Source organism: Lissotriton helveticus, chromosome 2_1 (genome assembly GCF_964261635.1).
Source record: "Lissotriton helveticus chromosome 2_1, aLisHel1.1, whole genome shotgun sequence".
NCBI lineage: Eukaryota > Metazoa > Chordata > Amphibia > Caudata > Salamandridae > Lissotriton > Lissotriton helveticus.
This window is the reverse complement of record NC_136059.1, coordinates 1243261090-1243331962: the sequence shown is the minus strand read 5'-3', so window position 1 is coordinate 1243331962 and position 70873 is coordinate 1243261090.

The following is a 70873-nucleotide window of genomic DNA, read 5'->3' as shown; positions in this document are numbered from 1 at the left end:
TTCGAAAATCATCACGTACCTGGGGCTCTCTCACAGGGGCTCACCTCTTTGATTTGGATGTAATGCGGCTGGAGCTCAGCCGCGAGAGAGCCCACCGCATGGAAGCGAGGCCCGATGATGAAGGCAGGCTGGCTTCATCAATTTCACGGGAGGCGGTGTTCGAGGAAGCAGCTCGTGAAAAGCGGCAGACATAGGAGCCTGCAGTTCGTCAAACCACTTAGGAAATACAAACATTTTATTTTCTGCACATCGAACTTAACTCACATGAGGTTTTATTTCCTGACACTACGAGGACCACAAGGCCATGGTACAGGCCACGCCCACTGGGGCAGGTTCCTACAAATATTTGGTGCAGGATTGGGCTCGATGTTGCAGAGGAGCCAAGCCACTGATGAAGGGAATTTTTGTTTCAGAAACGCGTCTGGAGGGCTCATTATTAGATGAATGTCAGCGCGAAAGTGTCTGCCACAAGCTGTTTCCAATAAAGATTCGAAAATCATCACGTACCTGGGGCTCTCTCACAGGGACTCACCTCTTTGATTTGGATGTAATGCGCTGGAGCTCAGCCGTGAGAGAGCCCACCGCATGGAAGCGAGGCCCGATGATGAAGGCAGGCTGGCTTCATCAATTTCACGGGAGGCGGTGTTCGAGGAAGCAGCTGGTGAAAAGCGGCAGACATAGAAGCCTGCAGTTCGTCAACCCACTTGGGAAATACAAACATTTTATTTTCTGCACATCGAACTTAACTCACATGAGGTTTTATTCCCTGACACTACGAGGACCACAAGGCCATGGTACAGGCCACGCCCACTGGGCAGGTTCCTACAAATATTTGGTGCAGGATTGGACTCGATGTTGCAGAGGAGCCAAGCCACTGATGAAGGGAACTTTTGTTTCAGAAACGCGTCTGGAGGGCTCATTATTAGATGAATGTCAGCGCGAAACTGTCTGCCACAAGCTGTTTCCAATAAAGATTCGAAAATCATCACGTACCTGGGGCTCTCTCACAGGGGCTCACCTCTTTGATTTGGATGTAATGCGGCTGGAGCGCAGCCGGCTAGAGAGCCCACCGCATGGAAGCGAGGCCCGATGATGAAGGCAGGCTGGCTTCATCAATTTCACGGGAGGCGGTGTTCGAGGAAGCAGCTGGTGAAAAGCGGCAGACATAGGAGCCTGCAGTTCGTCAAACCACTTGGGAAATGCAAACATTTTATTTTCTGCACATCGAACTTAACTCACATGAGGTTTTATTCCCTGACACTACGAGGACCACAATGCCATGGTACAGGCAACGCCCACTGGGGCAGGTTGCTATAAATATTTGGTGCCGGATTGGGCTCAATGTTGCAGAGGAGCCAAACCACTGATGAAGGGAATTTTTGTTTCAGAAACGCGTCTGGAGGGCTCATTATTAGATGAATGTCAGCGCGAAACTGTCTGCCACAAGCTGTTTCCAATAAAGATTCGAAAATCATCACGTACCTGGGGCTCTCTCACAGGGGCTCACCTCTTTGATTTGGATGTAATGCGGCTGGAGCTCAGCCGCGAGAGAGCCCACCGCATGGAAGCGAGACCCGATGATGAAGGCAGGCTGGCTTCATCAATTTCACGGGAGGCGGTGTTCGAGGAAGCAGCTGGTGAAAAGCGGCAGACATAGAAGCCTGCAGTTCGTCAACCCACTTGGGAAATACAAACATTTTATTTTCTGCACATCGAACTTAACTCACATGAGGTTTTATTCCCTGACACTACGAGGACCACAAGGCCATGGTACAGGCCACGCCCACTGGGCAGGTTCCTACAAATATTTGGTGCAGGATTGGGCTCGATGTTGCAGAGGAGCCAAGCCACTGATGAAGGGAACTTTTGTTTCAGAAACGCGTCTGGAGGGCTCATTATTAGATGAATGTCAGCGCGAAACTGTCTGCCACAAGCTGTTTCCAATAAAGATTCGAAAATCATCACGTACCTGGGGCTCTCTCACAGGGGCTCACCTCTTTGATTTGGATGTAATGCGGCTGGAGCGCAGCCGGCTAGAGAGCCCACCGCATGGAAGCGAGGCCCGATGATGAAGGCAGGCTGGCTTCATCAATTTCACGGGAGGCGGTGTTCGAGGAAGCAGCTGGTGAAAAGCGGCAGACATAGGAGCCTGCAGTTCGTCAACCCACTTGGGAAATGCAAACATTTTATTTTCTGCACATCGAACTTAACTCACATGAGGTTTTATTCCCTGACACTACGAGGACCACAATGCCATGGTACAGGCAACGCCCACTGGGGCAGGTTGCTATAAATATTTGGTGCCGGATTGGGCTCGATGTTGCAGAGGAGCCAAACCACTGATGAAGGGAACTTTTGTTTCAGAAACGCATCTGGAGGGCTCATTATTAGATGAATGTCAGCGCGAAACTGTCTGCCACAAGCTGTTTCCAATAAAGATTCGAAAATCATCACGTACCTGGGGCTCTCTCACAGGGGCTCACCTCTTTGATTTGGATGTAATGCGGCTGGAGCTCAGCCGCGAGAGAGCCCACTGCATGGAAGCGAGACCCGATGATGAAGGCAGGCTGGCTTCATCAATTTCACGGGAGGCGGTGTTCGAGGAAGCAGATCGTGAAAAGCGGCAGACATAGGAGCCTGCAGTTCGTCAAACCACTTGGGAAATACAAACATTTTATTTTCTGCACATCGAACTTAACTCACTTGAGGTTTTATTCCCTGACACTACGAGGACCACAAGGCCATGGTACAGGCCACGCCCACTGGGGCAGGTTCCTACAAATATTTGGTGCAGGATTGGGCTCGATGTTGCAGAGGAGCCAAGCCACTGATGAAGGGAATTTTTGTTTCAGAAACGCGTCTGGAGGGCTCATTATTAGATGAATGTCAGCGCGAAACTGTCTGCCACAAGCTGTTTCCAATAAAGATTCGAAAATCATCACGTACCTGGGGCTCTCTCACAGGGACTCACCTCTTTGATTTGGATGTAATGCGGCTGGAGCTCAGCCGCGAGAGAGCCCACCGCATGGAAGCGAGGCCCGATGATGAAGGCAGGCTGGCTTCATCAATTTCACGGGAGGCGGTGTTCGAGGAAGCAGCTGGTGAAAAGCGGCAGACATAGAAGCCTGCAGTTCGTCAACCCACTTGGGAAATACAAACATTTTATTTTCTGCACATCAAACTTAACTCACATGAGGTTTTATTCCCTGACACTACGAGGACCACAAGGCCATGGTACAGGCCACGCCTACTGGGCAGGTTCCTACAAATATTTGGTGCAGGATTGGACTCGATGTTGCAGAGGAGCCAAGCCACTGATGAAGGGAACTTTTGTTTCAGAAACGCGTCTGGAGGGCTCATTATTAGATGAATGTCAGCGCGAAACTGTCTGCCACAAGCTGTTTCCAATAAAGATTCGAAAATCATCACGTACCTGGGGCTCTCTCACAGGGGCTCACCTCTTTGATTTGGATGTAATGCGGCTGGAGCTCAGCCGGCTAGAGAGCCCACCACACGGAAGCGAGGCCCGATGATGAAGGCAGACTGGCTTCATCAATTTCACGGGAGGCGGTGTTCGAGGAAGCAGCTGGTGAAAGGCGGCAGACATAGGAGCCTGAAGTTCGTCAACCCACTTGGGAAATGCAAACATTTTATTTTCTGCACATCGAACTTAACTCACATGAGGTTTTATTCCCTGACACTACGAGGACCACAATGCCATGGTACAGGCAACGCCCACTGGGGCAGGTTCCTATAAATATTTGGTGCAGGATTGGGCTCGATGTTGCAGAGGAGCCAAGCCACTGATGAAGGGAACTTTTGTTTCAGAAACGCGTCTGGAGGGCTCATTATTAGATGAATGTCAGCGCGAAACTGTCTGCCACAAGCTGTTTCCAATAAAGATTCGAAAATCATCACGTACCTGGGGCTCTCTCACAGGGGCTCACCTCTTTGATTTGGATATATATATATATATATATATATATATATATATATATATATATATATATATATATATATATATATATATATATATATATATATATATATATATATATATATATATATATATATATATATATATATATATATATATATATATATATATATATATATATATATATATATATATATATATGAAGCGTTCCCCTGCTCCAAACCAATCCACTGGAATAGAAGGACAGCACGCTAGGAAACGGAACAAAAACTTTATTGTGCACTAGTTAACAAGGACGACGCGTTCCGGCGTTTGACTTTATAAAGTAACTTCCTGTGTCTCCATTTGCCATAGAAATATACTTCACACTTCATGGAAAAGGAAAAAATACTGTATCTTACACTTTGTTTCGACGTCAACATGAAGCATTGTAAAACTGAAATTCATCGGTAAAAAACAAATCACCCCATAAATCGCCATAATTGAAATTTGATAAATTAAGGCATGTAGTCAAAACAGTTTACAAAGCAGCAATGACATTTCTAACATTAGAAGACGGAATGTGTATGTGCATAGTTGTTTCGTAGTGCCAGCAACGAATTGTAAACTACATTTGTGAAACCATTAATTGCGGCACGACCAAACAAATTCTAAAAACGGCAGCAGCTTTTTGTAAAATTATAGGCATTGTGGGCACATAACATGATTGCAGCGTGATACTTACACATAATCATAATTATAGCGTAATGCTAACAATTAATTTTAAAAATTAAAATACATTTTCGCTGACAACAAGCACTCATATTATCCAGAAATATAATGTGCCAATATGTTGCATACAAGTCTTCGTAATTTTGCAATCATATAAATGTTAATTTGCCCTGTAACAGTATTGTACTGCCCTTTGCGCGATATTGATCATTTCTCTTGTACATTCACTAAGGTAGCGCTTAAATAATGCCCGCTATATTTGTATTCCAACGTCAACGTTGCCCAACGTGTAACTATTCTCCAAGAGACACAGGTTTTATCCTTCTCTAAGTGCTGAGTATAGGGGATGTGAAAGGACAGTGTAAGTGTGTGAATTAAATTATTGCTAAAGTGTCTAATATGTGTATAGGGACAGGATGTTCGGGGGAGATATCTGGTGCTTGTGGAAGACTATAGCTTCCCAATGAGACTCCACAATTGCGGATGCGATTCATATATTACCCTAGATAGGCAAAACACCAACAGTTCAAAATCCCTCATTATTCAAAATATCTATCCTGTCTGAATTAAAAGTGAAAAATAGAAAAGCTTACTGATAGCAAATCATCTTAATTAAAATCCTAACATACTTCTGGTCAGGAGATTCCCAATACGGTTTACTGACTAGAGAGAGTACCGCAGTTCTTTTTAGGCCTATATGCCTAGCAAGTTCTTCCCCACTGTTAAGTCCTTCCGGCACTTTACAATCCAGATCCAGGATAAACCTGGATTCAAGGATCCCGAGTTGCTTCTCTCGGTCCCCACCCCTTTTATGTTTTGGTATTCTTGCCACACCAAAAAACTGTAAGCTGCTGTTGTGACATTCTGTGTAATGGCGTGCCACCGGATATTTTATGATCACAATTCGCGATGGCACGCAGATGTTGCAGTATCCTTAGCTTAAGTGAGAGTTGGGTACTGCCTACGTACTAGAGGCCACAAGGGCACTCCAGCACGTAGACAGTAAAATCGCTATTGCAATTGATAATGTGTCTTACTGGTCGCTTCTGTTTGGTGCCTGTGGTATATTCCTTACAGTTCCTACCATTCCGGTCTGCTTTACACATACCACATGTGGTAAAGCCATTTGGCATTCATAACCACTGTGTTTGTGTGTCTTCTCTAGGATAGCTACAGACCAACCTATCTCGTACGAATCTAGCCCTTCGATAAGTTATCTGTGGTCTGGCTCCTATCCGAGCATTTCGAGGAAGAGATATATATATATATATATATATATATATATCTATATATATATATACATACACACACACAAACCACACACACACACACACACAAACACACACAGAGCCATACACACACACACACACATAACATAACAGGTGTATTTGTAAAGCGCACGTTCGCCCCAGCAACGGGGCATCTTGGCGCTGAAATAACAGATGTATATTGTTCCCCAACTCAATGGTACTCATTTTATCGACCTCAAATGGATGAAAGGCTGAGTGGACCCGCCGGGATTTGAACCTGTGACCATGAGGTCGGACACAGGCCCCTGCAGTGGATGCATTAGTCCACTGAGCCACCAGACCCGGCTAACAGAGCCATACACACACACACACACAGAGCCACACACACACACACACACACACAGAATGAATGAAAAAAGATTTCTATAGCGCCTAACTACCCGGAGGCCTCGTAGCGCTTGTGAGCAGACAGGACAAGTAATATCAGGATTGCTAAATAGCGTTAAAAAGGTGAGTTTGAAGCAACTTACGAAAGATTTGTAAGTTGGATTGCCTGCATAGAGTGAGGGGGAGGGAGTTCCAAAGATTGGAAGCATTTATTGAAAAGGAGTGACCGCCCCATCTCGCTCTGCGAACTCTTCTAGTAGAAGCCAGAAAGGCGTCACTAGAGCGGAGGTTCCTGGCGGGAGAGTAGGGAGACACCAGTGAATGTATAATAGCGGGACCGGTTTTCCGAATAGCTCCATGGATAAGGCACATGGCCTTAAAACGTATTCTGGACTGAACGGAAAGCCAGTGGAGCGTTTTCAGACCGGGACTCGCAGACTGCCTACGGGGGATCTGAAGGAGTAGACGGGCTGGGCAGTTCTGGATTACCTGGAGTTTTTTTATAGTAGCACAGGGAGCGCCCAAATAGAGGGTGTTCCCGTAGTCCAGTCGGGACATGACGAGGGCCTGCACCATGATCCTACGCGCATGAGAAGGAAGTAAGGGTAAGATTTTCCGTAGCATCCTCATCAAACTGAAACAGGTGGCCGAGAGCTTGGCAGCTTGATGATTGAAACACAGAGTCACACACACACACACACAGAGCCACACACACACACACACAGAGCCACACACACAGTGCCACACACCTTCACCCCGGGGAGTCTCCTTATTTACAAATGGGTTATTCGAGGCCCCCATCAACTCCCAGAGCTCACCTGTTGCTTCCCTCAGTCTAGGTCAGCCACACGCCCATCTCTTCCCAGTAACGCCCCAGGGAACAGAGGCAAGAAAAAACGATCACAGGCAGGGAACAGAAGAGGCAAGAAAAAAACAATCACAAGCAGGGAACAGAAGAGGCAAGAAAAAAACGATCACAAGCAGGGAACAGAAGAGGCAAGAAAAATCGATCACAAGCAGGGAACAGAAGAGGCAAGAAAAACGATCACAAGCAGGGAACATAGGCAAGAAAATCCACCACTAACCCTCAAAGTAAGTTTACAGTAATGGTATCCAGGCTCTGCTAATTCTTTCATGCATTTTCTAGATGTCAATAATTGTGAAAGGTGTTTGAGCAAGTTCATTCCCCCTGCATCAATCACTGAATTTCTGCTCAGGACGCCTCTAAAAGTCACAGACTCCCACCCTGAGCAGTAGAACACCAGAGGTGCATTGGATTTGCAGGAGCTTTCCACAAACATCTATAGTAGATCTCCAGCTTCTCTGTTCACACTCACTCATTCTAGGGCACCCTCCGTGCACTGTAAACGTAGATTGATCCCAGAGAACCAACAACTGGTATATCCACAAACATTCAAGTAGGAGTACAATTTTGCAATAAAAACACTTTGGGTACTTACATAAACGTTATCAGAGAATACCATCTGTGTTAATTATATTGTTGCTGAATAGTTTAATACGCCACTCATGAACACATGCAAATGGGTGCAAAACCATCCATTGAGGAGAGGAGGGGGACATTGGCAAGTTGTGAAAGGAACCAAAAAGCGTCAAATATAGTCACACAACGTCACGGCTCAGTCACAGACCTGGCATAGCTAGATTTTGGCGTAGAGGCACTGTCCAGTCATAGAAGCAATGGCACCACCAAAGCCTTATGCGGCCAGGGTCTCACACACGTTAAGGTCTGTTTCGACCTAGGGCACATGTACCACATAAGCGTTAGCAGCCACCAGGAACACATGAGCTACCCCTGGAGAGATGACATCACCAGGGCCTTTTGATGCTCCATGGGCAAAACCGCAGACAACCTGGGACTGTTCCTGCCACAGGTCCACGTGCACTAGTCGAGCCTAACACTACCATGGTGAACGGGCATCCCTGAGCTTGAAACTGCACTGGGGGCACAGGAGCCACAAGGGATAACACTCAACTTGGAAGCACAACATTAACCTCAAGGCTTCCTTGCTTCCCTGGAGGTGCAGGTATAGCCATCAACCAGCTCACCCTCATTTGGAGGGTATCACCCTCTTTTCAGTAATATTTGCCTGTCTATAAAGCAACATGCCCCCATGTAGTTGGGCAAACCTGCACCCCCTTCCAAAATGATCTGTCCTTCATCTGACGTCACCCTCATTCATGAGCCAGCAGGTTGACAAATATGTACAGGCACTAGGAGGACCAACACTGATCTAGAGTCACAGGCCCCACCTGGGTCTGTCGCTGCCACAGGTCCACGTGCACCAGTCAGTTCTAACTCTACCCCAGGGGCACAAGCGCCACAAGAGCTTAAAGCCGGTCCAAGGCACTGGCACTAGCAAAGCTTAACGCTGGCCCGGGGGCAGGGGCACCGGAAGCAACTTCGCCTCCCCATGGGCCACAGGCACCGCCCGGGCCTCGCGGCTCTTCACTCTTTGCAAATGGTGGAATGATGTACTCCAGATTAGTGCAACCAAGATGGATCGCACACCGCTAGCCTCTCCTCCGGGTCGCACCTTAGCACTCTGGTACATGTAGTGCAAGTAGATGGACGAGTAAAAAGTAGTTCACCACAGTTGGTGCCAGTCGTTACTCGTTATCCCCAAGTTCTCTGGACCCGAGACATGGCCCGGGTTTCGGGACAGTTTCCCTCGTCAGCAGAGCAGTGTTTGGGGTGGATGAGAAGGCCGCCAAGTAACCGTCACAGGCCCTGATGCCTCTCCGGCACGCAGGTGTGTCTCCAAGAGCTCGTCAGCTCAAGGCTCCCGGGAGCCGTTTAAGTACAACCAAGATGGATCGCACACCGCTAGCCTCTCCTCCGGGTCGCCCCTTAGCACTCTGGTACATGTAGTGCATGTAGATGGACGAGTAAAAAGTAGTTTACCACAGTTGGTGCGAGTCGTTACTTGTTATCCCCAAGTTCTCTTGACCCGAGACATGGCCCGGGTTTCGGGACAGTTTCCCTCGTCAGCAGAGCAGTGTTTGGGGTGGATGAGAAGGCCGCCAAGTAACCGTCACAGGCCCTGATGCCTCTCCGGCGCGCAGGTGCGTCTCCAAGAGCTCATCAGCTCAAGGCTCCCGGGAGCCGTTTAAGTACAAACGAGATGGATTGCACACCCCTAGCCTCTCCTCCGCGTCGCCCCTTAGCACTCTGGTACATGTAGTGCATGTAGATGGACGAGTAAAAAGTAGTTCACCACAGTTGGTGCGAGTCGTTACTCGTTATCCACAAGTTCTCTGGACCCGAGACATGGCCCGGGTTTCGGGACAGTTTCCCTCGTCAGCAGAGCAGTGTTTGGGGTGGATGAGAAGGCCGCCAAGTAACCGTCACAGGCCCTGATGCCTCTCCGGTGCGCAGGTGCGTCTCCAAGAGCTTGTCAGCTCAAGGCTCCCGGGAGCCATTTAAGTACAACCAAGATGGATCGCACACCGCTAGCCTCTCCTCCGGGTCGCCCCTTAGCACTCTGGTACATGTAGTGCATGTAGATGGACGAGTAAAAAGTAGTTCACCACAGTTGGTGCGAGTCGTTACTCGTTATCCCCAAGTTCTCTGGACCCGAGACATGGCCCGGGTTTCGGGACAGTTTCCCTCGTCAGCAGAGCAGTGTTTGGGGTGGAAGAGAAGGCCGCCAAGTAACCGTCACAGGCCCTGATGCCTCTCCGGCGCGCAGGTGCGTCACCAAGAGCTCGTCAGCTCAAGGCTCCCGGGAGCCGTTTAAGTACAACCAAGATGGATCGCACACCGCTAGCCTCTCCTCCGGGTCGCCCCTTAGCACTCTGGTACATGTAGTGCATGTAAATGGACGAGTAAAAAGTAGTTCACCACAGTTGGTGCGAGTCGTTACTCGTTATCCTAAAGTTCTCTGGACCCGAGACATGGCCCGGGTTTCGGGACAGTTTCCCTCGTCAGCAGAGCAGTGTTTGGGGTGGATGAGAAGGCCGCCAAGTAACCGTCACAGGCCCTGATGCCTCTCTGGCGTGCAGGTGCGTCTCCAAGAGCTCGTCAGCTCAAGGCTCCCGGGAGCCGTTTAAGTACAACCAAGATGGATCGCACACCGCTAGCCTCTCCTCCGGGTCGCCCCTTAGCACTCTGGTACATGTAGTGCATGTAGATGGACGAGTAAAAAGTAGTTCACCACAGTTGGTGCGAGTCGTTACTCGTTATCCCCAAGTTCTCTGGACCCGAGACATGGCCCGGGTTTCGGGACAGTTTCCCTCGTCAGCAGAGTAGTGTTTGGGGTGGATGAGAAGGCCGCCAAGTAACCGTCACAGGCCCTGATGCCTCTCCGGTGCGCAGGTGCGTCTCTAAGAGCTCGTCAGCTCAAGGCTCCCGGGAGCCGTTTAAGTACAACCAAGATGGATCGCACACCGCTAGCCTCTCCTCCGGGTCGCCCCTTAGCACTCTGGTACATGTAGTGCATGTAGATGGACGAGTAAAAAGTAGTTCACCACAGTTGGTGCGAGTCGTTACTCGTTATCCCCAAGTTCTCTGGACCCGAGACATGGCCCGGGTTTCGGGACAGTTTCACTCGTCAGCAGAGCAGTGTTTGGGGTGGATGAGAAGGCCGCCAAGTAACCGTCACAGGCCCTGATGCCTCTCCGGCGCGCAGGTGCGTCTCCAAGAGCTCGTCAGCTCAAGGCTCCCGGGAGCCGTTTAAGTACAACCAAGATGGATTGCACACCGCTAGCCTCTCCTCCGGGTCGCCCCTTAGCACTCTGGTACATGTAGTGCATGTAAATGGACGAGTAAAAAGTAGTTCACCACAGTTGGTGCGAGTCGTTACTCGTTATCCTAAAGTTCTCTGGACCCGAGACATGGCCCGGGTTTCGGGACAGTTTCCCTCGTCAGCAGAGCAGTGTTTGGGGTGGATGAGAAGGCCGCCAAGTAACCGTCACAGGCCCTGATGCCTCTCTGGCGTGCAGGTGCGTCTCCAAGAGCTCGTCAGCTCAAGGCTCCCGGGAGCCGTTTAAGTACAACCAAGATGGATCGCACACCGCTAGCCTCTCCTCCGGGTCGCCCCTTAGCACTCTGGTACATGTAGTGCATGTAGATGGACGAGTAAAAAGTAGTTCACCACAGTTGGTGCGAGTCGTCACTCGTTATCCCCAAGTTCTCTGGACCCGAGACATGGCCCGGGTTTCGGGACAGTTTCCCTCGTCAGCAGAGCAGTGTTTGGGGTGGATGAGAAGGCCGTCAAGTAACCGTCACAGGCCCTGATGCCTCTCCGGTGCGCAGGTGCGTCTCCAAGAGCTCGTCAGCTCAAGGCTCCCGAGAGCCGTTTAAGTACAACCAAGATGGATCGCACACCGCTAGCCTCTCCTCCGGGTCGCCCCTTAGCACTCTGGTACATGTAGTGCATGTAGATGGACGAGTAAAAAATTTAGTTCACCACAGTTGGTGCGAGTCGTTACTCGTTATCCCCAAGTTCTCTGGACCCGAGACATGGCCCGGGTTTCGGGACAGTTTCCCTTGTCAGCAGAGCAGTGTTTGGGGTGGATGAGAAGGCCGCCAAGTAACCGCCACAGGCCCTGATGCCTCTCCGGCGCGCAGGTGCGTCTCCAAGAGCTCGTCAGCTCAAGGCTCCCGGTGTTAGGGGTGTTACCGGTCGTCTTAAATAGATTCTGACTCAGAATGGACTCAGTGTATATATTGTGAATATAATGGGTAGATTTAGTCTAGTGAATTCATTTAGTGTATTATTTAATGTACAGTTTTATTTAAAATTCCTTTTAGAAATGTAACCTGAAGCAATTGCCTTTAGCAATGCTTGTTTGTTATTTTTATTAGATATGTGTAATTCCTTAGACTGTGCGCTCATGAGAGACAGGTTCGTGACTGTCCTCGCGCTTTGTGTGTTGAAGTGAGAGCCTCGCGCTGGTCTCGTGGCTGAAGCTATAAATACAAGCTTCAGCCAACTGCCAAACGCTTCGTCTCTCGTTGACCCTGCCGAGAGCTTCTGCCCTCGCGTAGAAACTCCTCAAGCCTTGCAATCCTTTTATTTCCGTTTGGTACTTTTAAGCCCTGCATTCCCTTCTCCTGAAAACCTGTTTCTCGAGGTTCCGGAAGCCCTGGCTGTCAGCGTCGCAGATTTATTCTCTGAAGACGACGTGACTGAGTTCCGGCATTTCCCTGAAAGCAGCCGGGAGGTTTGTTTACCCGCTCTCCCCTGCTGGCTGTCAGTTCGAGTCTCCTGTCACCACGTTACAGCTTTAATTGAAAAGGACAGTAAGAGGTTATTTTTTATTTCCTTTAATTTTGCCACGAACAATTGACTCGTTTTAAGAGGTGGCAAGGGTTATTATCTGTGAAGTGCTCGGGACGCTTTAAAGAGACAAGCGCATCCAGAAGAGTTGGTTAATAAACAAGCCTTGTCAAAGGCAAGTCACACTGAATTGAGAACTGGGATTAAGTTCCATGGTTTAGCGCTCGCTATACAGAGAGGCTTAAGACAAGGACTTGAAAGAGGTTTATGTCTGCACTGGAAGGGAGCCAAACCTGGAACTGATTAAGGTGCTCAAAAGCAGACTGTAGGAAAAAACAAGCCTTGTCAAAGGCAAGTCACACTGAATAGAGAACTGGGATTATATTCCATGGTTTAGCGCTTGCTATACTGAGAGGCTTAAGACAAGGACTTAAAAGAGGTTTATGTCTGCAATGGAAGGGAGCCAAACCAAGAACTGATTAAGGTGCTCAAAAGCAGTCAGTAGGGAAAAAACAAGCCTTGGTAAAGACAACAGTGTTAAATAGGCAATTTAAAGCTATGTGTAGAATTCTGTGTTATTTTGATTTAATAACAGAGTGAAGAAAGGAAGGTAGCATATTTACAATATTGGTTAGGAAATGTTTTCTTAGATAGTTAAGTGAATTTAGATAGGCTGCTATTTCCTGTCTTCCTACTGCAGAATCTCCTAGCAGAAGAATTATTTAAAGAATCAGGTATGGCCCTGCATGAAGTTTTGCGTTCAGTTAAAACTAACCCAATTAATCAAATTAGCCTGTCTTCTCTGTAAAAGTGCTAAGTTATTTTGACATGTTATGTTTACTCAAAGGTGTCAAGACTCAGAGCCAGAGTTAAGACTTCAGTAGAAGTGCGAACAAGGGTCAGTCGGATAAATGGTCAGTAAGCACAATGTATAGCTAATTATTAAGGTTTGTTAAGAAGTCGTCAGCTAAGTAATTGTTGTTAATATTGCACCGCAGTATAGCGCAAAAACAGCGCAGAATATTCCTAACAGAAGATCCTCGGCCTGGAGCACTTCCTAGAGAGAGACACAACCGAAGATTTAACCTTGTATAATTTGTTGTGAGTCTCTCTGTCCACTTCCCCTTTCCCTGGGGGAAAAGTCAATTCAGTCAGTGTCAAAGTCCTGATTGGCTTGGTTGATCCTTGAGGGAGTTGGGAGTTCGCAGCTCGAGAGGAAACGTCAGAAGAGTCTCGCAGGACTCCTCAACACCCGGGAGCCGTTTAAGTACAACCAAGATGGATCGCACACCGCTAGCCTCTCCTCCGGGTCGCCCCTTAGCACTCTGGTACATGTAGTGCATGTAGATGGACGAGTAAAAAGTAGTTCACCACAGTTGGTGCGAGTCGTTACTCGTTATCCCCAAGTTCTCTGGACCCGAGACATGGCCTGGGTTTCGGGACAGTTTCCCTCGTCAGCAGAGCAGTGTTTGGGGTGGATGAGAAGGCCGCCAAGTAACCGTCACAGGCCCTGATGCCTCTCCGGTGCGCAGGTGCGTCTCCAAGAACTCGTCAGCTCAAGGCTCCCGAGAGCCGTTTAAGTACAACCAAGATGGATCGCACACCGCTAGCCTCTCCTCCGGGTCGCCCCTTAGCACTCTGGTACATGTAGTGCATGTAGATGGACGAGTAAAAAGTAGTTCACCACAGTTGGTGCGAGTCGTTACTCGTTATCCCCAAGTTCTCTGGACCCGAGACATGGCCCGGGTTTCGGGACAGTTTCCCTCGTCAGCAGAGCAGTGTTTGGGGTGGATGAGAGGGCCGCCAAGTAACCGTCACAGGCCCTGATGCCTCTCCGGCGCGCAGGTGCGTCTCCAAGAGCTCGTCAGCTCAAGGCTCCCGGGAGCCGTTTAAGTACATCCAAGATGGATCGCACACCGCTAGCCTCTCCTCCGGGTCGCCCCTTAGCACTCTGGTACATGTAGTGCATGTAGATGGACGAGTAAAAAGTAGTTCACCACAGTTGGTGCGAGTCGTTACTCGTTATCCCCAAGTTCTCTGGACCCGAGACATGGCCCAGGTTTCGGGACAGTTTCCCTCGTCAGCAGAGTAGTGTTTGGGGTGGATGAGAAGGCCGCCAAGTAACCGTCACAGGCCCTGATGCCTCTCCGGCGCGCAGGTGCGTCTCCAAGAGCTCGTCAGCTCAAGGCTCCCGGGAGCCGTTTAAGTACAACCAAGATGGATCGCACACCGCTAGCCTCTCCTCCGGGTCGCCCCTTAGCACTCTGGTACATGTAGTGCATGTAGATGGACGAGTAAAAAGTAGTTCACCACAGTTGGTGCGAGTCGTTACTCGTTATCCCCAAGTTCTCTTGACCCGAGACATGGCCCGGGTTTCGGGACAGTTTCCCTCGTCCGCAGAGCAGTGTTTGGGGTGGATGAGAAGGCCGCCAAGTAACCGTCACAGGCCCTGATGCCTCTCCGGCGCGTAGGTGCGTCTCCAAGAGCTCGTCAGCTCAAGGCTCCCGGGAGCCGTTTAAGTACAAACAAGATGGATAGCACACCGCTAGCCTCTCCTCCGCGTCGCCCCTTAGCACTCTGGTACATGTAGTGCATGTAGATGGACGAGTAAAAAGTAGTTCACCACAGTTGGTGCGAGTCGTTACTCGTTATCCACAAGTTCTCTGGACCCGAGACATGGCCCGGGTTTCGGGACAGTTTCCCTCGTTAGCAGAGCAGCGTTTGGGGTGGATGAGAAGGCCGCCAAGTAACCGTCACAGGCCCTGATGCCTCTCCGGTGCGCAGGTGCGTCTCCAAGAGCTCGTCAGCTCAAGGCTCCCGGGAGCCGTTTAAGTACAACCAAGATGGATCGCACACCGCTAGCCTCTCCTCCGGGTCGCCCCTTAGCACTCTGGTACATGTAGTGCATGTAGATGGACGAGTAAAAAGTAGTTCACCACAGTTGGTGCGAGTCGTTACTCGTTATCCCCAAGTTCTCTGGACCCGAGACATGGCCCGGGTTTCGGGACAGTTTCCCTCGTCAGCAGAGCAGTGTTTGGGGTGGATGAGAAGGCCGCCAAGTAACCGTCACAGGCCTTGATGCCTCTCCGGCGCGCAGGTGCGTCTCCAAGAGCTCGTCAGCTCAAGGCTCCCTGGAGCCGTTTAAGTACAACCAAGATGGATCGCACACCGCTAGCCTCTCCTCCGGGTCGCCCCTTAGCACTCTGGTACATGTAGTGCATGTAAATGGACGAGTAAAAAGTAGTTCACCACAGTTGGTGCGAGTCGTTACTCGTTATCCTAAAGTTCTCTGGACCCGAGACATGGCCCGGGTTTCGGGACAGTTTCCCTCGTCAGCAGAGCAGTGTTTGGGGTGGATGAGAAGGCCGCCAAGTAACCGTCACAGGCCCTGATGCCTCTCTGGCGTGCAGGTGCGTCTCCAAGAGCTTGTCAGCTCAAGGCTCCCGGGAGCCGTTTAAGTACAACCAAGATGGATCGCACACCGCTAGCCTCTCCTCCGGGTCGCCCCTTAGCACTCCGGTACATGTAGTGCATGTAGATGGACGAGTAAAAAGTAGTTCACCACAGTTGGTGCGAGTCGTTACTCGTTATCCCCAAGTTCTCTGGACCCGAGACATGGCCCGGGTTTCGGGATAGTTTCCCTCGTCAGCAGAGCAGTGTTTGGGGTGAATGAGAAGGCCGCCAAGTAACTGTCACAGGCCCTGATGCCTCTCCGGTGCGCAGGTGCGTCTCCAAGAGCTCGTCAGCTCAAGGCTCCCGAGAACCGTTTAAGTACAACCAAGATGGATCGCACACCGCTAGCCTCTCCTCCGGGTCGCCCCTTAGCACTCTGGTACATGTAGTGCATGTAGATGGACGAGTAAAAAGTAGTTCACCACAGTTGGTGCGAGTCGTTACTCGTTATCCCCAAGTTCTCTTGACCCGAGACATGGCCCGGGTTTCGGGACAGTTTCCCTCGTCAGCAGAGCAGTGTTTGGGGTGGATGAGAAGGCCGCCAAGTAACCGTCACAGGCCCTGATGCCTCTCCGGCGCGCAGGTGCGTCTCCAAGAGCTCGTCAGCTCAAGGCTCCCGGGAGCCGTTTAAGTACAATCAAGATGGATCGCACACCGCTAGCCTCTCCTCCGGGTCGCCCCTTAGCACTCTGGTACATGTAGTGCATGTAGATGGACGAGTAAAAAGTAGTTCACCACAGTTGGTGCGAGTCGTTACTCGTTATCCCCAAGTTCTCTGGACCCGAGACATGGCCCAGGTTTCGGGACAGTTTCCCTCGTCAGCAGAGTAGTGTTTGGGGTGGATGAGAAGGCCGCCAAGTAACCGTCACAGGCCCTGATGCCTCTCCGGCGCGCAGGTGCGTCTCCAAGAGCTCGTCAGCTCAAGGCTCCCGGGAGCCGTTTAAGTACAACCAAGATGGATCGCACACCGCTAGCCTCTCCTCCGGGTCGCCCCTTAGCACTCTGGTACATGTAGTGCATGTAGATGGACGAGTAAAAAGTAGTTCACCACAGTTGGTGCGAGTCGTTACTCGTTATCCCCAAGTTCTCTGGACCCGAGACATGGCCCAGGTTTCGGGACAGTTTCCCTCGTCAGCAGAGTTGTGTTTGGGGTGGATGAGAAGGCCGCCAAGAAACCGTCACAGGCCCTGATGCCTCTCCGGCGCGCAGGTGCGTCTCCAAGAGCTGATCAGCTCAAGGCTCCCGGGAGCCGTTTAAGTACAACCAAGATGGATCGCACACCGCTAGCCTCTCCTCCGGGTCGCCCCTTAGCACTCTGGTACATGTAGTGCATGTAGATGGACGAGTAAAAAGTAGTTCACCACCGTTGGTGCGAGTCGTTACTCGTTATCCCCAAGTTCTCTGGACCCGAGACATGGCCCAGATTTCGGGACAGTTTCCCTCGTCAGCAGAGTAGTGTTTGGGGTGGATGAGAAGGCCGCCAAGTAACCGTCACAGGCCCTGATACCTCTCCGGCGCGCAGGTGCATCTCCAAGAGCTCGTCAGCTCAAGGCTCCCGGGAGCCGTTTAAGTACAACCAAGATGGATCGCACACCGCTAGCCTCTCCTCCGGGTCGCCCCTTAGCACTCTGGTACATGTAGTGCATGTAGATGGACGAGTAAAAAGTAGTTCACCACAGTTGGTGCGAGTCGTTACTCGTTATCCCCAAGTTCTCTGGACCCGAGACATGGCCCGGGTTTCGGGACAGTTTCCCTCGTCAGCAGAGCAGTGTTTGGGGTGGATGAGAAGGCCGCCAAGTAACCGTCACAGGCCCTGATGCCTCTCCGGCGCGCAGGTGCGTCACCAAGAGCTCGTCAGCTCAAGGCTCCCGGGAGCCGTTTAAGTGCAACCAAGATGGATCGCACACCGCTAGCCTCTCCTCCGGGTCGCCCCTTAGCACTCTGGTACATGTAGTGCATGTAAATGGACGAGTAAAAAGTAGTTCACCACAGTTGGTGCGAGTCGTTACTCGTTATCCTAAAGTTCTCTGGACCCGAGACATGGCCCGGGTTTCGGGACAGTTTCCCTCGTCAGCAGAGCAGTGTTTGGGGTGGATGAGAAGGCCTCCAAGTAACCGTCACAGGCCCTGATGCCTCTCTGGCGTGCAGGTGCGTCTCCAAGAGCTCATCAGCTCAAGGCTCCCGGGAGCCGTTTAAGTACAACCAAGATGGATCGCACACCGCTAGCCTCTCCTCCGGGTCGCCCCTTAGCACTCTGGTACATGTAGTGCATGTAGATGGACGAGTAAAAAGTAGTTCACCACAGTTGGTGCGAGTCGTTACTCGTTATCCCCAAGTTCTCTTGACCCGAGACATGGCCCGGGTTTCGGGACAGTTTCCCTCGTCAGCAGAGCAGTGTTTGGGGTGGATGAGAAGGCCGCCAAGTAACCGTCACAGGCCCTGATGCCTCTCCGGCACGCAGGTGCATCTCCAAGAGCTCGTCAGCTCAAGGCTCCCGGGAGCCGTTTAAGTACAACCAAGATGGATCGCACACCGCTAGCCTCTCCTCCGGGTCGCCCCTTAGCACTCTGGTACATGTAGTGCATGTAGATGGACGAGTAAAAAGTAGTTCACCACAGTTGGTGCGAGTCGTTACTCGTTATCCCCAAGTTCTCTGGACCCGAGACATGGCCCGGGTTTCGGGACAGTTTCCCTCGTCAGCAGAGCAGTGTTTGGGGTGGATGAGAAGGCCGCCAAGTAACCGTCACAGGCCCTGATGCCTCTCCGGCGCGCAGGTGCGTCACCAAGAGCTCGTCAGCTCAAGGCTCCCGGGAGCCGTTTAAGTACAACCAAGATGGATCGCACACCGCTAGCCTCTCCTCCGGGTCGCCCCTTAGCACTCTGGTACATGTAGTGCATGTAAATGGACGAGTAAAAAGTAGTTCACCACAGTTGGTGCGAGTCGTTACTCGTTATCCTAAAGTTCTCTGGACCCGAGACATGGCCCGGGTTTCGGGACAGTTTCCCTCGTCAGCAGAGCAGTGTTTGGGGTGGATGAGAAGGCCGCCAAGTAACCGTCACAGGCCCTGATGCCTCTCTGGCGTGCAGGTGCGTCTCCAAGAGCTCATCAGCTCAAGGCTCCCGGGAGCCGTTTAAGTACAACCAAGATGGATCGCACACCGCTAGCCTCTCCTCCGGGTCGCCCCTTAGCACTCTGGTACATGTAGTGCATGTAGATGGACGAGTAAAAAGTAGTTCACCACAGTTGGTGCGAGTCGTTACTCGTTATCCCCAAGTTCTCTTGACCCGAGACATGGCCCGGGTTTCGGGACAGTTTCCCTCGTCAGCAGAGCAGTGTTTGGGGTGGATGAGAAGGCCGCCAAGTAACCGTCACAGGCCCTGATGCCTCTCCGGCGCGCAGGTGCGTCTCCAAGAGCTCGTCAGCTCAAGGCTCCCGGGAGCCGTTTAAGTACAATCAAGATGGATCGCACACCGCTAGCCTCTCCTCCGGGTCGCCCCTTAGCACTCTGGTACATGTAGTGCATGTAGATGGACGAGTAAAAAGTAGTTCACCACAGTTGGTGCGAGTCGTTACTCGTTATCCCCAAGTTCTCAGGACCCGAGACATGGCCCAGGTTTCGGGACAGTTTCCCTCGTCAGCAGAGTAGTGTTTGGGGTGGATGAGAAGGCCGCCAAGTAACCGTCACAGGCCCTGATGCCTCTCCGGCGCGCAGGTGCGTCTCCAAGAGCTCGTCAGCTCAAGGCTCCCGGGAGCCGTTTAAGTACAACCAAGATGGATCGCACACCGCTAGCCTCTCCTCCGGGTCGCCCCTTAGCACTCTGGTACATGTAGTGCATGTAGATGGACGAGTAAAAAGTAGTTCACCACAGTTGGTGCGAGTCGTTACTCGTTATCCCCAAGTTCTCTGGACCCGAGACATGGCCCAGGTTTCGGGACAGTTTCCCTCGTCAGCAGAGTTGTGTTTGGGGTGGATGAGAAGGCCGCCAAGTAACCGTCACAGGCCCTGATGCCTCTCCGGCGCGCAGGTGCGTCTCCAGGAGCTCGTCAGCTCAAGGCTCCCAGGAGCCGTTTAAGTACAACCAAGATGGATCGCACACCGCTAACCTCTCCTCCGGGTCGCTCCTTCGCACTCTGGTACATGTAGTGCATGTAGATGGACGAGTAAAAAGTAGTTCACCACAGTTGGTGCAAGTCGTTACTCGTTATCCCCAAGTTCTCTGGACCCAAGACATGGCCCGGGTTTCGGGACAGTTTCCCTCGTCAGCAGAGCAGTGTTTGGGGTGGATGAGAAGGCCGCCAAGAAACCGTCACAGGCCCTGATGCCTCTCCGGCGCGCAGGTGCGTCTCCAAGAGCTGATCAGCTCAAGGCTCCCGGGAGCCGTTTAAGTACAACCAAGATGGATCGCACACCGCTAGCCTCTCCTCCGGGTCGCCCCTTAGCACTCTGGTACATGTAGTGCATGTAGATGGACGAGTAAAAAGTAGTTCACCACAGTTGGTGCGAGTCGTTACTCGTTATCCCCAAGTTCTCTGGACCCGAGACATGGCCCAGATTTCGGGACAGTTTCCCTCGTCAGCAGAGTAGTGTTTGGGGTGGATGAGAAGGCCGCCAAGTAACCGTCACAGGCCCTGATACCTCTCCGGCGCGCAGGTGCATCTCCAAGAGCTCGTCAGCTCAAGGCTCCCGGGAGCCGTTTAAGTACAACCAAGATGGATCGCACACCGCTAGCCTCTCCTCCGGGTCGCCCCTTAGCACTCTGGTACATGTAGTGCATGTAGATGGACGAGTAAAAAGTAGTTCACCACAGTTGGTGCAAGTCGTTACTCGTTATCCCCAAGTTCTCTGGACCCGAGACATGGCCCGGGTTTCGGGACAGTTTCCCTCGTCAGCAGAGCAGTGTTTGGGGTGGATGAGAAGGCCGCCAAGTAACCGTCACAGGCCCTGATGCCTCTCCGGCGCGCAGGTGCGTCACCAAGAGCTCGTCAGCTCAAGGCTCCCGGGAGCCGTTTAAGTACAACCAAGATGGATCGCACACCGCTAGCCTCTCCTCCGGGTCGCCCCTTAGCACTCTGGTACATGTAGTGCATGTAAATGGACGAGTAAAAAGTAGTTCACCACAGTTGGTGCGAGTCGTTACTCGTTATCCTAAAGTTCTCTGGACCCGAGACATGGCCCGGGTTTCGGGACAGTTTCCCTCGTCAGCAGAGCAGTGTTTGGGGTGGATGAGAAGGCCGCCAAGTAACCGTCACAGGCCCTGATGCCTCTCTGGCGTGCAGGTGCGTCTCCAAGAGCTTGTCAGCTCAAGGCTCCCGGGAGCCGTTTAAGTACAACCAAGATGGATCGCACACCGCTAGCCTCTCCTCCGGGTCGCCCCTTAGCACTCCGGTACATGTAGTGCATGTAGATGGACGAGTAAAAAGTAGTTCACCACAGTTGGTGCGAGTAGTTACTCGTTATCCCCAAGTTCTCTGGACCCGAGACATGGCCCGGGTTTCGGGATAGTTTCCCTCGTCAGCAGAGCAGTGTTTGGGGTGAATGAGAAGGCCGCCAAGTAACTGTCACAGGCCCTGATGCCTCTCCGGTGCGCAGGTGCGTCTCCAAGAGCTCGTCAGCTCAAGGCTCCCGAGAACCGTTTAAGTACAACCAAGATGGATCGCACACCGCTAGCCTCTCCTCCGGGTCGCCCCTTAGCACTCTGGTACATGTAGTGCATGTAGATGGACGAGTAAAAAGTAGTTCACCACAGTTGGTGCGAGTCGTTACTCGTTATCCCCAAGTTCTCTTGACCCGAGACATGGCCCGGGTTTCGGGACAGTTTCCCTCGTCAGCAGAGCAGTGTTTGGGGTGGATGAGAAGGCCGCCAAGTAACCGTCACAGGCCCTGATGCCTCTCCGGCGCGCAGGTGCGTCTCCAAGAGCTCGTCAGCTCAAGGCTCCCGGGAGCCGTTTAAGTACAATCAAGATGGATCGCACACCGCTAGCCTCTCCTCCGGGTCGCCCCTTAGCACTCTGGTACATGTAGTGCATGTAGATGGACGAGTAAAAAGTAGTTCACCACAGTTGGTGCGAGTCGTTACTCGTTATCCCCAAGTTCTCTGGACCCGAGACATGGCCCAGGTTTCGGGACAGTTTCCCTCGTCAGCAGAGTAGTGTTTGGGGTGGATGAGAAGGCCGCCAAGTAACCGTCACAGGCCCTGATGCCTCTCCGGCGCGCAGGTGCGTCTCCAAGAGCTCGTCAGCTCAAGGCTCCCGGGAGCCGTTTAAGTACAACCAAGATGGATCGCACACCGCTAGCCTCTCCTCCGGGTCGCCCCTTAGCACTCTGGTACATGTAGTGCATGTAGATGGACGAATAAAAAGTAGTTCACCACAGTTGGTGCGAGTCGTTACTCGTTATCCCCAAGTTCTCTGGACCCGAGACATGGCCCAGGTTTCGGGACAGTTTCCCTCGTCAGCAGAGTTGTGTTTGGGGTGGATGAGAAGGCCGCCAAGTAACCGTCACAGGCCCTGATGCCTCTCCGGCGCGCAGGTGCGTCTCCAGGAGCTCGTCAGCTCAAGGCTCCCAGGAGCCGTTTAAGTACAACCAAGATGGATCGCACACCGCTAACCTCTCCTCCGGGTCGCTCCTTCGCACTCTGGTACATGTAGTGCATGTAGATGGACGAGTAAAAAGTAGTTCACCACAGTTGGTGCAAGTCGTTACTCGTTATCCCCAAGTTCTCTGGACCCAAGACATGGCCCGGGTTTCGGGACAGTTTCCCTCGTCAGCAGAGCAGTGTTTGGGGTGGATGAGAAGGCCGCCAAGAAACCGTCACAGGCCCTGATGCCTCTCCGGCGCGCAGGTGCGTCTCCAAGAGCTGATCAGCTCAAGGCTCCCGGGAGCCGTTTAAGTACAACCAAGATGGATCGCACACCGCTAGCCTCTCCTCCGGGTCGCCCCTTAGCACTCTGGTACATGTAGTGCATGTAGATGGACGAGTAAAAAGTAGTTCACCACAGTTGGTGCGAGTCGTTACTCGTTATCCCCAAGTTCTCTGGACCCGAGACATGGCCCAGATTTCGGGACAGTTTCCCTCGTCAGCAGAGTAGTGTTTGGGGTGGATGAGAAGGCCGCCAAGTAACCGTCACAGGCCCTGATACCTCTCCGGCGCGCAGGTGCATCTCCAAGAGCTCGTCAGCTCAAGGCTCCCGGGAGCCGTTTAAGTACAACCAAGATGGATCGCACACCGCTAGCCTCTCCTCCGGGTCGCCCCTTAGCACTCTGGTACATGTAGTGCATGTAGATGGACGAGTAAAAAGTAGTTCACCACAGTTGGTGCGAGTCGTTACTCGTTATCCCCAAGTTCTCTGGACCCGAGACATGGCCCGGGTTTCGGGACAGTTTCCCTCGTCAGCAGAGCAGTGTTTGCGGTGGATGAGAAGGCCGCCAAGTAACCGTCACAGGCCCTGATGCCTCTCCGGCGCGCAGGTGCGTCACCAAGAGCTCGTCAGCTCAAGGCTCCCGGGAGCCGTTTAAGTACAACCAAGATGGATCGCACACCGCTAGCCTCTCCTCCGGGTCGCCCCTTAGCACTCTGGTACATGTAGTGCATGTAAATGGACGAGTAAAAAGTAGTTCACCACAGTTGGTGCGAGTCGTTACTCGTTATCCTAAAGTTCTCTGGACCCGAGACATGGCCCGGGTTTCGGGACAGTTTCCCTCGTCAGCAGAGCAGTGTTTGGGGTGGATGAGAAGGCCGCCAAGTAACCGTCACAGGCCCTGATGCCTCTCTGGCGTGCAGGTGCGTCTCCAAGAGCTCATCAGCTCAAGGCTCCCGGGAGCCGTTTAAGTACAACCAAGATGGATCGCACACCGCTAGCCTCTCCTCCGGGTCGCCCCTTAGCACTCTGGTACATGTAGTGCATGTAGATGGACGAGTAAAAAGTAGTTCACCACAGTTGGTGCGAGTCGTTACTCGTTATCCCCAAGTTCTCTTGACCCGAGACATGGCCCGGGTTTCGGGACAGTTTCCCTCGTCAGCAGAGCAGTGTTTGGGGTGGATGAGAAGGCCGCCAAGTAACCGTCACAGGCCCTGATGCCTCTCCGGCGCGCAGGTGCATCTCCAAGAGCTCGTCAGCTCAAGGCTCCCGGGAGCCGTTTAAGTACAACCAAGATGGATCGCACACCGCTAGCCTCTCCTCCGGGTCGCCCCTTAGCACTCTGGTACATGTAGTGCATGTAGATGGACGAGTAAAAAGTAGTTCACCACAGTTGGTGCGAGTCGTTACTCGTTATCCCCAAGTTCTCTGGACCCGAGACATGGCCCGGGTTTCGGGACAGTTTCCCTCGTCAGCAGAGCAGTGTTTGGGGTGGATGAGAAGGCCGCCAAGTAACCGTCACAGGCCCTGATGCCTCTCCGGCGCGCAGGTGCGTCACCAAGAGCTCGTCAGCTCAAGGCTCCCGGGAGCCGTTTAAGTACAACCAAGATGGATCGCACACCGCTAGCCTCTCCTCCGGGTCGCCCCTTAGCACTCTGGTACATGTAGTGCATGTAAATGGACGAGTAAAAAGTAGTTCACCACAGTTGGTGCGAGTCGTTACTCGTTATCCTAAAGTTCTCTGGACCCGAGACATGGCCCGGGTTTCGGGACAGTTTCCCTCGTCAGCAGAGCAGTGTTTGGGGTGGATGAGAAGGCCGCCAAGTAACCGTCACAGGCCCTGATGCCTCTCTGGCGTGCAGGTGCGTCTCCAAGAGCTCATCAGCTCAAGGCTCCCGGGAGCCGTTTAAGTACAACCAAGATGGATCGCACACCGCTAGCCTCTCCTCCGGGTCGCCCCTTAGCACTCTGGTACATGTAGTGCATGTAGATGGACGAGTAAAAAGTAGTTCACCACAGTTGGTGCGAGTCGTTACTCGTTATCCCCAAGTTCTCTTGACCCGAGACATGGCCCGGGTTTCGGGACAGTTTCCCTCGTCAGCAGAGCAGTGTTTGGGGTGGATGAGAAGGCCGCCAAGTAACCGTCACAGGCCCTGATGCCTCTCCGGCGCGCAGGTGCGTCTCCAAGAGCTCGTCAGCTCAAGGCTCCCGGGAGCCGTTTAAGTACAATCAAGATGGATCGCACACCGCTAGCCTCTCCTCCGGGTCGCCCCTTAGCACTCTGGTACATGTAGTGCATGTAGATGGACGAGTAAAAAGTAGTTCACCACAGTTGGTGCGAGTCGTTACTCGTTATCCCCAAGTTCTCAGGACCCGAGACATGGCCCAGGTTTCGGGACAGTTTCCCTCGTCAGCAGAGTAGTGTTTGGGGTGGATGAGAAGGCCGCCAAGTAACCGTCACAGGCCCTGATGCCTCTCCGGCGCGCAGGTGCGTCTCCAAGAGCTCGTCAGCTCAAGGCTCCCGGGAGCCGTTTAAGTACAACCAAGATGGATCGCACACCGCTAGCCTCTCCTCCGGGTCGCCCCTTAGCACTCTGGTACATGTAGTGCATGTAGATGGACGAGTAAAAAGTAGTTCACCACAGTTGGTGCGAGTCGTTACTCGTTATCCCCAAGTTCTCTGGACCCGAGACATGGCCCAGGTTTCGGGACAGTTTCCCTCGTCAGCAGAGTTGTGTTTGGGGTGGATGAGAAGGCCGCCAAGTAACCGTCACAGGCCCTGATGCCTCTCCGGCGCGCAGGTGCGTCTCCAGGAGCTCGTCAGCTCAAGGCTCCCAGGAGCCGTTTAAGTACAACCAAGATGGATCGCACACCGCTAACCTCTCCTCCGGGTCGCTCCTTCGCACTCTGGTACATGTAGTGCATGTAGATGGACGAGTAAAAAGTAGTTCACCACAGTTGGTGCAAGTCGTTACTCGTTATCCCCAAGTTCTCTGGACCCAAGACATGGCCCGGGTTTCGGGACAGTTTCCCTCGTCAGCAGAGCAGTGTTTGGGGTGGATGAGAAGGCCGCCAAGAAACCGTCACAGGCCCTGATGCCTCTCCGGCGCGCAGGTGCGTCTCCAAGAGCTGATCAGCTCAAGGCTCCCGGGAGCCGTTTAAGTACAACCAAGATGGATCGCACACCGCTAGCCTCTCCTCCGGGTCGCCCCTTAGCACTCTGGTACATGTAGTGCATGTAGATGGACGAGTAAAAAGTAGTTCACCACAGTTGGTGCGAGTCGTTACTCGTTATCCCCAAGTTCTCTGGACCCGAGACATGGCCCAGATTTCGGGACAGTTTCCCTCGTCAGCAGAGTAGTGTTTGGGGTGGATGAGAAGGCCGCCAAGTAACCGTCACAGGCCCTGATACCTCTCCGGCGCGCAGGTGCATCTCCAAGAGCTCGTCAGCTCAAGGCTCCCGGGAGCCGTTTAAGTACAACCAAGATGGATCGCACACCGCTAGCCTCTCCTCCGGGTCGCCCCTTAGCACTCTGGTACATGTAGTGCATGTAGATGGACGAGTAAAAAGTAGTTCACCACAGTTGGTGCAAGTGGTTACTCGTTATCCCCAAGTTCTCTGGACCCGAGACATGGCCCGGGTTTCGGGACAGTTTCCCTCGTCAGCAGAGCAGTGTTTGGGGTGGATGAGAAGGCCGCCAAGTAACCGTCACAGGCCCTGATGCCTCTCCGGCGCGCAGGTGCGTCACCAAGAGCTCGTCAGCTCAAGGCTCCCGGGAGCCGTTTAAGTACAACCAAGATGGATCGCACACCGCTAGCCTCTCCTCCGGGTCGCCCCTTAGCACTCTGGTACATGTAGTGCATGTAAATGGACGAGTAAAAAGTAGTTCACCACAGTTGGTGCGAGTCGTTACTCGTTATCCTAAAGTTCTCTGGACCCGAGACATGGCCCGGGTTTCGGGACAGTTTCCCTCGTCAGCAGAGCAGTGTTTGGGGTGGATGAGAAGGCCGCCAAGTAACCGTCACAGGCCCTGATGCCTCTCTGGCGTGCAGGTGCGTCTCCAAGAGCTCATCAGCTCAAGGCTCCCGGGAGCCGTTTAAGTACAACCAAGATGGATCGCACACCGCTAGCCTCTCCTCCGGGTCGCCCCTTAGCACTCTGGTACATGTAGTGCATGTAGATGGACGAGTAAAAAGTAGTTCACCACAGTTGGTGCGAGTCGTTACTCGTTATCCCCAAGTTCTCTGGACCCGAGACATGGCCCGGGTTTCGGGACAGTTTCCCTCGTCAGCAGAGCAGTGTTTGGGGTGGATGAGAAGGCCCCCAAGTAACCGTCACAGGCGCTGATGCCTCTCCGGTGCGCAGGTGCGTCTCCAAGAGCTCGTCAGCTCAAGGCTCCCGGGAGCCGTTTAAGTACAACCAAGATGGATCGCACACCGCTAGCCTCTCCTCCGGGTCGCCCCTTAGCACTCTGGTACATGTAGTGCATGTAGATGGACGAGTAAAAAGTAGTTCACCACAGTTGGTGCGAGTCTTTACTCGTTATCCCCAAGTTCTCTGGACCCGAGACATGGCCCGGGTTTCGGGACAGTTTCCCTCGTCAGCAGAGCAGTGTTTGGGGTGGATGAGAAGGCCGCCAAGTAACCGTCACAGGCCCTGATGCCTCTCCGGCGCGCAGGTGCGTCTCCAAGAGCTCGTCAGCTCAAGGCTCCCGGGAGCCGTTTAAGTACAACCAAGATGGATCGCACACCGCTAGCCTCTCCTCCGGGTCGCCCCTTAGCACTCTGGTACATGTAGTGCATGTAAATGGACGAGTAAAAAGTAGTTCACCACGGTTGGTGCGAGTCGTTACTCGTTATCCTAAAGTTCTCTGGACCCGAGACATGGCCCGGGTTTCGGGACAGTTTCCCTCGTCAGCAGAGCAGTGTTTGGGGTGGATGAGAAGGCCGCCAAGTAACCGTCACAGGCCCTGATGCCTCTCTGGCGTGCAGGTGCGTCTCCAAGAGCTCGTCAGCTCAAGGCTCCCGGGAGCCGTTTAAGTACAACCAAGATGGATCGCACACCGCTAGCCTCTCCTCCAGGTCGCCCCTTAGCACTCTGGTACATGTAGTGCATGTAGATGGACGAGTAAAAAGTAGTTCACCACAGATGGTGCGAGTCGTCACTCGTTATCCCCAAGTTCTCTGGACCCGAGACATGGCCCGGGTTTCGGGACAGTTTCCCTCGTCAGCAGAGCAGTGTTTGGGGTGGATGAGAAGGCCGCCAAGTAACCGTCACAGGCCCTGATGCCTCTCCGGCGCGCAGGTGCGTCTCCAAGAGCTCGTCAGCTCAAGGCTCCCAGGAGCCGTTTAAGTACAACCAAGATGGATCGCACACCGCTAGCCTCTCCTCCGGGTCGCCCCTTAGCACTCTGGTACATGTAGTGCATGTAGATGGACGAGTAAAAAGTAGTTCACCACAGTTGGTGCGAGTCGTTACTCGTTATCCCCAAGTTCTCTTGACCCGAGACATGGCCCGGGTTTCGGGACAGTTTCCCTCGTCAGCAGAGCAGTGTTTGGGGTGGATGAGAAGGCCGCCAAGTAACCATCACAGGCCCTGATGCCTCTCCGGCGCGTAGGTGCGTCTCCAAGAGCTCGTCAGCTCAAGGCTCCCGGGAGCCGTTTAAGTACAACCAAGATGGATTGCACACCGCTAGCCTCTCCTCCGGGTCGCCCCTTAGCACTCTGGTACATGTAGTGCATGTAGATGGACGAGTAAAAAGTAGTTCACCACAGTTGGTGCGAGTCGTTACTCGTTATCCCCAAGTTCTCTGGACCCGAGACATGGCCCGGGTTTCGGGACAGTTTCCCTCGTCAGCAGAGCAGTGTTTGGGGTGGATGAGAAGGCCGCCAAGTAACCGTCACAGGCCCTGATGCCTCTCCGGCGCGCAGGTGCGTCTCCAAGAGCTCGTCAGCTCAAGGCTCCCTGGAGCCGTTTAAGTACAACCAAGATGGATCGCACACCGCTAGCCTCTCCTCCGGGTCGCCCCTTAGCACTCTGGTACATGTAGTGCATGTAAATGGACGAGTAAAAAGTAGTTCACCACAGTTGGTGCGAGTCGTTACTCGTTATCCTAAAGTTCTCTGGACCCGAGACATGGCCCGGGTTTCGGGACAGTTTCCCTCGTCAGCAGAGCAGTGTTTGGGGTGGATGAGAAGGCCGCCAAGTAACCGTCACAGGCCCTGATGCCTCTCTGGCGTGCAGGTGCGTCTCCAAGAGCTTGTCAGCTCAAGGCTCCCGGGAGCCGTTTAAGTACAACCAAGATGGATCGCACACCGCTAGCCTCTCCTCCGGGTCGCCCCTTAGCACTCTGGTACATGTAGTGCATGTAGATGGACGAGTAAAAAGTAGTTCACCACAGTTGGTGCGAGTCGTTACTCGTTATTCCCAAGTTCTCTGGACCGGAGACATGGCCCGGGTTTCGGGACAGTTTCCCTCGTCAGCAGAGCAGTGTTTGGGGTGAATGAGAAGGCCGCCAAGTAACTGTCACAGGCCCTGATGCCTCTCCGGTGCGCAGGTGCGTCTCCAAGAGCTCGTCAGCTCAAGGCTCCCGAGAGCCGTTTAAGTACAACCAAGATGGATCGCACACCGCTAGCCTCTCCTCCGGGTCGCCCCTTAGCACTCTGGTACATGTAGTGCATGTAGATGGACGAGTAAAAAGTAGTTCACCACAGTTGGTGCGAGTCGTTACTCGTTATCCCCAAGTTCTCTTGACCCGAGACATGGCCCGGGTTTCGGGACAGTTTCCCTCGTCAGCAGAGCAGTGTTTGGGGTGGATGAGAAGGCCGCCAAGTAACCGTCACAGGCCCTGATGCCTCTCCGGCGCGCAGGTGCGTCTCCAAGAGCTCGTCAGCTCAAGGCTCCCGGGAGCCGTTTAAGTACAATCAAGATGGATCGCACACCGCTAGCCTCTCCTCCGGGTCGCCCCTTAGCACTCTGGTACATGTAGTGCATGTAGATGGACGAGTAAAAAGTAGTTCACCACAGTTGGTGCGAGTCGTTACTCGTTATCCCCAAGTTCTCTGGACCCGAGACATGGCCCAGGTTTCGGGACAGTTTCCCTCGTCAGCAGAGTAGTGTTTGGGGTGGATGAGAAGGCCGCCAAGTAACCGTCACAGGCCCTGATGCCTCTCCGGCGCGCAGGTGCGTCTCCAAGAGCTCGTCAGCTCAAGGCTCCCGGGAGCCGTTTAAGTACAACCAAGATGGATCGCACACCGCTAGCCTCTCCTCCGGGTCGCCCCTTAGCACTCTGGTACATGTAGTCCATGTAGATGGACGAGTAAAAAGTAGTTCACCAAAGTTGGTGCGAGTCGTTACTCGTTATCCCCAAGTTCTCTGGACCCGAGACATGGCCCAGGTTTCGGGACAGTTTCCCTCGTCAGCAGAGTTGTGTTTGGGGTGGATGAGAAGGCCGCCAAGTAACCGTCACAGGCCCTGATGCCTCTCCGGCGCGCAGGTGCGTCTCCAGGAGCTCTTCAGCTCAAGGCTCCCAGGAGCCGTTTAAGTACAACCAAGATGGATCGCACACCGCTAACCTCTCCTCCGGGTCGCTCCTTCGCACTCTGGTACATGTAGTGCATGTAGATGGACGAGTAAAAAGTAGTTCACCACAGTTGGTGCAAGTCGTTACTCGTTATCCCCAAGTTCTCTGGACCCAAGACATGGCCCGGGTTTCGGGACAGTTTCCCTCGTCAGCAGAGCAGTGTTTGGGGTGGATGAGAAGGCCGCCAAGTAACCGTCACAGGCCCTGATGCCTCTCCGGCGCGCAGGTGCGTCTCCAAGAGCTGATCAGCTCAAGGCTCCCGGGAGCCGTTTAAGTACAACCAAGATGGATCGCACACCGCTAGCCTCTCCTCCGGGTCGCCCCTTAGCACTCTGGTACATGTAGTGCATGTAGATGGACGAGTAAAAAGTAGTTCACCACAGTTGGTGCGAGTCGTTACTCGTTATCCCCAAGTTCTCTGGACCCGAGACATGGCCCAGGTTTCGGGACAGTTTCCCTCGTCAGCAGAGTAGTGTTTGGGGTGGATGAGAAGGCCGCCAAGTAACCGTCACAGGCCCTGATACCTCTCCGGCGCGCAGGTGCGTCTCCAAGAGCTCGTCAGCTCAAGGCTCCCGGGAGCCGTTTAAGTACAACCAAGATGGATCGCACACCGCTAGCCTCTCCTCCGGGTCGCCCCTTAGCACTCTGGTACATGTAGTGCATGTAGATGGACGAGTAAAAAGTAGTTCACCACAGTTGGTGCGAGTCGTTACTCGTTATCCCCAAGTTCTCTGGACCCGAGACATGGCCCGGGTTTCGGGACAGTTTCCCTCGTCAGCAGAGCAGTGTTTGGGGTGGATGAGAAGGCCGCCAAGTAACCGTCACAGGCCCTGATGCCTCTCCGGCGCGCAGGTGCGTCACCAAGAGCTCGTCAGCTCAAGGCTCCCGGGAGCCGTTTAAGTACAACCAAGATGGATCGCACACCGCTAGCCTCTCCTCCGGGTCGCCCCTTAGCACTCTGGTACATGTAGTGCATGTAAATGGACGAGTAAAAAGTAGTTCACCACAGTTGGTGCGAGTCGTTACTCGTTATCCTAAAGTTCTCTGGACCCGAGACATGGCCCGGGTTTTGGGACAGTTTCCCTCGTCAGCAGAGCAGTGTTTGGGGTGGATGAGAAGGCCGCCAAGTAACCGTCACAGGCCCTGATGCCTCTCTGGCATGCAGGTGCGTCTCCAAGAGCTCATCAGCTCAAGGCTCCCGGGAGCCGTTTAAGTACAACCAAGATGGATCGCACACCGCTAGCCTCTCCTCCGGGTCGCCCCTTAGCACTCTGGTACATGTAGTGCATGTAGATGGACGAGTAAAAAGTAGTTCACCACAGTTGGTGCGAGTCGTTACTCGTTATCCCCAAGTTCTCTGGACCCGAGACATGGCCCGGGTTTCGGGACAGTTTCCCTCGTCAGCAGAGCAGTGTTTGGGGTGGATGAGAAGGCCGCCAAGTAACCGTCACAGGCGCTGATGCCTCTCCGGTGCGCAGGTGCGTCTCCAAGAGCTCGTCAGCTCAAGGCTCCCGGGAGCCGTTTAAGTACAACCAAGATGGATCGCACACCGCTAGCCTCTCCTCCGGGTCGCCCCTTAGCACTCTGGTACATGTAGTGCATGTAGATGGACGAGTAAAAAGTAGTTCACCACAGTTGGTGCGAGTCTTTACTCGTTATCCCCAAGTTCTCTGGACCCGAGACATGGCCCGGGTTTCGGGACAGTTTCCCTCGTCAGCAGAGCAGTGTTTGGGGTGGATGAGAAGGCCGCCAAGTAACCGTCACAGGCCCTGATGCCTCTCCGGCGCGCAGGTGCGTCTCCAAGAGCTCGTCAGCTCAAGGCTCCCGGGAGCCGTTTAAGTACAACCAAGATGGATCGCACACCGCTAGCCTCTCCTCCGGGTCGCCCCTTAGCACTCTGGTACATGTAGTGCATGTAAATGGACGAGTAAAAAGTAGTTCACCACAGTTGGTGCGAGTCGTTACTCGTTATCCCCAAGTTCTCTTGACCCGAGACATGGCCCGGGTTTCGGGACAGTTTCCCTCGTCAGCAGAGCAGTGTTTGGGGTGGATGAGAAGGCCGCCAAGTAACCATCACAGGCCCTGATGCCTCTCCGGCGCGTAGGTGCGTCTCCAAGAGCTCGTCAGCTCAAGGCTCCCGGGAGCCGTTTAAGTACAAACAAGATGGATAGCACACCGCTAGCCTCTCCTCCGCGTCGCCCCTTAGCACTCTGGTACATGTAGTGCATGTAGATGGACGAGTAAAAAGTAGTTCACCACAGTTGGTGCGAGTCGTTACTCGTTATCCACAAGTTCTCTGGACCCGAGACATGGCCCGGGTTTCGGGACAGTTTCCCTCGTTAGCAGAGCAGCGTTTGGGGTGGATGAGAAGGCCGCCAAGTAACCGTCACAGGCCCTGATGCCTCTCCGGTGCGCAGGTGCGTCTCCAAGAGCTCGTCAGCTCAAGGCTCCCGGGAGCCGTTTAAGTACAACCAAGATGGATTGCACACCGCTAGCCTCTCCTCCGGGTCGCCCCTTAGCACTCTGGTACATGTAGAGCATGTAGATGGACGAGTAAAAAGTAGTTCACCACAGTTGGTGCGAGTCGTTACTCGTTATCCCCAAGTTCTCTGGACCCGAGACATGGCCCGGGTTTCGGGACAGTTTCCCTCGTCAGCAGAGCAGTGTTTGGGGTGGATGAGAAGGCCGCCAAGTAACCGTCACAGGCCCTGATGCCTCTCCGGCGCGCAGGTGCGTCTCTAAGAGCTCGTCAGCTCAAGGCTCCCTGGAGCCGTTTAAGTACAACCAAGATGGATCGCACACCGCTAGCCTCTCCTCCGGGTCGCCCCTTAGCACTCTGGTACATGTAGTGCATGTAAATGGACGAGTAAAAAGTAGTTCACCACAGTTGGTGCGAGTCGTTACTCGTTATCCTAAAGTTCTCTGGACCCGAGACATGGCCCGGGTTTCGGGACAGTTTCCCTCGTCAGCAGAGCAGTGTTTGGGGTGGATGAGAAGGCCGCCAAGTAACCGTCACAGGCCCTGATGCCTCTCTGGCGTGCAGGTGCGTCTCCAAGAGCTTGTCAGCTCAAGGCTCCCGGGAGCCGTTTAAGTACAACCAAGATGGATCGCACACCGCTAGCCTCTCCTCCGGGTCGCCCCTTAGCACTCTGGTACATGTAGTGCATGTAGATGGACGAGTAAAAAGTAGTTCACCACAGTTGGTGCGAGTCGTTACTCGTTATCCCCAAGTTCTCTGGACCCGAGACATGGCCCGGGTTTCGGGACAGTTTCCCTCGTCAGCAGAGCAGTGTTTGGGGTGAATGAGAAGGCCGCCAAGTAACTGTCACAGGCCCTGATGCCTCTCCGGTGCGCAGGTGCGTCTCCAAGAGCTCGTCAGCTCAAGGCTCCCGAGAGCCGTTTAAGTAAAACCAAGATGGATCGCACACCGCTAGCCTCTCCTCCGGGTCGCCCCTTAGCACTCTGGTACATGTAGTGCATGTAGATGGACGAGTAAAAAGTAGTTCACCACAGTTGGTGCGAGTCGTTACTCGTTATCCCCAAGTTCTCTGGACCCGAGACATGGCCCAGGTTTCGGGACAGTTTCCCTCGTCAGCAGAGTAGTGTTTGGGGTGGATGAGAAGGCCGCCAAGTAACCGTCACAGGCCCTGATGCCTCTCCGGCGCGCAGGTGCGTCTCCAAGAGCTCGTCAGCTCAAGGCTCCCGGGAGCCGTTTAAGTACAACCAAGATGGATCGCACACCGCTAGCCTCTCCTCCGGGTCGCCCCTTAGCACTCTGGTACATGTAGTGCATGTAGATGGACGAGTAAAAAGTAGTTAACCACAGTTGGTGCGAGTCGTTACTCGTTATCCCCAAGTTCTCTGGACCCGAGCCATGGCCCAGGTTTCGGGACAGTTTCCCTCGTCAGCAGAGTTGTGTTTGGGGTGGATGAGAAGGCCGCCAAGTAACCGTCACAGGCCCTGATGCCTCTCCGGCGCGCAGGTGCGTCTCCAGGAGCTCTTCAGCTCAAGGCTCCCAGGAGCCGTTTAAGTACAACCAAGATGGATCGCACACCGCTAACCTCTCCTCCGGGTCGCTCCTTCGCACTCTGGTACATGTAGTGCATGTAGATGGACGAGTAAAAAGTAGTTCACCACAGTTGGTGCAAGTCGTTACTCGTTATCCCCAAGTTCTCTGGACCCAAGACATGGCCCGGGTTTCGGGACAGTTTCCCTCGTCAGCAGAGCAGTGTTTGGGGTGGATGAGAAGGCCGCCAAGTAACCGTCACAGGCCCTGATGCCTCTCCGGCGCGCAGGTGCGTCTCCAAGAGCTGATCAGCTCAAGGCTCCCGGGAGCCGTTTAAGTACAACCAAGATGGATCGCACACCGCTAGCCTCTCCTCCGGGTCGCCCCTTAGCACTCTGGTACATGTAGTGCATGTAGATGGACGAGTAAAAAGTAGTTCACCACAGTTGGTGCGAGTCGTTACTCGTTATCCCCAAGTTCTCTGGACCCGAGACATGGCCCAGGTTTCGGGACAGTTTCCCTCGTCAGCAGAGTAGTGTTTGGGGTGGATGAGAAGGCCGCCAAGTAACCGTCACAGGCCCTGATGCCTCTCCGGCGCGCAGGTGCGTCACCAAGAGCTCGTCAGCTCAAGGCTCCCGGGAGCCGTTTAAGTACAACCAAGATGGATCGCACACCGCTAGCCTCTCCTCCGGGTCGCCCCTTAGCACTCTGGTACATGTAGTGCATGTAAATGGACGAGTAAAAAGTAGTTCACCACAGTTGGTGCGAGTCGTTACTCGTTATCCTAAAGTTCTCTGGACCCGAGACATGGCCCGGGTTTTGGGACAGTTTCCCTCGTCAGCAGAGCAGTGTTTGGGGTGGATGAGAAGGCCGCCAAGTAACCGTCACAGGCCCTGATGCCTCTCTGGCATGCAGGTGCGTCTCCAAGAGCTCATCAGCTCAAGGCTCCCGGGAGCCGTTTAAGTACAACCAAGATGGATCGCACACCGCTAGCCTCTCCTCCGGGTCGCCCCTTAGCACTCTGGTACATGTAGTGCATGTAGATGGACGAGTAAAAAGTAGTTCACCACAGTTGGTGCGAGTCGTTACTCGTTATCCCCAAGTTCTCTGGACCCGAGACATGGCCCGGGTTTCGGGACAGTTTCCCTCGTCAGCAGAGCAGTGTTTGGGGTGGATGAGAAGGCCGCCAAGTAACCGTCACAGGCGCTGATGCCTCTCCGGTGCGCAGGTGCGTCTCCAAGAGCTCGTCAGCTCAAGGCTCCTGGGAGCCGTTTAAGTACAACCAAGATGGATCGCACACCGCTAGCCTCTCCTCCGGGTCGCCTCTTAGCACTCTGGTACATGTAGTGCATGTAGATGGACGAGTAAAAAGTAGTTCACCACAGTTGGTGCGAGTCTTTACTCGTTATCCCCAAGTTCTCTGGACCCGAGACATGGCCCGGGTTTCGGGACAGTTTCCCTCGTCAGCAGAGCAGTGTTTCGGGTGGATGAGAAGGCCGCCAAGTAACCGTCACAGGCCCTGATGCCTCTCCGGCGCGCAGGTGCGTCTCCAAGAGCTCGTCAGCTCAAGGCTCCCGGGAGCCGTTTAAGTACAACCAAGATGGATCGCACACCGCTAGCCTCTCCTCCGGGTCGCCCCTTAGCACTCTGGTACATGTAGTGCATGTAAATGGACGAGTAAAAAGTAGTTCACCACAGTTGGTGCGAGTCGTTACTCGTTATCCTAAAGTTCTCTGGACCCGAGACATGGCCCGGGTTTCGGGACAGTTTCCCTCGTCAGCAGAGCAGTGTTTGGGGTGGATGAGAAGGCCGCCAAGTAACCGTCACAGGCCCTGATGCCTCTCTGGCGTGCAGGTGCGTCTCCAAGAGCTCGTCAGCTCAAGGCTCCCGGGAGCCGTTTAAGTACAACCAAGATGGATCGCACACCGCTAGCCTCTCCTCCAGGTCGCCCCTTAGCACTCTGGTACATGTAGTGCATGTAGATGGACGAGTAAAAAGTAGTTCACCACAGATGGTGCGAGTCGTCACTCGTTATGCCCAAGTTCTCTGGACCCGAGACATGGCCCGGGTTTCGGGACAGTTTCCCTCGTCAGCAGAGCAGTGTTTGGGGTGGATGAGAAGGCCGCCAAGTAACCGTCACAGGCCCTGATGCCTCTCCGGTGCGCAGGTGCGTCTCCAAGAGCTCGTCAGCTCAAGGCTCCCGAGAGCCGTTTAAGTACAACCAAGATGGATCGCACACCGCTAGCCTCTCCTCCGGGTCGCCCCTTAGCACTCTGGTACATGTAGTGCATGTAGATGGACGAGTAAAAAATTAGTTCACCACAGTTGGTGCGAGTCGTTACTCGTTATCCCCAAGTTCTCTGGACCCGAGACATGGCCCGGGTTTCGGGACAGTTTCAGTTGTCAGCAGAGCAGTGTTTGGGGTGGATGAGAAGGCCGCCAAGTAACCGTCACAGGCCCTGATGCCTCTCCGGCGCGCAGGTGCGTCTCCAAGAGCTCGTCAGCTCAAGGCTCCCGGGAGCCGTTTAAGTACAACCAAGATGGATCGCACACCGCTAGCCTCTCCTCCGGGTCGCCCCTTAGCACTCTGGTACATGTAGTGCATGTAGATGGACGAGTAAAAAGTAGTTCACCACAGTTGGTGCGAGTCGTTACTCGTTATCCCCAAGTTCTCTGGACCCGAGACATGGCCCGGGTTTCGGGACAGTTTCCCTCGTCAGCAGAGCAGTGTTTGGGGTGGATGAGAAGGCCGCCAAGTAACCGTCACAGGCCCTGATGCCTCTCCGGCGCGCAGGTGCGTCTCCAAGAGCTCGTCAGCTCAAGGCTCCCGGGAGCCGTTTAAGTACAACCAAGATGGATCGCACACCGCTAGCCTCTCCTCCGGGTCGCCCCTTAGCACTCTGGTACATGTAGTGTGTTGGACAGGCCGCATGGTCGGGCTGTCCCCCTCCCCGCAATGGGACCGGGACCCTGGCTCTCCCTGCATCCCCAGCCAGAGTCCCCGACGACCACCCGAAGTATCCTGCAATCCCTCCACCACAAGACACCAGCTCCGGACCCAGCTGGCCCGGGTCACCATCCACACCACGACCTCGGCCCAGCCGCCATCTTGGGGCACTGCAGCACGAGGCAGCGTGGCCTCAACTCGACCCTAACCCTGGGCCGGCCGGCCCCGACATCGAGGCACCAACCTCCCCCCAGGAGGCAGAGTGACCACTTGGCGAGTCAATGAGAGAAGGAATCGTCAACGGCTCTCCTCCGCCAGGTGTCGATCACCCCCGGCCGCCCTGGGCGCTGGCTCCACCCCCCTGCTGGGTGTCTGGACTCCCTCATCCCGGACCTCCTGGCCCCCAGGCGCGAGGGTCCGGACATCAAAGGGGACCAGACCTATAACTGGGGCAGAGCCAGACCAGGGGGAGGTCGTATCCTGGAGTCGAGAGACCCGAGAAGAACTCATCCGTGACTGGCCTGCTGGCGCTGCCGCGGCCCTCTGCCTCGTGAAACCATCGTCTTGGCCTGCTGGCGCTGCCGCGGCCCTCTGCCTCGTGAAACCATCGTCTTGGCCTGCTGGCGCTGCCGCGGCCCTCTGCCTCGTGAAACCATCGTCTTGGCCTGCTGGCGCTGCCGCGGCCCTCTGCCTCGTGAAATCATCGTCTTGGCCTGCTGGCGCTGCCGCGGCCCTCTGCCTCGTGAAACCATCGTCTTGGCCTGCTGGCGCTGCCGCGGCCCTCTGCCTCGTGAAACCATCGACTTGGCCTGCTGGCGCTGCCGCGGCCCTCTGCCTTGTGAGACTATCATCGTGGCCTGCTGGCGCTGCCGCGGCCCGATCCACAGACACTCCAGCTCGAGGATTGTGAGCTCGCCTCTTACCACTACCTGTACCGATCCGGTACCAAGACTGTCCCGCTACCCCCTTTCCCTACAGAGACTAGAAGTGAGAGGACCCCCGGGTCCGAGATATCCTGTAGCGCTGATATCCTTGCCTTACGAACCTTATATAAAGTATTGAACTCGACTTGGTGTGGTGCCTGTTTGTGGGGAGGGAGGTAACTTGTCTGTACGACCGCCGGAGACGGTCCCCCTCGGGGATCTCTCCCTCAGTATCCGGCCGACCCTCAGGGTCCCCGTCTAACATTGGTGGCAGCGGCGGGATCCGAACCTACGCATAATCGTACAGAAAGTCACCCGACCCACGGCACACGACCACCATGACAACAGAGAGCGGAACAACGGAGAAATTCCAGATGGAAAAATTGGGAGACTACAACCACCGAGAACTGAAGCAATATTGCATAGAACTTGGTCTCCCAACCACGGGTCTGAGTACGAAGGAAGACTTCAAACGAGCCCTAGAAGCCTGGGCGGAAACGGGTACGGCCGTACCCCGAACACAAACAACCGAGACGAGCCCCGCACCAACTGAAGAAAGAAGAGCGGGTCTCTCCCTGGAAGAGATCCGAGAAAGAGAAAAAACCAGACTCCACGAATTAGAACTAGCCCGACTTCGCTTGGATGGGGAACTCAAGCTGGCAGAACAAAAAATAACCCTGGAACACTTACGGCTCCGGGAAGAGCGAGAAGAAAAGCAAAGACAGAGAGAGCTAGAGGAAAAGAAACTAGCGTACGAACATGAGCGCAATCTCAAAGAACTGGAGATCCAGAAACAGAATAAAGACCTCGGGCTCCCCGAACGACCGACCCCGTCTGCCTCGACCGAGCCCAAGGTTCACATCCCCAAAGATGTCATCCGGGAATACCACAAGAACGATGATATACAGCAGTGGTTTAAAGCCTATGAGGTGGCAATGACCTCCCACCGGATTCCCCGAAGCGATTGGGGAGCCGGATTATGGGGGAGATTTGTCAATGAAGGGCGGGACGCCCTGCTGCAACTCCCGGACCATCTGATGACCTCCTACGACCACATGAAGGCCGCCCTCCTCACTCGATACGGGCTCACACCTGAGATGTACCGCCAACGGTTCCGCGACTGCAAACGGATTCCGGGTACAACTTGGGTGGAGTACGTGAACTTTTTTAGCCGAGCCTTCGAGGGGTGGATCAAGGGCAACAAAGTGACCACCTACGAACAACTCTTTGACCTTATCGTATGGGAGCACCTGTCGAACAACTGCTTCGTGGAGCTCCGGCAACACCTCTTGGACAGTAAGCTAACCGAACCTCGACAGCTCGCCGTCGAAGCCGACCGGTGGGAAAGCACCCGAGTTGGCCGGAACGCACCCAGCGAATCATCCAGACCGTACCCAGGGCCCCATCGCCCCCGAGGGGGAGGAGGAGGCCAGGGTTGGGGGGAGAGACCCCGGCCCCTCGTCACCCCCCAGCAACCCCTCGACCCCGGTTGGCCGAGGAAGCCCTGCCGTCCGGGCCGGTTTCCGGGCCAACGTTACGTGCCACAGATGCCAGCGACCCGGCCACTACGCCAGTGATCCCAACTGCCCAAAGAATCCGAACACTACCCCCCGCCAGGTTGCAGCGGCTGCCCTAGGGGAAGAACTAACCCCGGAAGACCAAGAAGAGTACGAGACCGATCCCTCTGAATGGGCACCCGCCGCCATGGCACTGGTCTGCTTAGGGGAGAGAGACATGATTCCGCGGGCCCCCCTTCCCGCCAACACGCAGAAGTACAGTCAATGGGTCAACATTAATGGCCGCCGGGCGGAAGCCCTCCGCGACACCGGGGCCAGTATAACGGCGGTCCGACGCCACCTCGTCACTCCAGACCAAATCCTGCCGAACATTCTTTGCCCTGTCCGCTCAGCAGACAATTCCGAAAGCCTATGCCACATGGCCTGCGTCCCCTTCGAGTGGGGAGGAGTAACGGGGATGTTAAAGGTAACTGTCCGCGATGATGCCCCCGTGGACTGCCTCCTAGGAATCGACCTTGAAAGCTCTCCCTGGGCAGCTGTCGAACGGAGGGAGCACCTGGGGATGCTCGGCCTCCCCGAATGGGTCTGCGTCACGACCCGGTCCATGACCGCCCGCGCGGTCCCCAGTCCAGAAGAGCCCGAGTGGCCAGAACCTCCGCCCGCGCTCATCCCAGAGGAGGCCGCCCCAGAAGCCAGTCCCTCGACCCAAACCGAAGAAGGATCCGACCAGCTTCGGGACGTCCCCGACCTGGCACAATGGCGGCAGGAGGGAGGCCCCACTCAGGAACAATTCCGGGCCGAACAGAAAACATGTCCCTCTCTCGAAGGACTCCGGCAGCAAGCCCTGGCCCAGAGCACCGGGGATACCTCGGGGGCCCACTGGATCTACTGGGACCAAGACCTGCTCTACAGCGAGCAGAAAGTTGCAGAACTAGGGGCCAGTCGGGTGCTGGTGGTGCCCCTTCGCTTCCGAGACTTCCTCCTGAACTTAGCCCACGATGTCCCCCTTGCCGGACACCTGGGGCAGGATAAAACATACGACCGCCTGGTGACCCATTTTTTCTGGCCCCACATGCGGAAGGATGTCACCAACCACTGCAAGGCCTGCCCCACCTGCCAGGCCAGCGGAAAAAGTGGCCGAAAAATCAAAGCACCGTTACAACCCTTTCCTGTCGTCACCACCCCGTTTGAACGAGTGGGAATAGACATTGTGGGGCCCCTCGACCCTCGAACAGCCCAAGGACACCGGTTCATCCTGGTCCTCGTAGACCACGCCACCCGCTATCCCGAGGCCATCCCTCTTCGGACTGTGACGGCCCCCGTGGTGGGCCGGGCTCTGATGGGGATCTTCTCCCGGGTGGGGTTCCCCCGGGAGGTCGTCAGTGACAGGGGCACGAACTTTATCTCCAGATATATGAAGTCTCTCTGGCAACAATGCGGGGTCACCTACAAATTCACGACCCCCTATCACCCGCAAGGAAACGGACTGGTCGAGAGATTCAACCGCACCCTCAAGGGGATGATTATGGGCCTAGAAGAACCCCTTCGACGCCAGTGGGACGTGCTACTTCCATGCCTCCTGTTTGCCTATCGGGAGGTCCCGCAGAAGTCCCTCGGCTTCAGCCCATTTGAACTCCTGTACGGGCACCCCGTCCGGGGCCCCCTCAGCCTAGTCAAGGAAGGTTGGGAGCAGCCTCCCCAGAAAACTCCCCCGGACATCTACAGGTACCTCCTGGCTCTCCGCAACCAGACCCGGCGGTTCCGAGACGCCGCCAAAGCCAACCTCGAGGCCAGTCAGGAGGACATGAAGAGGTGGTACGATCAGCACGCGTCCTCCATTGAGTTCGAACCGGGACAACAGGTCTGGGTGATGTCCCCGGTTGAACCCTGTGCACTCCAAGACAGATGGTCCGGGCCCTTCAAGGTAATCGAACGCAAGGGGCCCGTCACCTATTTAATCGACATGGAGACTGCCCGGAACCCCCTACGGGTCCTCCATGCCAACAGGCTCAAACCCCATTTTGTGCGATCCGAACTCAGCCTCCTGATGGCTACCGATAATGGGACAGAAGAAGACTCCGAACCCCTTCCGGACTTACTGAGGGCCCTCGAGCAGGATGGCTCAGTGGAAGGGGTCCAGCTCTCCGAGGCCCTGTCCCCGGAGCAACGCCAAGACTGCCAAACGCTCCTGAGGCAGTTCGCCTCCCTGTTCTCCCTCACCCCCGGAGTCACCCCCTGGTGCCTCCATGATGTGGACACCGGGGACAGCCCTCCTATTCGACACCGGGCGTACCGCGTACCAGACCGGGTACGAGCCTGCATCCAGACCGAGGTGTCCAAAATGCTGACCCTAGGAGTGATCGAACCCTCAGACAGCCCCTGGGCGAGCCCAGTCGTCCTGGTTCCCAAGGCAGCTGCCCCGGGCGTTGCCCCTGAGCTCCGGTTCTGCGTGGACTATCGTGGGCTGAATGCAGTTACCAGGACCGACGCTCATCCCATCCCCCGGGCCGACGAGCTAATTGACCGGATGGGGGCCGCCCGCTACCTGAGCATCTTCGACCTAACAGCGGGCTACTGGCAGATCGGCCTCACCCCTAGGGCCCAAGAACGATCCGCCTTCTCTACCCCCGACGGGCACTACCACTTTAAAGTCATGCCCTTCGGCATGAAAAACGCCCCGGCAACGTTCCAACGGCTGGTAAACCAGGTACTGGCGGGCCTGGAAGACTTCAGCGCCGCCTACCTGGACGACATTGCTGTGTACAGCCACCAGTGGACCGACCACCTCCGCCACCTGCGGGAGGTTCTACACGCCCTCCAGCAAGCCGGGCTCACCATCAAGGCCAGCAAGTGCCAGGTTGGCCAAGGGTCCGTGACCTACCTGGGACACCAAGTGGGAAGCGGGCTGGTGGCCCCTCTCCAACTCAAGATTGCTGCCATCCAGGCCTGGCAACACCCTACGACCCAAACGGAGGTCCGGGCCTTCCTGGGGCTCACCGGATACTACCGGCGGTTCGTGAAGGACTATGGCAGCATCGTGGGGCCCCTCACAGAGTTCACCTCCAAGAAGGGCCCCAAAACAGTGAACTGGACCCCGGACTGCCAATCGGCCTTCGAGAAACTAAAGACCGCCATGTGCACGGCCCCCGTGCTCCAGGCTCCCGACTACAGCCGGGAATTCATTGTGCAGACGGACGCCTCCGATCATGGTGTGGGGGCCGTCCTCTCCCAACTCAACGCCGAAGGGGTCGACCATCCAGTGGTCTTCATCAGCAGACGCCTATTGCCCCGAGAACAGCGCTGGAGCACCATTGAGAGGGAGGCCTTCGCCGTAGTCTGGGCACTCAAGAAGCTCCGGCCATACCTCTTCGGCACCCACTTCCGGGTGCAAACAGACCACCGACCCCTGCAATGGCTGATGCAAATGCGGGGGGAGAACCCGAAGCTGTTGCGCTGGTCCATCTCCCTGCAGGGGTTGGACTTCACGGTGGAACATCGTCCAGGCCAGGACCACGCCAACGCCGACGGCCTGTCACGCTTTTTCCGCCTCAGCGAGGAGAGTCCCCAGGAAGATGGCTGACTCTCCCCGCCTTCAGCTGGGGGGGACGCATGTTGGACAGGCCGCATGGTCGGGCTGTCCCCCTCCCCGCAATGGGACCGGGACCCTGGCTCTCCCTGCATCCCCAGCCAGAGTCCCCGACGACCACCCGAAGTATCCTGCAATCCCTCCACCACAAGACACCAGCTCCGGACCCAGCTGGCCCGGGTCACCATCCACACCACGACCTCGGCCCAGCCGCCATCTTGGGGCACTGCAGCACGAGGCAGCGTGGCCTCAACTCGACCCTAACCCTGGGCCGGCCGGCCCCGACATCGAGGCACCAACCTCCCCCCAGGAGGCAGAGTGACCACTTGGCGAGTCAATGACAGAAGGAATCGTCAACGGCTCTCCTCCGCCAGGTGTCGATCACCCCCGGCCGCCCTGGGCGCTGGCTCCACCCCCCTGCTGGGTGTCTGGACTCCCTCATCCCGGACCTCCTGGCCCCCAGGCGCGAGGGTCCGGACATCAAAGGGGACCAGACCTATAACTGGGGCAGAGCCAGACCAGGGGGAGGTCGTATCCTGGAGTCGAGAGACCCGAGAAGAACTCATCCGTGACTGGCCTGCTGGCGCTGCCGCGGCCCTCTGCCTCGTGAAACCATCGTCTTGGCCTGCTGGCGCTGCCGCGGCCATCTGCCTCGTGAAACCATCGTCTTGGCCTGCTGGCGCTGCCGCGGCCCTCTGCCTCGTGAAACCATCGTCTTGGCCTGCTGGCGCTGCCGCGGCCCTCTGCCTCGTGAAATCATCGTCTTGGCCTGCTGCCGCGGCCCTCTGCCTCGTGAAACTATCGTCTTGGCCTGCTGGCGCTGCCGCGGCCCTCTGCCTCGTGAAACCATCGACTTGGCCTGCTGGCGCTGCCGCGGCCCTCTGCCTTGTGAGACTATCATCGTGGCCTGCTGGCGCTGCCGCGGCCCGATCCACAGACACTCCAGCTCGAGGATTGTGAGCTCGCCTCTTACCACTACCTGTACCGATCCGGTACCAAGACTGTCCCGCTACCCCCTTTCCCTACAGAGACTAGAAGTGAGAGGACCCCCGGGTCCGAGATATCCTGTAGCGCTGATATCCTTGCCTTACGAACCTTATATAAAGTATTGAACTCGACTTGGTGTGGTGCCTGTTTGTGGGGAGGGAGGTAACTTGTCTGTACGACCGCCGGAGACGGTCCCCCTCGGGGATCTCTCCCTCAGTATCCGGCCGACCCTCAGGGTCCCCGTCTAACATAGTGCATGTAAATGGACGAGTAAAAAGTAGTTCACCACAGTTGGTGCGAGTCGTTACTCGTTATCCTAAAGTTCTCTGGACCCGAGACATGGCCCGGGTTTCGGGACAGTTTCCCTCGTCAGCAGAGCAGTGTTTGGGGTGGATGAGAAGGCCGCCAAGTAACCGTCACAGGCCCTGATGCCTCTCTGGCGTGCAGGTGCGTCTCCAAGAGCTCGTCAGCTCAAGGCTCCCGGGAGCCGTTTAAGTACAACCAAGATGGATCGCACACCGCTAGCCTCTCCTCCGGGTCGCCCTTTAGCACTCTGGTACATGTAGTGCATGTAGATGGACGAGTAAAAAGTAGTTCACCACAGTTGGTGCGAGTCGTTACTCGTTATCCCCAAGTTCTCTGGACCCTAGACATGGCCCGGGTTTCGGGACAGTTTCCCTCGTCAGCAGAGCAGTGTTTGGGGTGGATGAGAAGGCCGCCAAGTAACCGTCACAGGCCCTGATGCCTCTCCGGTGCGCAGGTGCGTCTCCAAGAACTCGTCAGCTCAAGGCTCCCGAGAGCCGTTTAAGTACAACCAAGATGGATCGCACACCGCTAGCCTCTCCTCCGGGTCGCCCCTTAGCACTCTGGTACATGTAGTGCATGTAGATGGACGAGTAAAAAGTAGTTCACCACAGTTGGTGCGAGTCGTTACTCGTTATCCCCAAGTTCTCTGGACCCGAGACATGGCCCGGGTTTCGGGACAGTTTCCCTCGTCAGCAGAGCAGTGTTTGGGGTGGATGAGAAGGCCGCCAAGTAACCGTCACAGGCCCTGATGCCTCTCCGGCGCGCAGGTGCGTCTCCAAGAGCTCGTCAGCTCAAGGCTCCCGGGAGCCGTTTAAGTACATCCAAGATGGATCGCACACCGCTAGCCTCTCCTCCGGGTCGCCCCTTAGCACTCTGGTACATGTAGTGCATGTAGATGGACGAGTAAAAAGTAGTTCACCACAGTTGGTGCGAGTCGTTACTCGTTATCCCCAAGTTCTCTGGACCCGAGACTTGGCCCGGGTTTCGGGACAGTTTGCCTCGTCAGCAGAGCAGTGTTTGGGGTGGATGAGAAGGCCGCCAAGTAACCGTCACAGGCCCTGATGCCTCTCCGGTGCGCAGGTGCGTCTCCAAGAGCTCGTCAGCTCAAGGCTCCCGGGAGCCGTTTAAGTACAACCAAGATGGATCGCACACCGCTAGCCTCTCCTCCGGGTCGCCCCTTAGCACTCTGGTACATGTAGTGCATGTAAATGGACGAGTAAAAAGTAGTTCACCACAGTTGGTGCGAGTCGTTACTCGTTATCCTAAAGTTCTCTGGACCCGAGACATGGCCCGGGTTTCGGGACAGTTTCCCTCGTCAGCAGAGCAGTGTTTGGGGTGGATGAGAAGGCCGCCAAGTAACCGTCACAGGCCCTGATGCCTCTCTGGCGTGCAGGTGCGTCTCCAAGAGCTCGTCAACTCAAGGCTCCCGGGAGCCGTTTAAGTACAACCAAGATGGATCGCACACCGCTAGCCTCTCCTCCGGGTCGCCCCTTAGCACTCTGGTACATGTAGTGCATGTAGATGGACGAGTAAAAAGTAGTTCACCACAGTTGGTGCGAGTCGTCACTCGTTATCCCCAAGTTCTCTGGACCCGAGACATGGCCCGGGTTTCGGGACAGTTTCCCTCGTCAGCAGAGCAGTGTTTGGGGTGGATGAGAAGGCCGCCAAGTAACCGTCACAGGCCCTGATGCCTCTCCGGTGCGCAGGTGCGTCTCCAAGAGCTCGTCAGCTCAAGGCTCCCGAGAGCCGTTTAAGTACAACCAAGATGGATCGCACACCGCTAGCCTCTCCTCCGGGTCGCCCCTTAGCACTCTGGTACATGTAGTGCATGTAGATGGACGAGTAAAAAATAGTTCACCACAGTTGGTGCGAGTCGTTACTCGTTATCCCCAAGTTCTCTGGACCCGAGACATGGCCCGGGTTTCGGGACAGTTTCCCTTGTCAGCAGAGCAGTGTTTGGGGTGGATGAGAAGGCCGCCAAGTAACCGTCACAGGCCCTGATGCCTCTCCGGCGCGCAGGTGCGTCTCCAAGAGCTCGTCAGCTCAAGGCTCCCGGGAGCCGTTTAAGTACAACCAAGATGGATCGCACACCGCTAGCCTCTCCTCCGGGTCGCCCCTTAGCACTCTGGTACATGTAGTGCATGTAGATGGACGAGTAAAAAGTAGTTCACCACAGTTGGTGCAAGTCGTTACTCGTTATCCCCAAGTTCTCTGGACCCGAGACATGGCCCGGGTTTCGGGACAGTTTCCCTCGTCAGCAGAGCAGTGTTTGGGGTGGATGAGAAGGCCGCCAAGTAACCGTCACAGGCCCTGATGCCTCTCCGGCGCGCAGGTGCGTCTCCAAGAGCTCGTGAGCTCAAGGCTCCCGGGAGCTGTTTAAGTACATCCAAGATGGATCGCACACCGCTAGCCTCTCCTCCGGGTCGCCCCTTAGCACTCTGGTACATGTAGTGCATGTAGATGGACGAGTAAAAAGTAGTTCACCACAGTTGGTGCGAGTCGTTACTCGTTATCCCCAAGTTCTCTGGACCCGAGACATGGCCCAGGTTTCGGGACAGTTTCCCTCGTCAGCAGAGTAGTGTTTGGGGTGGATGAGAAGGCCGCCAAGTAACCGTCACAGGCCCTGATGCCTCTCCGGCGCGCAGGTGCGTCTCCAAGAGCTCGTCAGCTCAAGGCTCCCGGGAGCCGTTTAAGTACAACCAAGATGGATCGCACACCGCTAGCCTCTCCTCCGGGTCGCCCCTTAGGACTCTGGTACATGTAGTGCATGTAGATGGACGAGTAAAAAGTAGTTCACCACAGTTGGTGCGAGTCGTTACTCGTTATCCCCAAGTTCTCTTGACCCGAGACATGGCCCGGGTTTCGGGACAGTTTCCCTCGTCAGCAGAGCAGTGTTTGGGGTGGATGAGAAGGCCGCCAAGTAACCGTCACAGGCCCTGATGCCTCTCCGGCGCGTAGGTGCGTCTCCAAGAGCTCGTCAGCTCAAGGCTCCCGGGAGCCGTTTAAGTACAAACAAGATGGATAGCACACCGCTAGCCTCTCCTCCGCGTCGCCCCTTAGCACTCTGGTACATGTAGTGCATGTAGATGGACGAGTAAAAAGTAGTTCACCACAGTTGGTGCGAGTCGTTACTCGTTATCCACAAGTTCTCTGGACCCGAGACATGGCCCGGGTTTTGGGACAGTTTCCCTCGTCAGCAGAGCAGCGTTTGGGGTGGATGAGAAGGCCGCCAAGTAACCGTCACAGGCCCTGATGCCTCTCCGGCGCGCAGGTGCGTCTCCAAGAGCTCGTCAGCTCAAGGCTCCCGGGAGCCGTTTAAGTACAACCAAGATGGATCGCACACCGCTAGCCTCTCCTCCGGGTCGCCCCTTAGCACTCTGGTACATGTAGTGCATGTAAATGGACTAGTAAAAAGTAGTTCACCACAGTTGGTGCGAGTCGTTACTCGTTATCCTAAAGTTCTCTGGACCCGAGACATGGCCCGGGTTTCGGGACAGTTTCCCTCGTCAGCAGAGCAGTGTTTGGGGTGGATGAGAAGGCCGCCAAGTAACCGTCACAGGCCCTGATGCCTCTCTGGCGTGCAGGTGCGTCTCCAAGAGCTTGTCAGGTCAAGGCTCCCGGGAGCCGTTTAAGTACAACCAAGATGGATCGCACACCGCTAGCCTCTCCTCCGGGTCGCCCCTTAGCACTCTGGTACATGTAGTGCATGTAGATGGACGAGTAAAAAGTAGTTCACCACAGTTGGTGCGAGTCGTTACTCGTTATCCCCAAGTTCTCTGGACCCGAGACATGGCCCGGGTTTCGGGACAGTTTCCCTCGTCAGCAGAGCAGTGTTTGGGGTGAATGAGAAGGCCGCCAAGTAACTGTCACAGGCCCTGATGCCTCTCCGGTGCGCAGGTGCGTCTCCAAGAGCTCGTCAGCTCAAGGCTCCCGAGAGCCGTTTAAGTACAACCAAGATGGATCGCACACCGCTAGCCTCTCCTCCGGGTCGCCCCTTAGCACTCTGGTACATGTAGTGCATGTAGATGGATGAGTAAAAAGTAGTTCACCACAGTTGGTGCGAGTCGTTACTCGTTATCCCCAAGTTCTCTGGACCCGAGACATGGCCCGGGTTTCGGGACAGTTTCCCTCGTCAGCAGAGCAGTGTTTGGGGTGGATGAGAAGGCCGCCAAGTAACCGTCACAGGCCCTGATGCCTCTCCGGCGCGCAGGTGCGTCTCCAAGAGCTCGTCAGCTCAAGGCTCCCGGGAGCCGTTTAAGTACAACCAAGATGGATCGCACACCGCTAGCCTCTCCTCCGGGTCGCCCCTTAGCACTCTGGTACATGTAGTGCATGTAGATGGACGAGTAAAAAGTAGTTCACCACAGTTGGTGCGAGTCGTTACTCGTTATCCCCAAGTTCTCTGGACCCGAGACATGGCCCAGGTTTCGGGACAGTTTCCCTCGTCAGCAGAGTAGTGTTTGGGGTGGATGAGAAGGCCGCCAAGTAACCGTCACAGGCCCTGATGCCTCTCCGGCGCGCAGGTGCGTCTCCAAGAGCTCGTCAGCTCAAGGCTCCCGGGAGCCGTTTAAGTACAACCAAGATGGATCGCACACCGCTAGCCTCTCCTCCGGGTCGCCCCTTAGCACTCTGGTACATGTAGTGCATGTAGATGGACGAGTAAAAAGTAGTTCACCACAGTTGGTGCGAGTCGTTACTCGTTATCCCCAAGTTCTCTGGACCCGAGACATGGCCCAGGTTTCGGGACAGTTTCCCTCGTCAGCAGAGTAGTGTTTGGGGTGGATGAGAAGGCCGCCAAGTAACCGTCACAGGCCCGATGCCTCTCCGGCGCGCAGGTGCGTCTCCAGGAGCTCGTCAGCTCAAGGCTTCCAGGAGCCGTTTAAGTACAACCAAGATGGATCGCACACCGCTAGCCTCTCCTCCGGGTCGCCCCTTAGCACTCTGGTACATGTAGTGCATGTAGATGGACGAGTAAAAAGTAGTTCACCACAGTTGGTGCGAGTCGTTACTCGTTATCCCCAAGTTCTCTGGACCCGAGACATGGCCCGGGTTTTGGGACAGTTTCCCTCGTCAGCAGAGCAGTGTTTGGGGTGGATGAGAAGGCCGCCAAGTAACCGTCACAGGCCCTGATGCCTCTCCGGCGCACAGGTGCGTCTCCAAGAGCTCGTCAGCTCAAGGCTCCCAGGAGCCGTTTAAGTACAACCAAGATGGATCGCACACCGCTAGCCTCTCCTCCGGGTCGCCCCTTAGCACTCTGGTACATGTAGTGCATGTAGATGGACGAGTAAAAAGTAGTTCATCACAGTTGGTGCGAGTCGTTACTCGTTATCCCCAAGTTCTCTGGATCCGAGACATGGCCCAGGTTTCGGGACAGTTTCCCTCGTCAGCAGAGTAGTGTTTGGGGTGGATGAGAAGGCCGCCAAGTAACCGTCACAGGCCCTGATACCTCTCCGGCGCGCAGGTGCGTCTCCAAGAGCTCGTCAGCTCAAGGCTCCCGGGAGCCGTTTAAGTACAACCAAGATGGATCGCACACCGCTAGCCTCTCCTCCGGGTCGCCCCTTAGCACTCTGGTACATGTAGTGCATGTAGATGGACGAGTAAAAAGTAGTTCACCACAGTTGGTGCGAGTCGTTACTCGTTATCCCCAAGTTCTCTGGACCCGAGACATGGCCCAGGTTTCGGGACAGTTTCCCTCGTCAGCAGAGTAGTGTTTGGGGTGGATGAGAAGGCCGCCAAGTAACCGTCACAGGCCCTGATGCCTCTCCGGCACGCAGGTGCGTCTCCAGGAGCTCGTCAGCTCAAGGCTCCCGGGAGCGTTTAAGTACAACCAAGATGGATCGCACACCGCTAGCCTCTCCTCCGGGTCGCTCCTTCGCACTCTGGTACATGTAGTGCATGTAGATGGACGAGTAAAAAGTAGTTCACCACAGTTGGTGCGAGTCGTTACTTGTTATCCCCAAGTTCTCTTGACCCGAGACATGGCCCGGGTTTCGGGACAGTTTCCCTCGTCAGCAGAGCAGTGTTTGGGGTGGATGAGAAGGCCGCCAAGTAACCGTCACAGGCCCTGATGCCTCTCCGGCGCGCAGGTGCGTCTCCAAGAGCTCGTCAGCTCAAGGCTCCCGGGAGCCGTTTAAGTACAAACAAGATGGATAGCACACCGCTAGCCTCTCCTCCGCGTCGCACCTTAGCACTCTGGTACATGTAGTGCATGTAGATGGACGAGTAAAAAGTAGTTCAGCACAGTTGGTGCGAGTCGTTACTCGTTATCCACAAGTTCTCTGGACCCGAGACATGGCCCGGGTTTCGGGACAGTTTCCCTCGTCAGCAGAGCAGTGTTTGGGGTGGATGAGAAGGCCGCCAAGTAACCGTCACAGGCCCTGATGCCTCTCCGGTGCGCAGGTGCGTCTCCAAGAGCTCGTCAGCTCAAGGCTCCCGGGAGCCGTTTAAGTACAACCAAGATGGATCGCACACCGCTAGCCTCTCCTCCGGGTCGCCCCTTAGCACTCTGGTACATGTAGTGCATGTAGATGGACGAGTAAAAAGTAGTTCACCACAGTTGGTGCGAGTCGTTACTCGTTATCCTAAAGTTCTCTGGACCCGAGACATGGCCCGGGTTTCGGGACAGTTTCCCTCGTCAGCAGAGCAGTGTTTGGGGTGGATGAGAAGGCCGCCAAGTAACCGTCACAGGCCCTGATGCCTCTCCGGTGCGCAGGTGCGTCTCCAAGAGCTCGTCAGCTCAAGGCTCCCGAGAGCCGTTTAAGTACAACCAAGATGGATCGCACACCGCTAGCCTCTCCTCCGGGTCGCCCCTTAGCACTCTGGTACATGTAGTGCATGTAGATGGACGAGTAAAAAGTAGTTCACCACAGTTGGTGCGAGTCGTTACTCGTTATCCCCAAGTTCTCTGGACCCGAGACATTGCCCGGGTTTCGGGACAGTTTCCCTCGTCAGCAGAGCAGTGTTTGGGGTGGATGAGAAGGCCGCCAAGTAACCGTCACAGGCCCTGATGCCTCTCCGGCGCGCAGGTGCGTCTCCAAGAGCTCGTCAGCTCAAGGCTCCCGGGAGCCGTTTAAGTACAACCAAGATGGATCGCACACCGCTAGCCTCTCCTCCGGGTCGCCCCTTAGCACTCTGGTACATGTAGTGCATGTAGATGGACGAGTAAAAAGTAGTTCACCACAGTTGGTGCGAGTTGTTACTCGTTATCCCCAAGTTCTCTGGACCCGAGACATGGCCCAGGTTTCGGGACAGTTTCCCTCGTCAGCAGAGTAGTGTTTGGGGTGGATGAGAAGGCCGCCAAGTAACCGTCACAGGCCCTGATGCCTCTCCGGCGCGCAGGTGCGTCTCCAAGAGCTCGTCAGCTCAAGGCTCCCGGGAGCCGTTTAAGTACAACCAAGATGGATCGCACACCGCTAGCCTCTCCTCCGGGTCGCTCCTTCGCACTCTGGTACATGTAGTGCATGTAGATGGCCGAGTAAAAAGTAGTTCACCACAGTTGGTGCAAGTCGTTACTCGTTATCCCCAAGTTCTCTGGACCCGAGACATGGCCCGGGTTTCGGGACAGTTTCCCTCGTCAGCAGAGCAGTGTTTGGGGTGGATGAGAAGGCCGCCAAGTAACCGTCACAGGCCCTGATGCCTCTCCGGCGCGCAGGTGCGTCTCCAAGAGCTCATCAGCTCAAGGCTCCCGGGAGCCGTTTAAGTACAACCAAGATGGATCGTACACCGCTAGCCTCTCCTCCGGGTCGCCCCTTAGCACTCTGGTACATGTAGTGCATGTAGATGGACGAGTAAAAAGTAGTTCACCACAGTTGGTGCGAGTAGTTACTCGTTATCCCCAAGTTCTCTGGACCCGAGACATGGCCCGGGTTTCGGGACAGTTTCCCTCGTCAGCAGAGCAGTGTTTGGGGTGGATGAGAAGGCCGCCAAGTAACCGTCACAGGCCCTGATGCCTCTCCGGTGCGCAGGTGCGTCTCCAAGAGCTCGTCAGCTCAAGGCTCCCGAGAGCCGTTTAAGTACAACCAAGATGGATCGCACACCGCTAGCCTCTCCTCCGGGTCGCCCCTTAGCACTCTGGTACATGTAGTGCATGTAGATGGACGAGTAAAAAGTAGTTCACCACAGATGGTGCGAGTCGTTACTCGTTATCCCCAAGTTCTCTGGACCCGAGACATGGCCCGGGTTTTGGGACAGTTTCCCTCGTCAGCAGAGCAGTGTTTGGGGTGGATGAGAAGGCCGCCAAGTAACCGTCACAGGCCCTGATGCCTCTCCGGCGCACAGGTGCGTCTCCAAGAGCTCGTCAGCTCAAGGCTCCCAGGAGCCGTTTAAGTACAACCAAGATGGATCGCACACCGCTAGCCTCTCCTCCGGGTCGCCCCTTAGCACTCTGGTACATGTAGTGCATGTAGATGGACGAGTAAAAAGTAGTTCACCACAGTTGGTGCGAGTCGTTACTCGTTATCCCCAAGTTCTCTGGACCCGAGACATGGCCCGGGTTTCGGGACAGTTTCCCTCGTCAGCAGAGCAGTGTTTGGGGTGGATGAGAAGGCCGCCAAGTAACCGTCACAGGCCCTGATGCCTCTCCGGCGCGCAGGTGCGTCTCCAAGAGCTCGTCAGCTCAAGGCTCCCGGGAGCCGTTTAAGTACAACCAAGATGGATCGCACACCGCTAGCCTCTCCTCCGGGTCGCTCCGTCGCACTCTGGTACATGTAGTGCATGTAGATGGACGAGTAAAAAGTAGTTCACCACAGTTGGTGCAAGTCGTTACTCGTTATCCCCAAGTTCTCTGGACCCGAGACATGGCCCGGGTTTCGGGACAGTTTGCCTCGTCAGCAGAGCAGTGTTTGGGGTGGATGAGAAGGCCGCCAAGTAACCGTCACAGGCCCTGATGCCTCTCCGGTGCGCAGGTGCGTCTCCAAGAGCTCGTCAGCTCAAGGCTCCCGAGAGCCGTTTAAGTACAACCAAGATGGATCGCACACCGCTAGCCTCTCCTCCGGGTCGCCCCTTAGCACTCTGGTACATGTAGTGCATGTAGATGGACGAGTAAAAAGTAGTTCACCACAGTTGGTGCGAGTCGTTACTCGTTATCCCCAAGTTCTCTGGACCCGAGACATGGCCCGGGTTTCGGGACAGTTTCCCTCGTCAGCAGAGCAGTGTTTGGGGTGGATGAGAAGGCCGCCAAGTAACCGTCACAGGCCCTGATGCCTCTCCGGCGCGCAGGTGCGTCTCCAAGAGCTCGTCAGCTCAAGGCTCCCGGGAGCCGTTTAAGTACAACCATGATGGATCGCACACCGCTAGCCTCTCCTCCGGGTCGCCCCTTAGCACTCTGGTACATGTAGTGCATGTAGATGGACGAGTAAAAAGTAGTTCACCACAGTTGGTGCGAGTTGTTACTCGTTATCCCCAAGTTCTCTGGACCCGAGACATGGCCCGGGTTTCGGGACAGTTTCCCTCGTCAGCAGAGCAGTGTTTGGGGTGGATGAGAAGGCCGCCAAGTAACCGTCACAGGCCCTGATGCCTCTCCGGCGCGCAGGTGCGTCTCCAAGAGCTCGTCAGCTCAAGGCTCCCGGGAGCCGTTTAAGTACAACCAAGATGGATCGCACACCGCTAGCCTCTCCTCCGGGTCGCTCCTTCGCACTCTGGTACATGTAGTGCATGTAGATGGACGAGTAAAAAGTAGTTCACCACAGTTGGTGCAAGTCGTTACTCGTTATCCCCAAGTTCTCTGGACCCGAGACATGGCCCGGGTTTCGGGACAGTTTCCCTCGTCAGCAGAGCAGTGTTTGGGGTGGATGAGAAGGCCGCCAAGTAACCGTCACAGGCCCTGATGCCTCTCCGGCGCGCAGGTGCGTCTCCAAGAGCTCATCAGCTCAAGGCTCCCGGGAGCCGTTTAAGTACAACCAAGATGGATCGCACACCGCTAGCCTCTCCTCCGGGTCGCCCCTTAGCACTCTGGTACATGTAGTGCATGTAGATGGACGAGTAGAAAGTAGTTCACCACAGTTGGTGCGAGTCGTTACTCGTTATCCCCAAGTTCTCTGGACCCGAGACATGGCCCGGGTTTTGGGACAGTTTCCCTCGTCAGCAGAGCAGTGTTTGGGGTGGATGAGAAGGCCGACAAGTAACCGTCACAGGCCCTGATGCCTCTCCGGCGCGCAGGTGCGTCTCCAAGAGCTCGTCAGCTCAAGGCTCCCAGGAGCCGTTTAAGTACAACCAAGATGGATCGCACACCGCTAGCCTCTCCTCCGGGTCGCCCCTTAGCACTCTGGTACATGTAGTGCATGTAGATGGACGAGTAAAAAGTAGTTCACCACAGTTGGTGCGAGTCGTTACTCGTTATCCCCAAGTTCTCTGGACCCGAGACATGGCCCGGGTTTCGGGACAGTTTCCCTCGTCAGCAGAGCAGTGTTTGGGGTGGATGAGAAGGCCGCCAAGTAACCGTCACAGGCCCTGATGCCTCTCCGGCGCGCAGGTGCGTCTCCAAGAGCTCGTCAGCTCAAGGCTCCCAGGAGCCGTTTAAGTACAACCAAGATGGATCGCACACCGCTAGCCTCTCCTCCGGGTCGCCCCTTAGCACTCTGGTACATGTAGTGCATGTAGATGGACGAGTAAAAAGTAGTTCACCACAGTTGGTGCGAGTTGTTACTCGTTATCCCCAAGTTCTCTGGACCCGAGACATGGCCCAGGTTTCGGGACAGTTTCCCTCGTCAGCAGAGTAGTGTTTGGGGTGGATGAGAAGGCCGCCAAGTAACCGTCACAGGCCCTGATGCCTCTCCGGCGCGCAGGTGCGTCTCCAAGAGCTCGTCAGCTCAAGGCTCCCGGGAGCCGTTTAAGTACAACCAAGATGGATCGCACACCGCTAGCCTCTCCTCCGGGTCGCTCCTTCGCACTCTGGTACATGTAGTGCATGTAGATGGACGAGTAAAAAGTAGTTCACCACAGTTGGTGCAAGTCGTTACTCGTTATCCCCAAGTTCTCTGGACCCGAGACATGGCCCGGGTTTCGGGACAGTTTCCCTCGTCAGCAGAGCAGTGTTTGGGGTGGATGAGAAGGCCGCCAAGTAACCGTCACAGGACCTGATGCCTCTCCGGCGCGCAGGTGCGTCTCCAAGAGCTCATCAGCTCAAGGCTCCCGGGAGCCGTTTAAGTACAACCAAGATGGATCGTACACCGCTAGCCTCTCCTCCGGGTCGCCCCTTAGCACTCTGGTACATGTAGTGCATGTAGATGGACGAGTAGAAAGTAGTTCACCACAGTTGGTGCGAGTCGTTACTCGTTATCCCCAAGTTCTCTGGACCCGAGACATGGCCCGGGTTTTGGGACAGTTTCCCTCGTCAGCAGAGCAGTGTTTGGGGTGGATGAGAAGGCCGCCAAGTAACCGTCACAGGCCCTGATGCCTCTCCGGCGCGCAGGTGCGGCTCCAAGAGCTCGTCAGCTCAAGGCTCCCAGGAGCCGTTTAAGTACAACCAAGATGGATCGCACACCGCTAGCCTCTCCTCCGGGTCGCCCCTTAGCACTCTGGTACATGTAGTGCATGTAGATGGACGAGTAAAAAGTAGTTCACCACAGTTGGTGCGAGTAGTTACTCGTTATCCCCAAGTTCTCTGGACCCGAGACATGGCCCGGGTTTCGGGACAGTTTCCCTCGTCAGCAGAGCAGTGTTTGGGGTGGATGAGAAGGCCGCCAAGTAACCGTCACAGGCCCTGATGCCTCTCCGGTGCGCAGGTGCGTCTCCAAGAGCTCGTCAGCTCAAGGCTCCCGAGAGCCGTTTAAGTACAACCAAGATGGATCGCACACCGCTAGCCTCTCCTCCGGGTCGCCCCTTAGCACTCTGGTACATGTAGTGCATGTAGATGGACGAGTAAAAAGTAGTTCACCACAGATGGTGCGAGTCGTTACTCGTTATCCCCAAGTTCTCTGGACCCGAGACATGGCCCGGGTTTTGGGACAGTTTCCCTCATCAGCAGAGCAGTGTTTGGGGTGGATGAGAAGGCCGCCAAGTAACCGTCACAGGCCCTGATGCCTCTCCGGCGCACAGGTGCGTCTCCAAGAGCTCGTCAGCTCAAGGCTCCCAGGAGCCGTTTAAGTACAACCAAGATGGATCGCACACCGCTAGCCTCTCCTCCGGGTCGCCCCTTAGCACTCTGGTACATGTAGTGCATGTAGATGGACGAGTAAAAAGTAGTTCACCACAGTTGGTGCGAGTCGTTACTCGTTATCCCCAAGTTCTCTGGACCCGAGACATGGCCCGGGTTTCGGGACAGTTTCCCTCGTCAGCAGAGCAGTGTTTGGGGTGGATGAGAAGGCCGCCAAGTAACCGTCACAGGCCCTGATGCCTCTCCGGCGCGCAGGTGCGTCTCCAAGAGCTCGTCAGCTCAAGGCTCCCGGGAGCCGTTTAAGTACAACCAAGATGGATCGCACACCGCTAGCCTCTCCTCCGGGTCGCTCCGTCGCACTCTGGTACATGTAGTGCATGTAGATGGACGAGTAAAAAGTAGTTCACCACAGTTGGTGCAAGTCGTTACTCGTTATCCCCAAGTTCTCTGGACCCGAGACATGGCCCGGGTTTCGGGACAGTTTGCCTCGTCAGCAGAGCAGTGTTTGGGGTGGATGAGAAGGCCGCCAAGTAACCGTCACAGGCCCTGATGCCTCTCCGGTGCGCAGGTGCGTCTCCAAGAGCTCGTCAGCTCAAGGCTCCCGAGAGCTGTTTAAGTACAACCAAGATGGATCGCACACCGCTAGCCTCTCCTCCGGGTCGCCCCTTAGCACTCTGGTACATGTAGTGCATGTAGATGGACGAGTAAAAAGTAGTTCACCACAGTTGGTGCGAGTCGTTACTCGTTATCCCCAAGTTCTCTGGACCCGAGACATGGCCCGGGTTTCGGGACAGTTTCCCTCGTCAGCAGAGCAGTGTTTGGGGTGGATGAGAAGGCCGCCAAGTAACCGTCACAGGCCCTGATGCCTCTCCGGCGCGCAGGTGCGTCTCCAAGAGCTCGTCAGCTCAAGGCTCCCGGGAGCCGTTTAAGTACAACCATGATGGATCGCACACCGCTAGCCTCTCCTCCGGGTCGCCCCTTAGCACTCTGGTACATGTAGTGCATGTAGATGGACGAGTAAAAAGTAGTTCACCACAGTTGGTGCGAGTTGTTACTCGTTATCCCCAAGTTCTCTGGACCCGAGACATGGCCCGGGTTTCGGGACAGTTTCCCTCGTCAGCAGAGCAGTGTTTGGGGTGGATGAGAAGGCCGCCAAGTAACCGTCACAGGCCCTGATGCCTCTCCGGCGCGCAGGTGCGTCTCCAAGAGCTCGTCAGCTCAAGGCTCCCGGGAGCCGTTTAAGTACAACCAAGATGGATCGCACACCGCTAGCCTCTCCTCCGGGTCGCTCCTTCGCACTCTGGTACATGTAGTGCATGTAGATGGACGAGTAAAAAGTAGTTCACCACAGTTGGTGCAAGTCGTTACTCGTTATCCCCAAGTTCTCTGGACCCGAGACATGGCCCGGGTTTCGGGACAGTTTCCCTCGTCAGCAGAGCAGTGTTTGGGGTGGATGAGAAGGCCGCCAAGTAACCGTCACAGGCCCTGATGCCTCTCCGGCGCGCAGGTGCGTCTCCAAGAGCTCATCAGCTCAAGGCTCCCGGGAGCCGTTTAAGTACAACCAAGATGGATCGCACACCGCTAGCCTCTCCTCCGGGTCGCCCCTTAGCACTCTGGTACATGTAGTGCATGTAGATGGACGAGTAGAAAGTAGTTCACCACAGTTGGTGCGAGTCGTTACTCGTTATCCCCAAGTTCTCTGGACCCGAGACATGGCCCGGGTTTTGGGACAGTTTCCCTCGTCAGCAGAGCAGTGTTTGGGGTGGATGAGAAGGCCGACAAGTAACCGTCACAGGCCCTGATGCCTCTCCGGCGCGCAGGTGCGTCTCCAAGAGCTCGTCAGCTCAAGGCTCCCAGGAGCCGTTTAAGTACAACCAAGATGGATCGCACACCGCTAGCCTCTCCTCCGGGTCGCCCCTTAGCACTCTGGTACATGTAGTGCATGTAGATGGACGAGTAAAAAGTAGTTCACCACAGTTGGTGCGAGTCGTTACTCGTTATCCCCAAGTTCTCTGGACCCGAGACATGGCCCGGGTTTCGGGACAGTTTCCCTCGTCAGCAGAGCAGTGTTTGGGGTGGATGAGAAGGCCGCCAAGTAACCGTCACAGGCCCTGATGCCTCTCCGGCGCGCAGGTGCGTCTCCAAGAGCTCGTCAGCTCAAGGCTCCCAGGAGCCGTTTAAGTACAACCAAGATGGATCGCACACCGCTAGCCTCTCCTCCGGGTCGCCCCTTAGCACTCTGGTACATGTAGTGCATGTAGATGGACGAGTAAAAAGTAGTTCACCACAGTTGGTGCGAGTTGTTACTCGTTATCCCCAAGTTCTCTGGACCCGAGACATGGCCCAGGTTTCGGGACAGTTTCCCTCGTCAGCAGAGTAGTGTTTGGGGTGGATGAGAAGGCCGCCAAGTAACCGTCACAGGCCCTGATGCCTCTCCGGCGCGCAGGTGCGTCTCCAAGAGCTCGTCAGCTCAAGGCTCCCGGGAGCCGTTTAAGTACAACCAAGATGGATCGCACACCGCTAGCCTCTCCTCCGGGTCGCTCCTTCGCACTCTGGTACATGTAGTGCATGTAGATGGACGAGTAAAAAGTAGTTCACCACAGTTGGTGCAAGTCGTTACTCGTTATCCCCAAGTTCTCTGGACCCGAGACATGGCCCGGGTTTCGGGACAGTTTCCCTCGTCAGCAGAGCAGTGTTTGGGGTGGATGAGAAGGCCGCCAAGTAACCGTCACAGGACCTGATGCCTCTCCGGCGCGCAGGTGCGTCTCCAAGAGCTCATCAGCTCAAGGCTCCCGGGAGCCGTTTAAGTACAACCAAGATGGATCGTACACCGCTAGCCTCTCCTCCGGGTCGCCCCTTAGCACTCTGGTACATGTAGTGCATGTAGATGGACGAGTAGAAAGTAGTTCACCACAGTTGGTGCGAGTCGTTACTCGTTATCCCCAAGTTCTCTGGACCCGAGACATGGCCCGGGTTTTGGGACAGTTTCCCTCGTCAGCAGAGCAGTGTTTGGGGTGGATGAGAAGGCCGCCAAGTAACCGTCACAGGCCCTGATGCCTCTCCGGCGCGCAGGTGCGGCTCCAAGAGCTCGTCAGCTCAAGGCTCCCAGGAGCCGTTTAAGTACAACCAAGATGGATCGCACACCGCTAGCCTCTCCTCCGGGTCGCCCCTTAGCACTCTGGTACATGTAGTGCATGTAGATGGACGAGTAGAAAGTAGTTCACCACAGTTGGTGCGAGTCGTTACTCGTTATCCCCAAGTTCTCTGGACCCGAGACATGGCCCGGGTTTTGGGACAGTTTCCCTCGTCAGCAGAGCAGTGTTTGGGGTGGATGAGAAGGCCGCCAAGTAACCGTCACAGGCCCTGATGCCTCTCCGGCGCGCAGGTGCGTCTCCAAGAGCTCGTCAGCTCAAGGCTCCCAGGAGCCGTTTAAGTACAACCAAGATGGATCGCACACCGCTAGCCTCTCCTCCGGGTTGCCCCTTAGCACTCTGGTACATGTAGTGCATGTAGATGGACGAGTAAAAAGTAGTTCACCACAGTTGGTGCGAGTCGTTACTCGTTATCCCCAAGTTCTCTGGACCCGAGACATGGCCCGGGTTTCGGGACAGTTTCCCTCGTCAGCAGAGCAGTGTTTGGGGTGGATGAGAAGGCCGCCAAGTAACCGTCTCAGGCGCTGATTCCTCTCCGGCGCGCAGGTGTGTCTCCAAGAGCTCGTCAGCTCAAGGCTCCCGGGAGCCGTTTAAGTACAACCAAGATGGAAAGCACACCGCTAGCCTCTCCTCCGGGTCGCCCCTTAGCACTCTGGTACATGTAGTGCATGTAGATGGACGAGTAAAAAGTAGTTCACCACAGTTGGTGCGAGTAGTTACTCGTTATCCCCAAGTTCTCTGGACCCGAGACATGGCCCGGGTTTCGGGACAGTTTCCCTCGTCAGCAGAGCAGTGTTTGGGGTGGATGAGAAGGCCGCCAAGTAACCGTCACAGGCCCTGATGCCTCTCCGGTGCGCAGGTGCGTCTCCAAGAGCTCGTCAGCTCAAGGCTCCCGAGAGCCGTTTAAGTACAACCAAGATAGATCGCACACCGCTAGCCTCTCCTCCGGGTCGCCCCTTAGCACTCTGGTACATGTAGTGCATGTAGATGGACGAGTAAAAAGTAGTTCACCACAGTTGGTGCGAGTCGTTACTCGTTATCCCCAAGTTCTCTGGACCCGAGACATGGCCCGGGTTTTGGGACAGTTTCCCTCGTCAGCAGAGCAGTGTTTGGGGTGGATGAGAAGGCCGCCAAGTAACCGTCACAGGCCCTGATGCCTCTCCGGCGCACAGGTGCGTCTCCAAGAGCTCGTCAGCTCAAGGCTCCCAGGAGCCGTTTAAGTACAACCAAGATGGATCGCACACCGCTAGCCTCCCCTCCGGGTCGCCCCTTAGCACTCTGGTACATGTAGTGCATGTAGATGGACGAGTAAAAAGTAGTTCACCACAGTTGGTGCGAGTCGTTACTCGTTATCCCCAAGTTCTCTGGACCCGAGACATGGCCCGGGTTTCGGGACAGTTTCCCTCGTCAGCAGAGGAGTGTTTGGGGTGGATGAGAAGGCCGCCAAATAACCGTCACAGGCCCTGATGCCTCTCCGGCGCGCAGGTGCGTCTCCAAGAGCTCGTCAGCTCAAGGCTCCCGGGAGCCGTTTAAGTACAACCAAGATGGATCGCACACCGCTAGCCTCTCCTCCGGGTCGCCCCTTAGCACTCTGGTACATGTAGTGCATGTAGATGGACGAGTAAAAAGTAGTTCACCACAGTTGGTGCGAGTTGTTACTCGTTATCCCCAAGTTCTCTGGACCCGAGACATGGCCCAGGTTTCGGGACAGTTTCCCTCGTCAGCAGAGTAGTGTTTGGGGTGGATGAGAAGGCCGCCAAGTAACCGTCACAGGCCCTGATGCCTCTCCGGCGCGCAGGTGCGTCTCCAAGAGCTCGTCAGCTCAAGGCTCCCGGGAGCCGTTTAAGTACAACCAAGATGGATCGCACACCGCTAGCCTCTCCTCCGGGTCGCTCCTTCGCACTCTGGTACATGTAGTGCATGTAGATGGACGAGTAAAAAGTAGTTCACCACAGTTGGTGCAAGTCGTTACTCGTTATCCCCAAGTTCTCTGGACCCGAGACATGGCCCGGGTTTCGGGACAGTTTCCCTCGTCAGCAGAGCAGTGTTTGGGGTGGATGAGAAGGCCGCCAAGTAACCGTCACAGGCCCTGATGCCTCTCCGGCGCGCAGGTGCGTCTCCAAGAGCTCATCAGCTCAAGGCTCCCGGGAGCCGTTTAAGTACAACCAAGATGGATCGTACACCGCTAGCCTCTCCTCCGGGTCGCCCCTTAGCACTCTGGTACATGTAGTGCATGTAGATGGACGAGTAAAAAGTAGTTCACCACAGTTGGTGCGAGTAGTTACTCGTTATCCCCAAGTTCTCTGGACCCGAGACATGGCCCGGGTTTCGGGACAGTTTCCCTCGTCAGCAGAGCAGTGTTTGGGGTGGATGAGAAGGCCGCCAAGTAACCGTCACAGGCCCTGATGCCTCTCCGGTGCGCAGGTGCGTCTCCAAGAGCTCGTCAGCTCAAGGCTCCCGAGAGCCGTTTAAGTACAACCAAGATGGATCGCACACCGCTAGCCTCTCCTCCGGGTCGCCCCTTAGCACTCTGGTACATGTAGTGCATGTAGATGGACGAGTAAAAAGTAGTTCACCACAGATGGTGCGAGTCGTTACTCGTTATCCCCAAGTTCTCTGGACCCGAGACATGGCCCGGGTTTTGGGACAGTTTCCCTCGTCAGCAGAGCAGTGTTTGGGGTGGATGAGAAGGCCGCCAAGTAACCGTCACAGGCCCTGATGCCTCTCCGGCGCACAGGTGCGTCTCCAAGAGCTCGTCAGCTCAAGGCTCCCAGGAGCCGTTTAAGTACAACCAAGATGGATCGCACACCGCTAGCCTCTCCTCCGGGTCGCCCCTTAGCACTCTGGTACATGTAGTGCATGTAGATGGACGAGTAAAAAGTAGTTCACCACAGTTGGTGCGAGTCGTTACTCGTTATCCCCAAGTTCTCTGGACCCGAGACATGGCCCGGGTTTCGGGACAGTTTCCCTCGTCAGCAGAGCAGTGTTTGGGGTGAATGAGAAGGCCGCCAAGTAACCGTCACAGGCCCTGATGCCTCTCCGGCGCGCAGGTGCGTCTCCAAGAGCTCGTCAGCTCAAGGCTCCCGGGAGCCGTTTAAGTACAACCAAGATGGATCGCACACCGCTAGCCTCTCCTCCGGGTCGCCCCTTAGCACTCTGGTACATGTAGTGCATGTAGATGGACGAGTAAAAAGTAGTTCACCACAGTTGGTGCGAGTCGTTACTCGTTATCCCCAAGTTCTCTGGACCCGAGACATGGCCCGGGTTTCGGGACAGTTTCCCTCGTCAGCAGAGCAGTGTTTGGGGTGGATGAGAAGGCCGCCAAGTAACCGTCACAGGCCCTGATGCCTCTCCGGCGCGCAGGTGCGTCTCCAAGAGCTCGTCAGCTCAAGGCTCCCAGGAGCCGTTTAAGTACAACCAAGATGGATCGCACACCGCTAGCCTCTCCTCCGGGTCGCCCCTTAGCACTCTGGTACATGTAGTGCATGTAGATGGACGAGTAAAAAGTAGTTCACCACAGTTGGTGCGAGTTGTTACTCGTTATCCCCAAGTTCTCTGGACCCGAGACATGGCCCAGGTTTCGGGACAGTTTCCCTCGTCAGCAGAGTAGTGTTTGGGGTGGATGAGAAGGCCGCCAAGTAACCGTCACAGGCCCTGATGCCTCTCCGGCGCGCAGGTGCGTCTCCAAGAGCTCGTCAGCTCAAGGCTCCCGGGAGCCGTTTAAGTACAACCAAGATGGATCGCACACCGCTAGCCTCTCCTCCGGGTCGCTCCTTCGCACTCTGGTACATGTAGTGCATGTAGATGGACGAGTAAAAAGTAGTTCACCACAGTTGGTGCAAGTCGTTACTCGTTATCCCCAAGTTCTCTGGACCCGAGACATGGCCCGGGTTTCGGGACAGTTTCCCTCGTCAGCAGAGCAGTGTTTGGGGTGGATGAGAAGGCCGCCAAGTAACCGTCACAGGCCCTGATGCCTCTCCGGCGCGCAGGTGCGTCTCCAAGAGCTCATCAGCTCAAGGCTCCCGGGAGCCGTTTAAGTACAACCAAGATGGATCGTACACCGCTAGCCTCTCCTCCGGGTCGCCCCTTAGCACTCTGGTACATGTAGTGCATGTAGATGGACGAGTAGAAAGTAGTTCACCACAGTTGGTGCGAGTCGTTACTCGTTATCCCCAAGTTCTCTGGACCCGAGACATGGCCCGGGTTTTGGGACAGTTTCCCTCGTCAGCAGAGCAGTGTTTGGGGTGGATGAGAAGGCCGCCAAGTAACCGTCACAGGCCCTGATGCCTCTCCGGCGCGCAGGTGCGTCTCCAAGAGCTCGTCAGCTCAAGGCTCCCAGGAGCCGTTTAAGTACAACCAAGATGGATCGCACACCGCTAGCCTCTCCTCCGGGTCGCCCCTTAGCACTCTGGTACATGTAGTGCATGTAGATGGACGAGTAAAAAGTAGTTCACCACAGTTGGTGCGAGTCGTTACTCGTTATCCCCAAGTTCTCTGGACCCGAGACATGGCCCGGGTTTCGGGACAGTTTCCCTCGTCAGCAGAGCAGTGTTTGGGGTGGATGAGAAGGCCGCCAAGTAACCGTCACAGGCGCTGATGCCTCTCCGGCGCGCAGGTGCGTCTCCAAGATCTCGTCAGCTCAAGGCTCCCGGAAGCCGTTTAAGTACAACCAAGATGGAAAGCACACCGCTAGCCTCTCCTCCGGGTCGCCCCTTAGCACTCTGGTACATGTAGTGCATGTAGATGGACGAGTAAAAAGTAGTTCACCACAGTTGGTGCGAGTAGTTACTCGTTATCCCCAAGTTCTCTGGACCCGAGACATGGCCCGGGTTTCGGGACAGTTTCCCTCGTCAGCAGAGCAGTGTTTGGGGTGGATGAGAAGGCCGCCAAGTAACCGTCACAGGCCCTGATGCCTCTCCGGTGCGCAGGTGCGTTTTCAAGAGCTCGTCAGCTCAAGGCTCCCGAGAGCCGTTTAAGTACAACCAAGATGGATCGCACACCGCTAGCCTCTCCTCCGGGTCGCCCCTTAGCACTCTGGTACATGTAGTGCATGTAGATGGACGAGTAAAAAGTAGTTCACCACAGATGGTGCGAGTCGTTACTCGTTATCCCCAAGTTCTCTGGACCCGAGACATGGCCCGGGTTTTGGGACAGTTTCCCTCGTCAGCAGAGCAGTGTTTGGGGTGGATGAGAAGGCCGCCAAGTAACCGTCACAGGCCCTGATGCCTCTCCGGCGCACAGGTGCGTCTCCAAGAGCTCGTCAGCTCAAGGCTCCCAGGAGCTGTTTAAGTACAACCAAGATGGATCGCACACCGCTAGCCTCTCCTCCGGGTCGCCCCTTAGCACTCTGGTACATGTAGTGCATGTAGATGGACGAGTAAAAAGTAGTTCACCACAGTTGGTGCGAGTCGTTACTCGTTATCCCCAAGTTCTCTGGACCCGAGACATGGCCCGGGTTTCGGGACAGTTTCCCTCGTCAGCAGAGCAGTGTTTGGGGTGGATGAGAAGGCCGCCAAGTAACCGTCACAGGCCCTGATGCCTCTCCGGCACGCAGGTGCGTCTCCAAGAGCTCGTCAGCCCAAGGCTCCCGGGAGCCGTTTAAGTACAACCAAGATGGATCGCACACCGCTAGCCTCTCCTCCGGGTCGCTCCTTCGCACTCTGGTACATGTAGTGCATGTAGATGGACGAGTAAAAAGTAGTTCACCACAGTTGGTGCAAGTCGTTACTCGTTATCCCCAAGTTCTCTGGACCCGAGACATGGCCCGGGTTTCGGGACAGTTTCCCTCGTCAGCAGAGCAGTGTTTGGGGTGGATGAGAAGGCCGCCAAGTAACCGTCACAGGCCCTGATGCCTCTCCGGCGCGCAGGTGCGTCTCCAAGAGCTCATCAGCTCAAGGCTCCCGGGAGCCGTTTAAGTACAACCAAGATGGATCGCACACCGCTAGCCTCTCCTCCGGGTCGCCCCTTAGCACTCTGGTACATGTAGTGCATGTAGATGGACGAGTAGAAAGTAGTTCACCACAGTTGGTGCGAGTCGTTACTCGTTATCCCCAAGTTCTCTGGACCCGAGACATGGCCCGGGTTTTGGGACAGTTTCCCTCGTCAGCAGAGCAGTGTTTGGGGTGGATGAGAAGGCCGCCAAGTAACCGTCACAGGCCCTGATGCCTCTCCGGCGCGCAGGTGCGTCTCCAAGAGCTCGTCAGCTCAAGGCTCCCAGGAGCCGTTTAAGTACAACCAAGATGGATCGCACACCGCTAGCCTCTCCTCCGGGTCGCCCCTTAGCACTCTGGTACATGTAGTGCATGTAGATGGACGAGTAAAAAGTAGTTCACCACAGTTGGTGCGAGTCGTTACTCGTTATCCCCAAGTTCTCTGGACCCGAGACATGGCCCGGGTTTCGGGACAGTTTCCCTCGTCAGCAGAGCAGTGTTTGGGGTGGATGAGAAGGCCGCCAAGTAACCGTCTCAGGCGCTGATTCCTCTCCGGCGCGCAGGTGTGTCTCCAAGAGCTCGTCAGCTCAAGGCTCCCGGGAGCCGTTTAAGTACAACCAAGATGGAAAGCACACCGCTAGCCTCTCCTCCGGGTCGCCCCTTAGCACTCTGGTACATGTAGTGCATGTAGATGGACGAGTAAAAAGTAGTTCACCACAGTTGGTGCGAGTAGTTACTCGTTATCCCCAAGTTCTCTGGACCCGAGACATGGCCCGGGTTTCGGGACAGTTTCCCTCGTCAGCAGAGCAGTGTTTGGGGTGGATGAGAAGGCCGCCAAGTAACCGTCACAGGCCCTGATGCCTCTCCGGTGCGCAGGTGCGTCTCCAAGAGCTCGTCAGCTCAAGGCTCCCGAGAGCCGTTTAAGTACAACCAAGATGGATCGCAGACCGCTAGCCTCTCCTCCGGGTCGCCCCTTAGCACTCTGGTACATGTAGTGCATGTAGATGGACGAGTAAAAAGTAGTTCACCACAGTTGGTGCGAGTCGTTACTCGTTATCCCCAAGTTCTCTGGACCCGAGACATGGCCCGGGTTTTGGGACAGTTTCCCTCGTCAGCAGAGCAGTGTTTGGGGTGGATGAGAAGGCCGCCAAGTAACCGTCACAGGCCCTGATGCCTCTCCGGCGCACAGGTGCGTCTCCAAGAGCTCGTCAGCTCAAGGCTCCCAGGAGCCGTTTAAGTACAACCAAGATGGATCGCACACCGCTAGCCTCTCCTCCGGGTCGCCCCTTAGCACTCTGGTACATGTAGTGCATGTAGATGGACGAGTAAAAAGTAGTTCACCACAGTTGGTGCGAGTCGTTACTCGTTATCCCCAAGTTCTCTGGACCCGAGACATGGCCCGGGTTTCGGGACAGTTTCCCTCGTCAGCAGAGGAGTGTTTGGGGTGGATGAGAAGGCCGCCAAATAACCGTCACAGGCCCTGATGCCTCTCCGGCGCGCAGGTGCGTCTCCAAGAGCTCGTCAGCTCAAGGCTCCCGGGAGCCGTTTAAGTACAACCAAGATGGATCGCACACCGCTAGCCTCTCCTCCGGGTCGCTCCTTCGCACTCTGGTACATGTAGTGCATGTAGATGGACGAGTAAAAAGTAGTTCACCACAGTTGGTGCGAGTCGTTACTCGTTATCCCCAAGTTCTCTGGACCCGAGACATGGCCCGGGTTTCGGGACAGTTTCCCTCGTCAGCAGAGCAGTGTTTGGGGTGGATGAGAAGGCCGCCATGTAACCGTCACAGGCCCTGATGCCTCTCCGGCGCACAGGTGCGTCTCCAAGAGCTCGTCAGCTCATGGCTCCCGGGAGCCGTTTAAGTACAACCAAGATGGATCGCACACCGCTAGCCTCTCCTCCGGGTCGCCCCTTAGCACTCTGGTACATGTAGTGCATGTAGATGGACTAGTAAAAAGTAGTTCACCACAGATGGTGCGAGTCGTTACTCGTTATCCCCAAGTTCTCTGGACCCGAGACATGGCCCGGGTTTCGGGACAGTTTCCCTCGTCAGCAGAGCAGTGTTTGGGGTGGATGAGAAGGCCGCCAAGTAACCGTCACAGGCCCTGATGCCTCTCCGGTGCGCAGGTGCGTCTCCAAGAGCTCGTCAGCTCAAGGCTCCCGAGAGCCGTTTAAGTACAACCAAGATGGATCGCAGACCGCTAGCCTCTCCTCCGGGTCGCCCCTTAGCACTCTGGTACATGTAGTGCATGTAGATGGACGAGTAAAAAGTAGTTCACCACAGTTGGTGCGAGTCGTTACTCGTTATCCCCAAGTTCTCTGGACCCGAGACATGGCCCGGGTTTTGGGACAGTTTCCCTCGTCAGCAGAGCAGTGTTTGGGGTGGATGAGAAGGCCGCCAAGTAACCGTCACAGGCCCTGATGCCTCTCCGGCGCACAGGTGCGTCTCCAAGAGCTCGTCAGCTCAAGGCTCCCAGGAGCCGTTTAAGTACAACCAAGATGGATCGCACACCGCTAGCCTCTCCTCCGGGTCGCCCCTTAGCACTCTGGTACATGTAGTGCATGTAGATGGACGAGTAAAAAGTAGTTCACCACAGTTGGTGCGAGTCGTTACTCGTTATCCCCAAGTTCTCTGGACCCGAGACATGGCCCGGGTTTCGGGACAGTTTCCCTCGTCAGCAGAGGAGTGTTTGGGGTGGATGAGAAGGCCGCCAAATAACCGTCACAGGCCCTGATGCCTCTCCGGCGCGCAGGTGCGTCTCCAAGAGCTCGTCAGCTCAAGGCTCCCGGGAGCCGTTTAAGTACAACCAAGATGGATCGCACACCGCTAGCCTCTCCTCCGGGTCGCTCCTTCGCACTCTGGTACATGTAGTGCATGTAGATGGACGAGTAAAAAGTAGTTCACCACAGTTGGTGCGAGTCGTTACTCGTTATCCCCAAGTTCTCTGGACCCGAGACATGGCCCGGGTTTCGGGACAGTTTCCCTCGTCAGCAGAGCAGTGTTTGGGGTGGATGAGAAGGCCGCCATGTAACCGTCACAGGCCCTGATGCCTCTCCGGCGCACAGGTGCGTCTCCAAGAGCTCGTCAGCTCATGGCTCCCGGGAGCCGTTTAAGTACAACCAAGATGGATCGCACACCGCTAGCCTCTCCTCCGGGTCGCCCCTTAGCACTCTGGTACATGTAGTGCATGTAGATGGACTAGTAAAAAGTAGTTCACCACAGATGGTGCGAGTCGTTACTCGTTATCCCCAAGTTCTCTGGACCCGAGACATGGCCCGGGTTTTGGGACAGTTTCCCTCGTCAGCAGAGCAGTGTTTGGGGTGGATGAGAAGGCCGCCAAGTAACCGTCACAGGCCCTGATGCCTCTCCGGCGCACAGGTGCGTCTCCAAGAGCTCGTCAGCTCAAGGCTCCCAGGAGCCGTTTAAGTACAACCAAGATGGATCGCACACCGCTAGCCTCTCCTCCGGGTCGCCCCTTAGCACTCTGGTACATGTAGTGCATGTAGATGGACGAGTAAAAAGTAGTTCACCACAGTTGGTGCGAGTCGTTACTCGTTATCCCCAAGTTCTCTGGACCCGAGACATGGCCCGGGTTTCGGGACAGTTTCCCTCGTCAGCAGAGCAGTGTTTGGGGTGGATGAGAAGGCCGCCAAGTAACCGTCACAGGCCCTGATGCCTCTCCGGCGCGCAGGTGCGTCTCCAAGAGCTCGTCAGCTCAAGGCTCCCGGGAGCCGTTTAAGTACAACCAAGATGGATCGCACACCGCTAGCCTCTCCTCCGGGTCGCTCCTTCGCACTCTGGTACATGTAGTGCATGTAGATGGACGAGTAAAAAGTAGTTCACCACAGTTGGTGCAAGTCGTTACTCGTTATCCCCAAGTTCTCTGGACCCGAGACATGGCCCGGGTTTCGGGACAGTTTCCCTCGTCAGCAGAGCAGTGTTTGGGGTGGATGAGAAGGCCGCCAAGTAACCGTCACAGGCCCTGATGCCTCTCCGGCGCGCAGGTGCGTCTCCAAGAGCTCATCAGCTCAAGGCTCCCGGGAGCCGTTTAAGTACAACCAAGATGGATCGCACACCGCTAGCCTCTCCTCCGGGTCGCCCCTTAGCACTCTGGTACATGTAGTGCATGTAGATGGACGAGTAGAAAGTAGTTCACCACAGTTGGTGCGAGTCGTTACTCGTTATCCCCAAGTTCTCTGGACCCGAGACATGGCCCGGGTTTTGGGACAGTTTCCCTCGTCAGCAGAGCAGTGTTTGGGGTGGATGAGAAGGCCGCCAAGTAACCGTCACAGGCCCTGATGCCTCTCCGGCGCGCAGGTGCGTCTCCAAGAGCTCGTCAGCTCAAGGCTCCCAGGAGCCGTTTAAGTACAACCAAGATGGATCGCACACCGCTAGCCTCTCCTCCGGGTCGCCCCTTAGCACTCTGGTACATGTAGTGCATGTAGATGGACGAGTAAAAAGTAGTTCACCACAGTTGGTGCGAGTCGTTACTCGTTATCCCCAAGTTCTCTGGACCCGAGACATGGCCCGGGTTTCGGGACAGTTTCCCTCGTCAGCAGAGCAGTGTTTGGGGTGGATGAGAAGGCCGCCAAGTAACCGTCACAGGCGCTGATGCCTCTCCGGCGCGCAGGTGCGTCTCCAAGAGCTCGTCAGCTCAAGGCTCCCGGGAGCCGTTTAAGTACAACCAAGATGGAAAGCACACCGCTAGCCTCTCCTTCGGGTCGCCCCTTAGCACTCTGGTACATGTAGTGCATGTAGATGGACGAGTAAAAAGTAGTTCACCACAGTTGGTGCGAGTAGTTACTCGTTATCCCCAAGTTCTCTGGACCCGAGACATGGCCCGGGTTTCGGGACAGTTTCCCTCGTCAGCAGAGCAGTGTTTGGGGTGGATGAGAAGGCCGCCAAGTAACCGTCACAGGCCCTGATGCCTCTCCGGTGCGCAGGTGCGTCTCCAAGAGCTCGTCAGCTCAAGGCTCCCGAGAGCCGTTTAAGTACAACCAAGAT